This window comes from Myxocyprinus asiaticus, chromosome 22 (genome assembly GCF_019703515.2).
Source record: "Myxocyprinus asiaticus isolate MX2 ecotype Aquarium Trade chromosome 22, UBuf_Myxa_2, whole genome shotgun sequence".
Classification (NCBI taxonomy): Eukaryota; Metazoa; Chordata; class Actinopteri; order Cypriniformes; family Catostomidae; genus Myxocyprinus; species Myxocyprinus asiaticus.
Window position 1 is genome coordinate 17,328,357 of NC_059365.1, and position 72,089 is coordinate 17,400,445.

At 38.2% G+C, this 72,089-nt stretch overlaps 1 protein-coding gene across 1 annotated transcript; it reads right to left on the reverse strand.

Annotated features, from left to right (window-relative positions):
* Positions 1-1,839: 1,839 nt before the first annotated feature.
* LOC127413180 (protocadherin Fat 1-like) lies at positions 1,840-56,580 on the reverse strand. The gene is made up of 26 exons (XM_051650058.1): positions 53,322-56,580; positions 50,692-51,006; positions 49,327-49,388; positions 48,865-49,179; positions 45,933-46,143; positions 44,930-45,069; positions 42,702-42,977; positions 42,118-42,328; positions 35,926-39,981; positions 34,253-34,449; positions 33,428-33,581; positions 32,784-33,017; positions 22,904-23,287; positions 22,598-22,812; positions 21,839-21,976; positions 21,551-21,694; positions 21,234-21,425; positions 18,542-19,343; positions 18,333-18,464; positions 16,967-17,118; positions 15,029-15,488; positions 14,217-14,370; positions 13,990-14,100; positions 10,508-11,103; positions 8,546-8,659; positions 1,840-3,484 (listed from the first exon to the last, which is right to left on the reverse strand). The coding sequence occupies exons 1-26, from the start codon at positions 56,578-56,580 to the stop codon at positions 3,228-3,230; spliced, it is 13,281 nt and encodes a 4,426-aa protein (XP_051506018.1). The 3' UTR covers positions 1,840-3,227.
* Positions 56,581-72,089: the final 15,509 nt, after the last annotated feature.

Below are 72,089 nucleotides of genomic sequence, written 5' to 3' on the forward strand. Positions count from 1 at the left end.
AGATTTGCGCATTCAGACATAGCCAACCTATCTGCATAGGTTGCTTTGGTAACGACGTAGGCATACCCACGTGACAGATGCGGGAAAAATGGAGGTGCATCATCTTGCTCTCCAAATAAGCGCCCTGTCCAGTCGCGGAGGAGGAGACTGGTAAATATTGTGATGTTCTGTGCTGCAGTCACCGATTTTTGACATCATCGTTGTGTGTCGCGTTAAGAGTGACGCAAAAGACCATTTGAAATCCGATTTGAGCAGCCAGAGTGTCCGGACTGAGACGCATCTGAAAAAATAAGATTTCAATCGCATTTGAAACCACCTCCCGATGTGGTTTGAATCAGATTCGGAAAAATCAGATTTCATGTGGTTTTTGTTGTCCAGACTATCAAAAACTCATCTGGATATGCAAAAAATCTGATTTTTAGAGGCAGTCTGAACAAGGCCTGAGTTGCCTTCCTTCATGAACTTCATAGAGATCTTCATACAGAAATCAGCCCAAAATTCAAGACTGGCCATTCATTTACCAGAGCATAGTATGCTAAAGACATAGGAAGTGTAATCGAGCTTGAAATCATGATAACCAAGGAGACTGCTCTCAAGATGTACAGTGAAAAACGAGTGAGATTTAGGTCTGTTCTCACCCAAAACCACTTGCTTCAGAAGACATTGATTAAACCACAGGAGTCTTATGGATTACTTTTATGCTATCTTTATCTCCTTTTTGGAGCTTTTGGAGTTCTGGTCACCATTCACTTGCATTGTGGACCAAAAGAGCTGAGATATTCTTCTTAAAATCTTTGTTTGTGTTCTGCAGAAGAAAGAAAGTCATACACATCTGGGATGTCAAACACAAATCACTGACAATTGTCTCACCAAAGCAACCCTGCATTCACAAATGTTGCCGTTATGATTATATTTATGACGACTTATCAAATGCGGGGGGTTTCACCAGTTAATGACAAAATTTGCCCAATTGACTTAAACTCACCCAACATGTACCTCACCCAACATGTACCTCTCTTTAAAACTGATATGGAATTAGTCACTGTTCTAGGCAATAAATATGAAGACTGATTTTTTTAATCAGCAGTTCAGAAGGTAGAACATCTGTGCATCATTCAGCTATTTATTTTAAAGAGAATTTTAAATTGTAAAATATTAACTTTTAAAAATATGTAAAACTTTCTTGTTCTTTGAACTAATATGCAACCCTGGCACTAGTCTAGTCATTATTGCCTAAACAACCCTGTGGAGGACATTTTGCTATTAGCCACAGATCATCAACCTTTGCGAATCCAAAATTGCACAGCTTCACAAAAGTTTCAACTCCCTTAATGAGATTGTTTGATGAGCTCATGCTGGAGAATAGTTAGGTTTTCTGTAGGAAAAAGGTCCTCAGATGGTGTGATAGAGTTGTATCCATCATATTGACATAGAGATGGCTCTCTGCTCCTCTACAACCTACTGTTGCCTGATGTGTATGTTAATTGTTCAAATGAAGATTTAAGGTCCCTTACATTCTTAAAACTTACATTTACATTTATGCATCATACAGTGTACTTATTACAGGGACAATCCCCCTGGAGCAACCTGGAGTTAAGTACCTTGCTCAAGGTCATAATGGTGGTGGCTGTGGAGATTGAACCGGCAGCCTTCTGATTACCAGCTATGTGCTTTAGTCCACTATGCACCATAAAACCATAAAACTTCATGGTCATGTCCAAAAAGACAGGACACGGAAAGTTAAAATGTTTTTAAAATATTTAATTTTTGTAAATATGTATATAACATCAACATTTCAAAAAGTCACTTCTGCAAAGAGAGCAGAATAAACACAGCACTTAACATTAACAGCACTTAAAAAAGTATATGAGAAGAAGCAAATGTATGGACACCAGTCATTTACAAACAATGATCACTTAAGAATTTTCCTGTCTTTAATTCATACCAGAACCTGTACAATTATCATACGATTGTATCAATGACAAAATTGTACTTACTCTTGTTAGCCTGAACAAAGGGAAAAAACAATATTTAACACAAATTTTCAAAGGTGCACTCAGTGATTTTTCCTCATGACGTTCTGGTTATGAGACACGCAATAACCAATGATGTTTGATGTAAGTAAATCCCAACTTAAAGGGATAGTTCACCAGAAAATATGTTCAGAAACTATATGGTAGGTGTGCGTGAGAAAAATATCAATATTTAAGTCCTTTTTTCCTAAAAACCTTCACTTTCACATTCAGATGTGAAAGTGAAAGTGGAGATTTATAATAAAGATTTTTAGTTCTCATCCACACCTATCATATCGCTTCTGAAGATATGGATTTCACCACTGGAATCTTATGTATTACCTTTATGCTGCTTTTATCTGCTTTTTTGGACTGCTTTCTGATTTCTGGTCACCATTCCCTTGCATTGAAAGGACCTACAGAGTTGAGATATTCTTCTAAAAATCTTAGTTTGTGTTGAGCAGAAGAAAATCATACACATCTGGGATGGCATGAGGGTGAGTAAATGATGAGCGAGTTTTTAATTTTTGGGTGAACTGTTCTTTTAAAACTGACATATTAAGATGATTTGACCAGCTAAATATTGTTCACTTTATCTTGGTTACCCTCCTGACACCTTTGCTCATGAAATAAATTCATCATGGCTGACTGCAAATAACATGTTTCTAAAATGTAACCAAAACATTTACATTTGTGTGATACCGTGTCTACGCCAATAGGTGTCAGTATAGTCCAAGACCCCTGTCATGTCAGCTAGTGCAGTATAAACCAAAAATTTACTTTGTGCAGATTTAAAGTCAATCTGGAATGGCATGTTAGAGTGAAATATTTTACCATACGAGTGTTGACTTGATTAAGACAGATGGTTCTGCATGAGGGACTAATTGTGGTTGTAAATAGGAGCACATAAACCCCCCACAGTCACACCTCAGTCTGTGGTGATGGTACCAGCCAAGGCTTCATCAAGTCTTTAACAGTCACTAAGTCACACATAGAATTGAATTTCTAACCACTAGCTGGCACATATGTGGGATAAAGATTTAAAGAGTGTGGCATACTGGGCAGGGTGCCTGGGGTCTCACACAGAACTTTTTGAGGAATCAGGTGTGCCTGCCTGAATTTCAATAGGTCCTCATAGTGAGCCTTGAGGCATTCCAGTGGTTGTTTCATGTGGGTAGTCACGGCTAGGGCGTTGACTGAAGGACATGGGATTTGCTACCTTGCTGTTGGGTGGATGACTTGGTCAACCTCTGGCCTGATATGCTGCTCAACGTACCCTAGAACTGCAGACCTTTCATTGTGAAAAGGGAGATCTGGAATTGGCAGGAAGTTCTCAATGTCATCGCCTCCGGAAAGATAGTCCTGAAGAATGTCAGGCGTGGTGTGCATTTGCACAAATTCACACTGGAGAAAACCTTGGGTTCCAAGAGAGTAAACATTGTGCATCCAATCTGAGGTGTCCCAGTGATGGCCTGTTTGGCAAACATACAGTATCCAATTTCAGTATGTGATTCTTTAAGTTACACAAAGCCAAATTCCTACAGAACTTTACACATATACAGGTGCTGGTCATATAATTAGAATATCATCAAAAAGTTGATTTATTTCACTAACACAAACTCGCCTGACCTTAACCCCATAGAAAATCTATGGGGTATTGTGAAGAGGAAGATGCGATATGCCAGACCCATCAATGCAGAAGAGCTGAAGGCCACTATCAGAGCAACCTGGGCTCTCATAACACCTGAGCAGTGCCACAGACTGATCGACTCCATGCCACGCCGCATTGCTGCAGTAATTCAGGCAAAAGGAGCCCCAACTATGTATTGAGTGCTGTACATGCTCATACTTTTCATGTTCATACTTTTCAGTTGGCCAAGATTTCTAAAAATCCTTTCTTTGTATTGGTCTTAAGTAATATTCTAATTTTCTGAGATACTGAATTTGGGATTTTCCTTAGTTGTCAGTTATAATCATCAAAATGAAAAGAAATAAACATTTGAAATATATCAGTCTGTGTGTAATGAATGAATATAATATACAAGTTTCACTTTTTGAATGGAATTTGTGAAATAAATCAACTTTTTGATGATATTCTAATTATATGATCAGCACCTGTATGTAATAAAAATAACAAGGGCTGTCAATTTAATGCGATTTAAATTTAGATGTGATTATTTATAATAAATACAGTATATATATATATATATATATATATATATATATATATATATATATATATATATATATATATATATATATATATACTGTATATATATACTGTATATACAGTTGTGCTCAAAATGTTTGCATACCCTGGCAGAGATTGTGAAATTGTGGCATTGATTTTGAAAATATGACTAAATATGTCTTTTATTTAAGGGTAGTGATCATATGAAGCCATTTATTAACACATAGTTGTTTGGCTCCTTTTTAAATCATAATGATAACAGAAATCACCTAAATGGCCCTGATCACAAGTTTACATACCCTTGAATGTTTGGCCTTGTTACAGACACACAAGGTGACACACACAGGTTTAAGTGGCAATTAAAGGTTAATTTCCCACACCTGTGGCTTTTTAAATTGCAATTAGTGTCTGTGTATAAATAGTGAATGAGTTTGTTAGCTCTCACGTGGATGCACTGAGCAGGCTAGATACTGAGCCATTGGGAGCAGAAAAGAACTGTCAAAAGACCTGCGTAACAAGGTAATGAAACTTTTTAAAGATGGAAAAGGATATAAAAAGATTTCCAAAGCCTTGAAAATGCCAGTCAGTACTGTTCAATCACTTATTAAGAAGTGGAAAATTCGGGGATCTCTTGATACTAAGCCAAGGTCAGGTAGACCAAGAAAGATTTCAGCCACAACTGCCAGAAAAATTGTTTGGGATACAAAGAAAAACCCACAGGTAACCTCAGGAGAAATACAGGCTGCTCTGAAAAAAGACGGTGTGGTTGTTTCAAGGAGCACAATACGACGATACTTGAAAAAAAATGAGCTGCATGGTCGAGTTGCCAGAAAGAAGCCTTTACTGTGCCAATGCCACAAAAAAGCCCGGTTACAATATGCCCGACAGCACCTTGACACGCCTCGCAGCTTCTGGCACATTGTAATTTGGAGTGACAAGACCAAAATAGAGCTTTATTGTCACAACCATAAGCGCTATGTTTGGAGAGGGGTCAACAAGGCCTATAGCGAAAAGAATACCATCCTCACTGTGAAGCATGGTGGTGGCTCACTGATGTTTTGGGGGTGTGTGAGCTCTAAAGGCACGGGGAATCTTGTGAAAATTGATGACAAGATGAATGCAGCATGTTATCAGAAAATACTGGCAGACAATTTGCATTCTTCTGCACGAAAGCTGCGCATGGGACGCTCTTGGACTTTCCAGCATGACAATGACCCTAAGCACAAGGCCAAGTTGACCCTCCAGTGGTTACAGCAGAAAAAGGTGAAGGTTCTGGAGTGGCCATCACAGTCTCCTGACCTTAATATCATCAAGCCACTCTGGGGAGATCTCAAACATGCTGTTCATGCAAGACGACCAAAGACTTTGCATGACCTGGAGGCATTTTTCCAAGACGAATGGGCAGCTATACCACCTGCAAGAATTTGGGGGCCTCATAGACAACTATTACAAAAGACTGCACACTGTCATTGATGCTAAAGGGAGCAATACACAGTATAAGAACTAAGGGTATGCAGACTTTTGAACAGGGGTCATTTAATTTTTTTCATTGTTGCCATGTTTTGTTTTATGATTGTACCATTCTGTTATAACCTACAGCTGAATATGAATCCCATATGAAATAAAAGAAATGTGTTTTGCCTGCTCACTCATGTTTTCTTTAAAAATGGTACATATATTACCAATTCTCCAAGGGTATGCAAACTTTTGAGCACAACTATATATATATATATATATATATATATATATATATATACTGTATTTATTATACTGTATATATTATAATTAGGCATCTCATAAAATATTGATAAATCGATTACTGATCGGCACGTTACTTTTGAGGCATAAATAAATTAATATTAGCCAACATTTAAATTAGAAGCCTAATCTGCGTGATTTCCAATTCACTCACAGTTGGGCTTCTGTTGAATATCTGGCAAAATAGCGTTGGGAGACCACTAGGGGATGATATAACATTTACTGAAGCAGGTCACAAGGCACAGGTCAAGGTACAGGTTTCCCAACACAGGACGGGTATTTAAGCTCCTTGCATAGGACGCATACAAAAGTTACGAAGGTTTTTCTACTTCTTTAAGAATGAAAGTGATGTTCATGAGTTTGCAGGTTAGTGTATGAAACTAGTTTAGCTGCGCAAACTGAACAATTCAAAATTATTATGGAATTTCTCTTTATGTATCTTTGAAGAGATTTCATTTAAGCTGTCGAACTACAAAAATACGTACTTGTAACTGAGAACACATTGTGTAGGCTATTTGAAAGATGCATATACACCATATTTCATCCACTTATGGCTAGAGTAAATAATCTTTGTTCTTTGATAATAATTTGGATCGAATTTAATGGAAAACTTTGCGAGTTACGCTCCATGGCGCTGAAGATTTTTTTGCAGCCTCGAGAGATGGCCAGACTTGTATGTAACTTCACAGAAAATAATTATTTCTAATTTTAGAATGCGCCATGTCGTCTGCCAGACACGTCCGGTGTGCAACCCCCTTTAATTTACCCTGCCACTTTACCAAAGTTGTGTTGTGAAATATGTTTGAAAACACAAAGACTATTGTGCAATGAGTAGCCCTATTTATATCTGAAAAAATCCCGATATATATTGATAATCATCGGGAACATTTTTTAGATCAATGCGTAAAAAGGGCATTAATCCCAAGCCTAATTATAATTATTTGAAATATTATGTATTAGTTATATTGAATTATCTTTATTGGGGGGCCTTTCTCAGCAAATAAAATTGATATAAGCGATTAATTGCAGTTTATTTGATTAATTAATTGCCATGTTGTGTAATTCCTTAAAAAATTTAAATAGATTGACAGCCCTAAAAATAACGTATACTGTATGCATGATGAACAATTTGTTTATCTCAATCACAACATATAGCCTACATTTCAGTACAGGTCACACATAGTGTAAGACTATGGCATGCTTTGAAATTGAAGCTCATTAATCTTTGATTGTGAGAAAGATCTGAGTGCATTGGCTTTAAAGAACTTGTTATAACTCCAAGCTATAGAAGATTAAACATCTAAGTGCCCCTGGGATTGATTGCAATGCATTAGAAGTGAACTTGTTATAGCCTTTCACAGGGACCCATCTAATTCACACAGAAGTTGTTAAGTGTAACTAAGATTAATGAAGATAATAAAGCATGCATTGTCTACAAAAATTGTAGGAATGACAACTGTGATTCTCATGAGAATCTTTTTGTTGACAAGTCAATGAAAAAGCAAAGGATATTCTCAAATTGTAAAAAAAAAAAAAAACATTTCAAACTGAAGAACAAATCTCTTAAAATGTCCATGGGATTAAGTTTACTAGAGCCAAACAGTGAGTAATAAAACATATTGACTGCATTAGGGTAATTGTTAGGTGCAGAGAGAGAGTTTGAGTAACAATCAGATTGCTGATAATTGTGTGAAAAAGAAACCACCAACATAACATGAAATGTAACATATACCTTTTTCTCACCATGTCAAATCTATGTTTTGACAGGGTTTGTCACTTTGAAGGCTTGTAAAAATAAAGAATAAAGAAGTCAGATATTAAATCACAAAAGTCCTCATGGATCAAACATACTAACTAATGATGTACTGTATGTAATTCGTTCATGTTAAAGTTGAAGTATATAAATTCTGAGCCACTAGAGTCACCAAATTGAATTGCAAAAATAAACATAATTTTCAAAACAGCTTTCCTTCTGCCGTTGATCGAACAAACAGATAATCCCACCCCCAATTTACGCCATTTGTCGAGTCAATCTCTCTTGAGACTGGTGTTTACCGTTTTCTAGAAAATTAACCTATGAATGTCTTACTTATGGCTGTCTCTGCATATAAAGCTGGGATATGAGAAAGTATTTTAACACAGAAAAGTTACATCAGCTTTAACTAGGTATTTTGTTAAGTAAAGTCACTGTGGGTATCTGACAAAAGGCTAAACACATTCAAACCTAAAGGAAATCACACACAATACAACAAAGATGAACCACTGAAGTTATCTAATACTCTGCTTTTCTAATTCATCTATGTGAATTCTAGTACAAATTTATCTGACCTACTCATTATGTAATATATGAAAAGGAGTTCTAGAAGCTGGAATCTGTGACCATTTAAGACTATTTTTAGTTAGCATAAATAAGTGTTACAGTACACCATAGGATCTATTTGAGTCTGTTCAGAGTCTGTGCTCAGATTTAATCCATATGGGTTCTGAAGTCATTACAGGCTGTTAATACACCAGTGCATGTTGCACAACAGAAAACATTGCTCAAATGAAAAATGACTACTTTTGCGAACATTTAGCAACTTACTGTTGTCATCCATGAAGTCTGATTGGAGAGAGCACACCGACCGAAATCCTCTATTACCATGGGGAACACTGTCGTCCTCCATTGCTAAACAGGAATTCAAGTCAAGAGCTTTTTCTAAAAGAATAAATATATAAGCCACAACAATTAAGATTAATGGTTAAGACTTAAAGGAATGTTCCAAGTTTAAAACAAGTTAAGCTTAATTGACAGCATTTGTGGCATAATGTTGATTACCACGAAAAATTATTTTGACTCGTAACACATGTATTTAAAAAAAAATAAAGGCAAACATTTTGGTTTCAGAAAGGCACTTACAATGGAAGTGAATGGGGCCAGTATAGAAACATTAAAATACACATTGCTTCAAAGTATAGCCATGAGAAGTAAACATTTTACATGATTTTAGTGGGATAAATGCAGGGATTTACCTGTGTTACGGTGTTTACCAGATTAAAGGGTTTACCGGTGTTACATTGTCATGACAATAAAGTTGTAATATTGGATATAACTTTATACAGATAAGGTAAGTAAGCAATTTTTCACACTTAAATCATGTTATATCATGTTTAATGTTTACAGCTTGTGGCTACTTTTGAAACAGCGTTAAAAAACCCAACTATTATTTGGTTTCTCAGCATTTTCTGCACATTTGATTTCTTCCCAACAGTGGCTATATATGAGGTCCAGCTTTTGACAATTGAGGGACTAATACACAACTATTACATAAGGTGCAAACAATTACTGATGCTCAAGAAGGCAACATAAGAAGAACCGAGGGGTGCAAACTTTTGAACAGGATGATTTGTGTAAATAAGAGTAATTTAAGAGTGTTATATAGCTTTTGAAGGGCAGTACTACATAAAAAAATATAACCTTTGATCTCTTATAGGCTATTTGTATACATTCTGAAAGGGGGGTGGAAACTTATAAAAACAAAAGGGTTATGCAAACTTCTGCACTTAACTGTATAGGCTATACAGTTTGTGAAAATGTATATTTTATTTTAGATTTAGTTTTTTCACGATTTAACCACATTTTAGCTTTTTTTAAAGTACAAATTCCATGTAGCCTATCCTATCCATATGATGTTATATTGCATGTGTAAATATGAAATGACTTGTCAGGTACACATTTTAACACAAAATTCACAACATTGTAACCAAAAATTCAAATGCAACCCCAACATCTGAACATATAAGTGCTTGTACTATGTAAAAAAGTGCAGTGTAGCTGTCTAAATGTGACATTTTCTGATTTACCTCCGTGCTCTTGGGGAATTGAACATTAACAGTGACAGAAAAATACTCGCTTACATATTCAAGTATTGCACGAAGAAATGGATCGGCCTCTTTCAGCTCATTGTTGAAAAAAATGTTTTATTGGTGCATTTCTACTTGCGCTGACTGACAGTACGACAAAGAGAGTGCGCCAAGCGTATGACGTCATTGTCATGGTATCCAGATACATTTCAACAGATTTGCAGAAAGACTAGAATGAAAGTATCGTCAAATCAATGTGCAAACGCTTCGAAATTGCTTCTCTTCTCTGCAAACGATACCAAAGACAATAGCAAGAAGGAAAATGAGTACATTGAATGTAATTAGAAAAAAATCAGTGAGCCTACCAGCTGAAACCAGGACATAATTACAATGTTTAGAGAACTATCGGGACACCGGGACACACCTCTTTAAAACAGGACGTCTCGTCACCCTACTTAAACGCAATGAGAAAACAATCCCACAACGAGAAAACAATCCCTCATACAACATTTAATGCCATGACCTTATGAATTAAAGACTTGTTGCTCTGATTTAAGACCTTTTTAAGGCCTTATTTTGCCACTAGCGTCACAAAATGAAATTGCAAATCTAATGGTTATTTTTACCTATTACGAATTCATTTTAAGACAAACAGAACTCTACTGTTGCCTAATGGCTCCCAAAAGGTTTATATGGCACTTACCATCATACTCCTCCCAATCTGTTTGCTGTATGGAATCATTTTCCACAAGAGAATGGGAAGCTTTGTAGTGGGGTAGGTTAGGTGTAACACTACACACAGCTACAGTCTTCCAAAGACCAAAGAGTGGATCTGGTGTAAAGGAGAACTCAGGCATTGAGCATCGGTTGTTTCGAGTCTCTCCAGGAATGCTAGGTGTGTAGGAGATGGGTCGTACGGGTACCTGTGGTGGATTGTCTGGAAAGGAACATTTTGGGGCCTGGTTGTATACACTTGACCTCTGATTATAAGAATCAACGGCATTGTACTTGTCAGGATCTTTATCTTTCTTGCCAGACTTGCAGGCGCCATTCCACACTATAAAGAAGAGAAGTGCCAGTACAAAAATGGCTGTCAGGAAGGACACCATTCCAACCAGCTCTCCGAGCCAAGAGTTCCAAGATGACGTCACGAATTGGTTCCTCACTTCTGTGTCCATCTCACACAGTCTCCCGGTGAAGCCCGCTGAGCAGGAGCAGTTAAAGGATCCATGTGTGTTGACACAATGGCCATCACTGAAGCAAGGCCTGTCCACACACTCGTCTATATCAATCATGCACCTGAAAATCATACACATTTTTTGAAAAACAAACATTCTCTGTCAAGCACATACGAGCAAAATCAATGTTATCAGTTCAGGTAAAATACAGTCAATATACTTTTGTTTTTTAATCATTTAGCTAAACTACAAGCTGCTAATAATAAGTAGTAGCTAACTACATTAAAGCTGCTTAAGGAGGCAATATATTTTTAATATACAACTATCCAGTAGTGTAGTCTAGGGCATACGCAGGCATACGCAGGCATACGCCGTATGCCCACCTATATTTCAAAGGATTTTGCGTATGCCCACCTACAATTAGATATGATACATATGGCCGCCAGAACAGCGAGGAGGCTTTTGACTTTTAATTACACTGAATTGTGATTATTATTATTTTATTTTTATTTTTATAAGTGTACAGAGATTCTCTTCACGAAGAAGCGGGAGGCAGGACCGCAACTGAAGGCACAGGCTGTTCGTTTTAGACTAATTTATTACAGCCTAATAAATAGGAAAGCTATTTCACTATCCACGGGGGGATCCACAGTATGCCCACCTCTTCAGTCACTACTACACCACTGCAAGTATCCAATGGTATAATTCATAATTTAGTTGTATTTTTATGGCACAAAAATATTGAAGATTTTTGATTGAATCTCAATAGAGGCAACAGTGCCCGCTCACTTTTTCAGCCGTCTTCGTTCTGGAAGTAATTTTTTCCAATCATTTTTGTTCTACTGGGATTTCATAAAATGCTTTAGAGTTCTGAACCAAACCAACCAGCTCCGAGGTGAATCCCAACATTACAAACTTTGATTTGAAAAAAAAAAATAAAATACAACCCCACTTCCGAAAAAGTTGTGACAGTAAGAAAAATGCTAATAAAAACAAAAAGGAGTGATTTTTAAATGATATTCACCCTTTGCTATATTGAAAGCACTACAACTACACATTATATGATGTTTTCCCATGTGAATTTCATTGTTTTTTGAAAATGTACAGTAATTTCAAATCAGATGATTGCAACACGCTGCTGTATGGTGTGCTTCATAATGTGCCACACATTCTCAATTGGAGACAGGTCAGGACTGCAGGCAGGCTAATCTAGCACCCACATTCTATACTTACACAGCCATGCACTTGAAATCCGGGCAGTATGTGGTTTGAAGTTGTCCTGCTGGAAAATGCAGGGGCATCCCTGGAAAAGATGGTGCTGGATGCCAGTATATGTTGCTCCAATATTTTTACATATCTGTCTGCATTCATGGTGTTCTCACAGATGTGCGAGTTACCCATGCCATGGGCACACTGACACACCCCTGGCCCAAACAGACACTGACTTTTGGACCTGACTCTAGGTCAACAGCTTGGATGGCCCTGTTCCACTTTGGCCTGGATAACACGATGGCTATGTTTTTCAAAAATGTTTTGAAATGAAACTCATCGAACCAAAAAACAGGGTTCCACTGTTCTACTTTCCATCTAAGATGAGACCGAGTCCAGAGAAGTCCGCAGCGCTTCTGGACAGTGTTGATGTATGGCTTCTGCTTTGCATAGTAAAGTCTTAACTTGCATCTGTGGATGCAGCGGCGAGTGATGTTGACTAACAAAGGTTTACTAAACTTATCCCAAGCCCATGTTCATGATATCCATTACAGATGAATACCGTTTTTAAGACAGTGACATCTGAGGGATCAAAGATCACGTGCATTCAGAAATGGTTTTCATCTTGCCCTTTATGTACCGAGATTTGACCAGATTTCTTGAATCTTTTAAATATATTGTGCACTGTAGAGGGTGAAATGTCCAAAATCCTTCCAATTTGTCTTTGGGGAACATTGTTCTCAAAGTGCTGGATTATTTGTTGAACCATCTGTTAACATATTGACAAGTCTCAAATGATGCTTGCTCTTGAAGGACTAGGCTGTTTTTGGAGGGTCCCTATATACTATGACATGATTGCCTCACCTGTTTAACATCTCCTGTTTCATATTGCTTTGTTATTTCAAATTGTCAAATTGTTATTAGTCTTAAATTACCCCTGTCTCAAATTTTTTGGAGCATGTTGCAATCATCTAATTTGAAATTACTGTACATTTTCAAAAAACAATGAAATTCACAATGAAAAACATCCTATAATGTGTAGTTGTAGTGCTTTCAGTATAGCAAAGGGTGAAAATAATTTACAAATCACTCCTTTTTGTTTTTATTAGCATTTCTCATACTGTCCCAACTTTTTCGGAATTGGGGTTGTATTAGAAAATCGAACAAAAAAAGGTAAAAGACTTTGTACTTAACATCTTTAACGAGGGAATGCATCATGAAAGTGGGCGGTCACTGCACAGCTATTTTGCTGCAGTTTGTTTGCCACGATTCTCTAATCGGTGAATCTTTTTTGCTGATTCATGGATAGTGTAGTTCTTGTAGTTCAGGAATTCCACTATTTAACATGATTTTTTAAATATTAAGTTGAAATAACACAGACTTATGTCTTCAGCGAAAGCATATACCACCGATTAGCAATCTCGGAGCTCACGGTAGGTCTATCTTTAAAGGTTTATAATTCATTAGAGTTAATCATCAATTCTCCAATGAAAAAATTAACTTCAGAAACCAGACCACTGGGCTCCATTAGAGTGACATCATCAAACTTGAACAGATAAGTTTTTCACTAAATACAACTAGAAAACTCAAATAAACCCTAATTTGAGTCAAAATTGTGACAGCAATGTAGTGGTTATATTTTTACTCACTGGGAAAAGTAGCTCATTGCTTTAAAATATACACAGTATTTTAAAACCTGCTGAACTACTGTTATGCTACTGTAAAATGTTGTTAAGTTAGTAAATTATTGTATATTATAATACAATATGTCCAAGATTCTGAGTATTTTATATCAGACCTTTCTCCTTTGAATCCTGGCTCACACTCACAGATGGGTCCATCAAGACTGTCTATACACTGCCCTCCATTTTGGCATGGGTTCTCTTTGCAGTATGGTCCTATTTGACACCTACAGTCACACAGAGAGTATTGGGTATGAAATACTTCTGTCCCATTTACAGGTTAATTGTATGTAAAAAAAACAAAAATAAATAAAAAACCACTTGTACTATGAAAGCACAGTACCTTTGACCTGAGTACTGGCCTCTACATTTACAGTAGTAGTCCAGGTTACTCTGAATGCAGGTTCCTCCATACAAGCAGGGATTGGAGTCACATGGATTGATATTGACCTCACAGTGAGTTCCAGAATATCCAGTGCTGCATTTACAGAAATAACCTGCAAGGGAGTATCAAAACAAACAATATTTTTACATACTGTATAATATTGAGTAATATATGGATTTATCAAATACATACTGGTGGATATTTGTCTGAAAATTACTTAAGATACATCCTCATGTTGTTCCATACCCTTATCAAATCTTAATCCTATATGTGTATATTAAAAATTGCTTCATGATGACGTGTTACACCAAGTTTGAAGTCATTCACAAATTATGCCATTGGTTCTCGTAACTAATTGCGTCACAGTTCTAGCAAAATTTGAATGTGCGTATGCTCAAATGACATTTTAGATCTACAGCTGATGGCAAGATCTTCACTGAGTAACACATTAAATTAGGGTCTGTTCCTCACACAAAGCTAAAGTATTACTTCAGAAGACTTGGAATATAGTGCACAAGTCATGTGCACTATTTATTTATTTTTTGGTGCTTTTTTGTCCGTTTTGGAGTTTGACAGCCCCTAATCACTACATGCTTTCATTGTGTTCCACTGAAGAACAAAGTCATATAGGTTTGAAATAACATGAGAATTATTAAATGTAAATGAGTAAAGGAAATTTTTATTTTTGGCAGAATTATTCCTTTAATACAAATACAAATACCATCTGTATGATATTTTTATTAATCTACAGTACATGGGGCTCAGTCTACCTCCACTCTGTGTCATTAAGCAGCTCCCTCCGTTGAGGCAGGGATTGCTGAAGCAGTTTGGAGATGATGGGAAGAAGACACAGCCAGGAGAAACTCCCACCATGTCCTCAATTGCAACCCCCAACAGACCATCTGAGTCCAAGGAGAGTCCCTGTCCATTAAACACCACTGAATCCATGCAGCCCAGTAGGCTCTTTGATGCAGGCAGATTGCGTCTGGGTCTAGAACGGTTAGTGTGTCCACCCAGGACCACCTGGTCGCCCAGGTTGAGGCAGTGAAGAGGGCCGGGTGCAATGCCCGATGCAGAATGGAGCTGATCCAGGACCAGCCTGGCATAATTACCCTTCACCTCCAGTTCTGCCGTGTGCCACTGTCCGTCATTCACCAGGACACTGTGTACAGAAACTGTAGCAAGACCCCAGCCACAGTCAAACTGGAACTGCAGTCTGCCTCCCACTATCTATATTGTCAACCAGATAAGAAAAATTTCAGATTCGAAAAATGAAATAATAATAATAATAATGTCATCTCCAAAACATTTCATTGATATGAAAAATTTACCCTGCAGCAATAAACAGTTAAAACCATCTTAAGGTGGTGTGCTGGTTTAAAATGGGTTTAGTTGGTCTCCCAGCCTGGCCAAGCTGGTGTTTAGCTGGTGGGCCTCTAAAACCACCATAACAGACCAGCCTGAACAGCTGCTGGTTTAAGCAGATTTTTCATCAGGGTGTTGACTTTTCTAGGGACCAGTGATTCGGTTAGGCTTTATCCATAAATTTATGTAACCCTATTTTTATTAAATGAAAAAACTGCACACACACACACACACAATTTTTTTTTTTTATAATGGGTTAAGTACCAAACGTGTATTGGGTCATTAGAGACCCTAGATATGTTGTTGCTGTTTTTTTGTTTGGTTTTTTTGTTTGTTTTTTGCACTTCCATAAATTATATTTTTATGATGATTTCATATCTATGTGTTTACTATCACAGGATATCTATTTATTTTTTCTTACTCATGTTGGCACTGTTTATTTAGTGATTGACTTGATTAAGATTTTACATTGCTATTTGATGAAGAAACAACATGGAAGTAAACTATAGCAAGTACAACACATAAACAGCATTGTCATTTGGGTGTACTACTGAAATTATGTAAGTTGTTCATCTATTTAGACTCAATAAGTGTATCATAGGTATTATCTTATGTGTTATGTGTAGCTCAGTATCTTTTTGACAACCAGTTGCGTCTCAGGAAATTTCAGTGTGAAAGTAATTAATCGCATTTTCTCTTTGATATATGAAAAATAAAACATCCAAATATATCAAAACATATTTTATTCTATTATTTTATAATTGTCTTGAAAATATTTAGAAAATTCAACACTATCTGGGCATTTTGTACATCCATTTGTGATAGATATAAGTTTCTAAAGAACCAACTATGTATAAGTGTTTAGGGAGATTCCCATGCATTAAAGGTGCTATAAGCAATTTTAGCCGTTATAGAATTTCCACAAACTGAGCCATTGGATAAGCCACGCTCCCTCTTTCCAAAGCCCTGCACTCCAAAGTTACCATATGAGCTTTATTGAGCAGAAACGGTTGTCAAAAACAACAGCAGCAAAATAGTGCCCTTAACTGACAACTGTTATGAACAACATGGCATAAAAATGGCAATAATTCACTGCAATTACAATACTATGAGAACGTGAAAAATCATTGACAGGCAGAAAGCATTGACAAATTTTTGTTTGCTGTTTAGAGTCTAGAGCTGTCACAGTGACAGGTGAGATAACTCATGACACTTATTTCATTAATATCTTTCAGGGAGAAGGAGATCTTTTTTGCAAGCCTTTCCATGAAAAAAAAATCGCTTACAGCACCTTTAAGGGGTTAAACACATAAAACAAGCAGTCATTTAATATTCTCATTTACCTCTAGAATGCTCTTGCCTTTTCCTCTGGCAAACATGACTGTTCCTTCTCTTGAGAGAGTTTTGAACCAGAGCGTCAGCTTCACTTCTCCAGTGCTTTCTCTTAGGCCATATTTAATGTAGCTGCTTTCACTAAATGTCATAGAAGATCCTCCTTTGAAACATAATGTACAATAGTAATAAAAATAATTAATTGATTAGTATGGATCCTGGTTTGCACACCTTTAGAACATTAAAACAGGCTGGCAAAATAAAGGCTTTACACCATGGTTATTACATTTTCTGCCACAACATTATAGTTACTACAGTTATTGTACTACAATACAACTATTGTAACTTGGAATTAGTCTCCATGTTTGTTTCAGGAAGAAAGTTAGAACAAAGTTTCTGAAAGCTTCTTATACTGTTTGAAGGAGATTAAATAGTAATATATTATTGTAAACAGTAGCAACAATTGCTACAATTATGGCTACAATTGTAATTTCTTGAAAAAATACAAAAGAAGTTTCAATTAAATACTGTATGTGCTTGTGGGAACTTGAGATAGTCTAAACTGATGTTGTTGTTAAGGATACCATAGAGGATAGTAATTTCTTTACTGAGGAAACTCACTTCTATGTTTTAGCTGATTTACTGTTAAAACACCTCATCCATTTCACTTAAGAGAAGCTGTCATTCTCCACATTAATTATGGAAATACCCATGTATCTTTAATAACCTGTGTGAACAGTGCTCCACCTATTAAATCATCAAATAGCTGATAATCAAATTAAAGCTTTATTATTGTACTTAATGAATGTGTTCACACTACACCAACTTTACCACTAAATGCTTGCAAATTATTATTAAGTGAACCATTCAGTTTGCACCAGATGTGTCCTGTATATCAGTGTCTCCCAACCTTTTTTGTCTTACAGTATGTGCACTCTCAGCTCCATCATTAAGACTGAAGTGCTCTTTACCAAACCTTCTTCACTACACCAAACCAGAAATGTTTTCCTTTTAAGTCATATTACTGGAGTGTTATAATTAATATTACTAAATAGTGGTCATTATTTAAATGATTCAATTAACAAAAACATTGATACTGTGGCAAAAAAAAAGACTCTTCAAGTAGCTTCCTCTCAAGTGTCTGTGTGTGTGTGTGTGTGCGTGTATATCTATATACATGCATACACAAACATTTAGCTATGTGCGTTATCCACAGAAATGATTGTGTTTTATACGTTTAAATAAGAAAAATCGAAAAACTTTACCAAGTACCCCTTGGGGCACATGTACCCTTGATTGGCAATCACTGCTCTGCATGTCACTGTTTTCTTACTCTGATATGGAAATCAATTAATTAAATGTGATGCTTACTGTTACCTGAGCATTTGCCTTTGGTACCACCTGTGCATATGCATCTGTGCTTGTCTTCCCCGATGCCTGGCAAACACTCATAGCCATCTGGACATGGATTTTTCACACAGCTTTTTATCTGCTTTGGGCATTTTCCATCTGAAAAACCATACAATTTCAGAACTTTGCAGATGTAATGGAAACATAACAGAGTGTATAAAGTTAACATTGTGTACCTGTGCACAGACATTTGGCTGAGATGAGGTGTCTGGGTGTGACATAGCTCACTAAGGCAGTGCTGTGCATGGACATGCTGGTCTGGTCAAGTAGAACCACTCGCCTGCACATGGTACCAGGACACTCAAAGCTCAAGCACTGGCTGTTTACAACCCTCTCTACCTGTAGTCCTGTCATCTCTCTGATGGCTTCTCTGGAGGAGTTGATCTTCTGAAAGAGGGCTTCCAGTGAGATGGCACCTTTTCCTGATCTCTCGAAGAACAAAAGAACATCCAGGCTGCCACTGACTTCTTCTGTCTGCAGACTGATCAGCTGCATGTCACCCCTGCGGACTCCCGCCACACTGCGGGCTGCTCTTTGATAGCTCCTCCAGTGATTCTGGATAAAATCCTCTGCGGTGATGCCACTGAAGCGAAGAGACAAAGAATTGTCCAACATCTGCTGGGAGACCTGCTGCACGTGTACTGTGACGTTGACAGAGGCTGAGAAACGTCCATCACTGACTGAGACATTGAGCTGGTAATGACCCACATCCAGGCCTCTGCGGGCCAGCAATCTACCATCCGTGGCAACCACATTGAACAGGCTGTTGGACTGAGGATCCAGACTGAATGCCAGTGTGTCATATTCATCTTGATCTGTGGCATGGACTCTTCCCAGCTTGCCTCCTAAATACTCATCTTCCAAGAGTGTGATGAAAACATCCAGGGAATACACAGATGGAGGATACAAACTCGCCTGTACTACAAGCACACAGACAGATGTAGTTGATTTCAGTGGGGGCCTTCCATTGTCAGACACCTGAAATTAACATGCAGAAAAGTAAATTTGAAACTAATTTGATATTTGATTATAATTTTCATTAAAGGGATAGTTCAAAAAATTTAAATTCTCAAATAATTTACTCACCATCATGCCATCCCAGATGTGTATGACTTTCTTTTTTCTGCTGAACACAAATTAAGATTATTAGAAGAATATCTCAGCTCTGTTGGTCCTTTCAATGCAAGTGAATGGTGGCCAGAAATCTGAATGTCCAAAAAGCCAATAAAAGCAGCATTAAAGTAATTCATAAGACTCCAGTGGTTAAATCCATATCTTCAAAAGCGATATGATAAGTCTGGGTGTGACACAGTTCAATATTTAAGTCCTTTATTACTATAAATCTACACTTTCACTTTTACATCTTAAAGTGAAAGTGGAGATTTATAGTACAAAAGACTTAAATATTTATCTTTCTTACCCAGACCTATCATATTGCTTTTGAAGATATGGTTTAACCACTAGAGTCATGGATTACTTTTATAATGTTTTTATCTTCTTTTTGGACATTCAGATTTCTGGCCACCATTCACTTGCACTGAAAGGACAAACAGAGCTGAAATATTCTTTTATAAATCTTCGTTTGTGTTCAGCAGAAGAAAGAAAGTCATACACATCTGGGATGGCATGAAGATGAGTAAATGATGAGAGAATTTTCATTTTTGGGTGAACTATCACTTTAACAGCAAACATTATTGCATTACTAAATGCATAGCGGATCATTTTAATGTATAATTGAATACAGTAGTTAGAAATCTCATGAAAACCTTAAAATACTGTATTTTCATATTGTATTTAAATGTACACCACTACTAATCTCTTAAGCATTATATAACATTTTAATGACTTATCAATGAAAATTATTAAGATAACACTTTAAAATAAGGTTCTACACATAAACATGCAACAGCTAACATGAAATAACAATGATACTATAACAGCATTTTTTTTATTTTTTTTGGTTAATTTTAATTTCTATATATACTACTACATTTTAACATTTCAAGTTGTATAAATTAACATTAGTTAATGTATTATGAACGAACATGAATTAACAATGCACAAAATGTACAATGTAATAAATTAACATTATCCTTGATTAATAAATGCTGTAAAAATGGTTTATTATTAGTTTATGATACCTAATGCATTAACTAAAGGTAACTAATATTGTATTATTGTAAAGTGTTACAATTATTATAAAGTGATGAAAATAAATTGGGTATTTTCTAAATTCTGTCAATTTAATAGAGCAGCTAAAAAGTCAGATATGATAGTTAGACAGCAGCCCATGACACTTGTTCAACACTAGAGGGAGCTTTCAACACATGAATCTGAGATCCCTTCCACAATTAAATCATCCACTATGTGGCTCCAAAACTTATTTGGACAAAGCCACAATTAAAAAAATGTCTGAATGTCAGTGCATTAGAAACAAGCCAAGTGCCAGGCATTTTAAAGAAAGACAGCACGAGCACACTTTTCCAGCAAAACATTTCACAAAAAGAAGTTTATTAGGTGTTTTGCATTCACTAAAAATCACCTTGACACCTGTTGGTTACAAGTTGTTGCAAAATGGCTCTAGCATCATTAATTTGCAGATGCCAATGATATTTTGTTATCTAACGCAATTACTTTTTTAAGTGTGACTTAAGTGTCCAAATATTTTTGGGGGCTACAGTATATTTTGCTTTTAAAAGAGTGTTTTTATTTGAACACCAAATGCATTTCCTGAGTTTCCATAGCTATTAATACAGTTGAAAATCAGGCCACAATCCTCACATTCTTTGTCCATGCAAGCCAAAAACACCTTAAAAAAAAATGCTAAGAGGCCCCTAAAAAAAAATCGGAACCAAATTAAGTTCGAACCTGCACTTTCAGAATGTGCTGGCCCTTTCTCAGTGGTCCTGCTGTCCTGATCACACCCTGCTGGTCTATAGTGAAGGGGCTCATCGTCTCATCACCCTTTAGAATACTGAAGGAGAAAGGAGGCCCATTTTGGACAGAATCATTGTCTGTTACATTTAGCTGTAGCACACTCACCCCTGAAGGCAGATTCTCCTACAGAACAGAGAAAGAGAGTAACTCAAACAGACCTAAATGATCATAACAACCTAGGCTGAGAACTTGGAAAAAGAGTGTGTACAATTGAATTTGCTCTACTCTATAGGAGAGGTTGCTCTTGCCTGGATGATGAGACTGTAGTTAGCCTGAGAGAGGACAGGTGGATTATCATTCACATCAGAGACAACCATGTTGATTGCAGCACTGCTGGATTTGGGGGGATTTCCATTGTCAGAGGCCAGCACGGTCAGCGTGTATCCCACTACCTAATTAAAACGAAAAGACAAGTGAAAACAATGAAACTTCTGGTGCCATTCTTGCTTTTGCATGGAATTAGGAGCACTGTTGAAAAGACACACCATTTCAAGATCATTTCAAAGGATGCTGATCAAATAATCATGAAGTTTTACCTTTTCCCTGTCCAACTGATGGGCCACTTTCAGTTCACCACTGCCTGCATCCATGATGAATGGGCAGGTCTGGTTGTCGTCCATAATGGAGTAGCGGATTCGGTTGTTTAAAGGTCCATCAAAATCATTCGCTAGTACCTATGGACATGGATCATTACATTTAATTATAAGACTGTTTACCTCGCATATGTCTCAGTTATTTATGTTGTTTTAGGGACACATTCAAAATATAAATGTATCATTATAACTAGATTTTTACATTTTCTGAACAAAATTTGAGCTTGTTCATGCAAAACTCACCACCACAATGCTAGGGTGCCTGGACATTACTATGCGGTTGCTACAATATTTTGAAACGCTCTTAGTGCATTCACCCATTTTACTGTTTGCTGGCATAAAATGTAAGTCTGATAACTTAGAAAGATAATAGCACTGCTCTCTACAACAACGTTATAGCACCCCTCTCCTTGCATGATTTGAGGTACCATTCATGTCTGTACCACAAATGGTGTGAAACGAGTTACATGACAAAATTGAATACTGGTTTAGTTCAAATTCTAACCCTATTAATGAAATGGTATGAGATTGTGTCTGTGGAAAAAAAAAAACATTGGTTGTAAATTTTCACATATAAAAATAGACTATATTGGTTTGTTCAAATAGAGAGAACCTAAAAATGGCTAAAACTGAACTGCCCGCACTATGGATTACATTAAAGTTACAGTGTTACTTCACTGGAAACATATGCAAAGCACTTACTGTTAGCACTATGCTCCCTGGCCTGCTGTCCTCACTGACTACAGCAGAATAGACATTCTGGCTGAACTCAGGGCTGTTGTCATTAATGTCGAGGAGGTGGACAGTAACAATAGCTGTATCACTGAGGGACTGTTTCCCTCTGGCGGTGGCCTTCACTGTCAGGTAGTGCTGTGGAGCAACCTCATAGTCCAGTGGCTTGGTTACATAGATGTTACCTGCAAGCACAAACATACACTAAAATCCCCACAGCCACAGTGGAGTCACACAAAACAATCAGGAAGAGGGAAAAGTGTATATGCGTTTCACCTGTCTGTGAGTCAATGCTGAAAGCTCCTTGCTCATTGGTGATGGCATAGGTTGTCTGGGAAGTCATTTCCCTATCCCTGCTTGCAGCAAAAACAGTCAGAAGCTTAGTACCTATCGCAACATCCTCAGGGACTGTGGAAACATAGTCTCTGTGCTCAAATGCCGGTGGATGGTCATTTGTGTCCAGCAGAGTCACAACCACAGAGCACAGTGATGAGAGTCTATGGGGAGAGCCTTGATCTGTGGCACGCACCTTCAGTACATGTGTGGCTTTTGTCTGTCTGTCCAGGGACCTTTCTAAACTGATTATCCCTGAGCTCTCCTCAATAGAAAACAGACCTCCGGCAGAGTTTTCAAATGAGTAACGTATTTTACCATTCATCCCTGGAGATAAAGAGACAAGAAAGAGAAGTTGGAAAAGTGTGTTTTAGAGGTCTGCATCAGTGGAGTATCACACATCTTGGGGGCCATCTCAAACCATGAGATGGTGCTTTAGTTTGTGCTCTTTGTAGTTTAAAGTCATACACATCTGGGATGGCATGGGGATGAGTAAATGATGAGAAAATTAAAATTTTTGGGTGAACTATCCCTTTAATTACAAAAATGCAGCATACAATAAAGAGGCATATAGGGGAGTCTGGAGCTAGTTGTCACACTGAAAAGATTTAGAGTAAAAAGTCCACACAAATTTTCTTTGGTTTTTTTCCAAACACCTAGGTCAAAATCCTCTTAAATTAGATACATATTTGTGAATTCTACCATGTAAAGTATCATGTGTATTGTGTTGATTCATGTCTTTTATTTTGAAATTCTAGTTCCTGGTTCATGTCATGTGTTCCTGTTTCCCTTGTCATGTGATTTCTGTTTTCCCTCCATGTTCTTGTGTCATGTTTTCATTGGGTTATTGTTTAATTAGCTTGTTATGAGTTCTGTTTGTTCATTGGTTTATGTTCTCCCATGTCTTGTATTTAAGCCCTCATGTTTGCATTGTCTGGTTGTCAAGTATTGAATGTGAAAGGGTATGTGCAAAGTCTAGTCCATGTCCATGTCCATGTCCATGTCCATGTCCATGTCCATGTCCATGTCCATGTCCATGTCCATGTCCATGTCCATGTCCATGTTTTGTAGTTAGGGTTTTGGATTTCACGTTTATTTAATAAACTGCACTTGGGTTCTTCATCTCATCATCGTCTTCGTCATTGCCATCATTACCAGTTCCAGCATTGTTACATAAAGTAAATTTTCACTATCATCATATTTTTGTTATAGCTTATGGGTAATAAAGCGAATATCATCATGCATTACGGTAATGGTGAAATATAAAATGAAAGCATTTTTACAGAAAGGTTTAAATGTGCTCTTAGGACAAAGGTATTTTTCATGAAATTCAGGTCAGCACATGGTGTCATGTTTTTATCGGGCATGTTGTCAAATGTGTTTTAAATGTCATAAATCTATGTAAATTATGAATTCTTTATTAGTTTATTAATATTTGCAGCAAAAACGTTTTGATATTTTTGTACGTTACATTTTCCATTTTTGTTTTTAATGAATCATTTTGTGCTTCTTAAATGTTTTACTTTTTACATTCTGCTGAAAAGTCTGAAATAGGTTCATACTATATTAAACCAATGCTGCTGATTTAGTGGCATGTTCTATTGTGGCAGCTTGCCCCATATAATGTAACAATCTACTCCGCTATTTGGGAATGTTGTCACAACTTGTGTTCAATAAACTGAATCTTTTTTCCTGGGTAAAACTGAAAATTCAATAGCTCAGTTCAATAGCTTTTTGTAGTGAAGACTATGTAGGTATGTGGCTATGCAGAAACTGACTTTCAAAAATTAACCTAGAAATATTATCTGCAGTAAAAATAGTGATAACTAGCCCTGGTCTCCTCTATGCTATCTTTTTCATGTACTTTCTTTTACGATAATACTGAGAAGAATAAACAGGCTTAAAATTTATAGGAACCTGAATTGAGCAGGAGCGTAATAAGAATATCCTTATAAGTCGTGAGTTGGTTGAAACGGAGCACTTGTGGGAACTGGATGGAAAATTATGTCCCGCCCAGACCTCTAGTCTGTTAACCTGTCACAGTAAGAGGCAGAATGCTGGAAATGTGATCTGATTGCTGCTTGTTTTCTTAATTTGCAGTTTATGCACAAAAGCATACTTTATATGCTCATTAGCGCAATGAGAGTGGACCTAGTTGTTAGTGTTAACCAGTCATCCAACCTAATTGTCTCTGACTGGAATTTAATCCTCTGAAATTCCTATGATGACAGCTGAGTGAATTGGAATTAATCATTTCACAATCTCCTCTCCAATCAGCAAATACTTGTGAACACATCCTGTAGCTGTTAATTCCTGGCTGGGCTCTAAACTGAGCACTATCACGAGCAGGAAGAATGAACCAGTAATTATAAGACATTCATCCTGGCAGTTGTTTATTTTAGTCATTAGTGGCACAATAGTGTTTGCAAGACAGACGGGCCTGCGCATGACCATAAGCTTTAAAGAGTAATGCTGCAGCAGAGAATGGAATGTGTGTGCATAACTTCAACATATCAAAGGAGACGGGCATCTTGCCATCTTCCTGTGGTGAGACAGTTGTGACTGACAGACACCACAAAGGTCGGATAACAGAGATGGGCAAAAATGATTGGAATGTAAAAAATATGGAGTTAAACAAGCATCAGGCACTGGGCATGAGCCCAGATCCCATTTACCGCAAGTTTACTGTCATTTACATAATTTTTTTAACAGATCATTCAAATTGCTTTCAGTTATTTTAACATATGAAAAATAAGGTCTCTGGTCTATTGCGCTTCCCTACTTTAGAACATTTTTTAGTCCAAATGGAATAATTCATATGATAATGTTCATTAATTTGGGTGACCAGATCGTAAGACTGTAGATCGTTTATTTCACATTGTGAGGGCAGAATAAAAAGTAAAAGTCAGAAAATAACAACACAACATTTGGAAAGTCTAAAAAAAGCTCTTGCCATAGGTCTCGATATCACATTAGAAATATTGTACCAAGTGTTAACATTGTTTTACTGATGGATAAATATAGAGCATGATGGAAAATGTACAATCCAGTCTGTCAAAGTGACAGATAATGATTATTTGAAGTGCAGACAGGAAAGTTCAAATTATCTGCACAAAATGTAAGTGTGGGAACCACTCTGAGAAAGTAATTGTTACCTTCACAGGAAGCCAAGACAATTGTGCACAAGGGGTTAAAATAATATTTAATTGTTTCATTGTCAAGGAACACTACATGCTCAGTACCGACGAGAGTAAAGACAGTCCAACACAGAGAAAAAAATTGCTTAGACTAATAACCACCAATGCAACAACTGCTTCAATCATGATTATCACTGCTTAAAGCAACTAATGTGCATCTGCCTACAATCTCCTATGGACTCAAGATGGCGCCGAGTATGGCTGCTGCATTGCGAGCTCCGACACAACATGGTAGTGTTTTGTTTGTTTTGTTTACAATTCTTTTGTTTTTTGTCTTGGATGTTGTCTGCCTTATTGTCTACGACAGACAAACACTCTTGGACATTGGTTCAGCAATTACATACCGTAAACCGGACTTCAAATTCCTCAATGCCAACCCGCTGTTTACAAACACGCAAGCGGAGCTCTTTGTCTGTGCTGCACGGCTGCGGAAACGCAGGAGGAAAAGGGGAAACAGAGCCGGCGTTCTCATCAGAGTAAGACGCCACACAAATCGACCCCCGCTACCCAGTATTCTACTGGCAAATGTTCAGTCTATGGATAACAAGCTCTGCGAGCTGAGAGCGCGGATCTCTTTCCAACGAGAGACAAGGGACTGCTGCATTATCTGCCTTACGGAAACTTGGATGTCTGCGGAGATTCCAGACTCAGCCATTGAACCCGCAGGGTTCTCCGTGCACTGCACGGACAGAGCGAAAGACCTCTCAGGTAAAAGCAGAGGTGGTGGTGTATGTTTTATGATCAACAAATCCTGGTGTGATCAGAGGAACGTACATTCTATCAATTCTTTTTGCTCTCCTGATCTGGAATTTCTCATGCTTCTGTATCGACCATTCTGGTTACCGAGGGAATTCACAGCGGTCATTATCACTGCTGTGTACATCCCCCCACAAGCCGACACAGACCGGGCACTCAAGGAACTGTATGGGATTATAAGCAAGCAGGAAACCGTGCACCCTGAGGCTGCGTTGATTGTGACCGGGGACTTTAATAAAGCCAGTTTCAAATCAGTCGCACCAAAATACCACCAGCACATTAGTTTCAACACATGAGGGGACCGGGTTTTGGACCATTGCTACTCTCCCTTCTGGGATGGCTACAAATCCCTCCCCCACCCACCATTTGGCAAATCGGACCACTCTTCCGTTCTGTTTCTGCCCGCTTACAGGCAGAAACTGAAACAGGAAGCACCCACCCTCAGAACGATCCAGTGCTGGTCAGACCAATCAGACTCTACGCTACAGGACTGTTTTGATCACACGGACTGGGAGATGTTCCGGTCCGCCTCTGATGACGATTGAGCTTTACGCTGATAGCGTAATGTGTTTCATCAGAAAGTGCGTAGAGGACGTTGTTCTGACCAGAACAACACGGATCTATCTGAACCAGAAGCCATGGATAAATAGCGATGTTCGCGCGGCACTTAATGTGCGGACCTCCGCTTTTAATTTCGGGAACGCGGAGGAGCATAAACAAGCCAGTTATCAGAACAACAAAACGCCAGTACAGGAACAAGATTGAAGGACAGTTTAACACCACCAACTCTAGAAGCATGTGGCAGGGAATTAACATCATCACGGACTTTAAAGGGAATAAAAAGCTGCCTCTCTCCCGGATGAGCTAAATACTTTTTATGCTCGTTTTGAGGGAAGAGAGCAGAGAGAGCTCTCACGGCCGAAGCTACAGAGGTTAGTTCACTCTCCGTCTCTGTAGCGAATGTAACCCGATCCTTCCGACGGGTGAATATCCGCAAAGCCGCAGGCCCAGACGGCATTCCGGGCCGCGTCATCAGAGCGTGCGCGAACCAGCTGGCTGGTGTTTTTATGGATATTTTCAACCTTTCCTTCTCTTTGTCTGTAGTCCCCACATGCTTTAAAACATCCACCATTGTGCCTGTTCCAAAGCAATCAAAAATCACTTGCTTAAATGACTGGCGTCCTGTTGCTCTGACCCCCATCATCAGCAAATGCTTTGAGAGACTAATCAGAGATTACATCTGCTCTGTGCTGCCTCTCTCTCTAGACCCATTGCAGTTTGCTTACCGCAACAACCACTCCACTGATGATGCCATTGCATCTACAATACACACTGCTCTCTCCCACCTGGAAAAAAAGAACAGTTATGTGAGCTTGTGGTGGACTTCAGGAGAAAAGAGAACACAGTCCCGTCACCATCAATGGAGCACCAGTGGAAAGAGTCAGCAGCTTCAAGTTCCTGGGTGTCCACATCACTGAGGAACTCACATGGTCCATCCACACTGAAGTCGTTGTGAAGAAGGCTCATCAGCGCCTCTTCTTCCTGAGATGGCTGAGGAAGTTTGGAATGAACCGCCACATCCTCACACGGTTCTACACCTGCACTGTAGAGAGCATCCTGACTGGCTGCATCTCCGCCTGGTACGGCAATAGCACAGCCCACAACCGCAAAGCACTGCAAAGGGTGGTGCGAACTGCCAGACACATCATCGGAGGTAAGCTTCCCTCCCTTCAGGACATACAGTGCATCTGGAAAGTATTCACAGCGCTTCACATTTTCCACATTTTGTTATGTTTCAGCCTTATTCCAAAATGGATTAAATTCATTATTTTCCTCAAAATTCTACAAACAATACCCCATAATGACAACGTGAAAGAAGTTTGTTTGAAATCTTTGCAAATTTATTAAAAATAAAAAACAAACAAAAATCACATATACATAAGTATTCACAGCCTTTGCTCAATACTTTGTTGAAGCACCTTTGTCACCAATTACAGAATCAAGTCTTATTGAGTATGATGCAACAAGCTTGGCACACCTATTTTTGGGCAGTTTCTCCCATTCTTCTTTGCAGGACCTCTCCAGCTCCATCAGGTTGGATGGAGAGCGTCGGTGCACAGCCATTTTCAGATCTCTCCAGAGATGTTCAATCGAGTTCAAATCTGGGCTCTGGCTGGGCCACTCAAGGACATTCACAGAGTTGTCCCGGAGCCACTCCTTTGTTATCTTGGCTGTGTGCTTAGGGTCATTGTCCTGTTGGAAGATGAACCTTCGCCCCAGTCTGAGGTCCAGAGCACTCTGGAGCAGGTTTTCATCAAGGATGTCTCTGTACATTGCTGCATTCATCTTTCCCTCGATCCTGACTAGTCTCTCAGTTCCTGCCGCTGAAAAACATCCCCACAGCATGATGCTGCCACCACCATGCTTCACTGTAGGGATGGTATTGGCCAGGTGATGAGTGGTGCCTGGTTTCCTCCAGACATGACGCTTGCCATTCAGGCCAAAGAGTTCAATCTTTGTTTCTCATGGTCTGAGAGTCCTTCAGGTGCCTTTTGGCAAACTCCAGGTGGGCTGTCATGTGCTTTTGGCTTCCGTCTGGCCACTCTACCATACAGGCCTGTTTGGTGGAGTGCTGCAGAGATGGTTGTTCTTCTGGAAGTTTCTCCTCTCTCCACAGAGAAATGCTGGAGCTCTGTCAGAGTGACCATCGGGTTCTTGGTCACCTCCCTGACTAAGGCCCTTCTCCCCCGATCGCTTAGTTTGGCCGGGCGGCCAGCTCTAGGAAGAGTCCTAGTGGTTCCAAACTTCTTCCATTTACGGATGATGGAGGCCACTGTGCTCATTGGGACCTTCAATGCTGCAGAAATGTTTCTGTACCCTTCCACAGATCTGAGCCTCGATACAATCCTGTCTCAGAGGTCTACAGACAATTCCTTGGACTTCATGGCTTGGTTTGTGCTCTGACATGCACTGTTAACTGTGGGACCTTATATAGACAGGTGTGTGCCTTTCCAAATCATGTCCAATCAACTGAATTTACCACAGGTGGACACCAATCAAGTTGTAGAAACATCTCAAGGATGATCAGTGGAAACAGGATGCACCTGAGCTCAATTTTGAGTGTCATGGCAAAGGCTGTGAATACTTATATACATGTGATTTTTTTCGGTTTTTATTTTTAATAAATTTGCAAAGATTTCAAACAAACTTCTTTCATGTTGTCATTATGGGGTATTGTTTGTAGAATTTTGAGGAAAATAATTAATTGAATCCATTTTGGAATAAGGCTGTAACATAACAAAATGTGGAAAAAGTGAAGCGCTACGAATACTTTCCGGATGCACTGTATATACCAGGCGGTGTGTGAAAAAAGCTCGGAGGATCATCAGAGGCTCCAGCCACCCGAGCCATGGGCTGTTCTCACTGCTACCATCAGGTAGGCGGTATCGCAGCATCAGGACCCGCACCAGCCGACTCAATGATAGCTTCTTCCCCCAAGCAATCAGACTTTTGAACTCTTGATCTCCCACGATCAAAATACATCAGCACTGCACTTTATACTCTTACTCTTATATCTCACACCGAACTGTCATGAATTATATTATTATTATACTATATTCTCTCTTAACAACTTACTATCAACTGACAGCCTGAATGTCAATACAGTACAATACAACCTACTGTACATTCTATATATACTATATATACTTTTTTTATTGAATAATGTGTATCTATATTGTGTGTATTGTATACTGTACAGTGTATGTTATTATTTGTATATTGTGTTGTGTGTAATTATGTGTATATTAGATTTTAAATTGTGTTGTGTTAATTTGATGTTATTGTAAATTGGTATATGTCTCATCACTGTCACGACTGCTATGTTGATCGGAACTGCACCCAAGAATTTCACACACCATTGCACTTGTGTATATGGCTGTGTGACAATAAAAATGATCTGATTTTGATTTGATTTGAATCTAACTAATGAATTCAGCATTCTTCTTGATTGAATGAGAGAATTCGCACAAATGAAAAGCTTAAAGTTGGTTTGGTCTGCCAGTCAGGTCAGGCTGGTAAATTTGCTGGTTTTAGAGGAATTTTGGGCACTTACAGGTGCATCTCAATAAATTAGAATGTCGTGGAAAAGTTCATTTATTTCAGTAATTCAACTCAAATTGTGAAACTCGTGTATTAAATAAATTCAATGCACACAGACTGAAGTAGTTTAAGTCTTTGGTTCTTTTAATTGTGATGATTTTGGCTCACATTTAACTAAAACCCACCAATTCACTGTCTCAAAAAATTAGAATATGGTGACATGCCAATCAGCTAATCAACTCAAAACACCTGCAAAGGTATCCTGAGCCTTCAAAATGGTCTCTCAGTTTGGTTCACTAGGCTACACAATCATGGGGAAGACTGCTGATCTGACAGTTGTCCAGAAGACAATCATTGACACCCTTCACAAGGAGGGTAAGCCACAAACATTCATTGCCAAAGAAGCTGGCTGTTCACAGAGTGCTGTATCCAAGCATGTTAACAGAAAGTTGAGTGGAAGGAAAAAGTGTGGAAGAAAAAGATGCACAACCAACCGAGAGAACCGCAGCCTTATGATTGTCAAGCAAAATCGATTCAAGAATTTGGGTGAACTTCACAAGGAATGGACTGAGGCTGGGGTCAAGGCATCAAGAGCCACCACACACAGACACTACAGTTGTCGTATTCCTTTTGTTAAGCCACTCCTGAACCACAGACAACGTCAGAGGCGTCTTACCTGGGCTAAGGAGAAGAAGAACTGGACTGTTGCCCAGTGATCCAAAGTCCTCTTTTCAGATGAGAGCAAGTTTTGTATTTCATTTGGAAACCAAGGTCCTAGAGTCTGGAGGAAGGGTGGAGAAGCTCATAGCCCAAGTTGCTTGAAGTCCAGTGTTAAGTTTCCACAGTCTGTGATGATTTGAGGTGCAATGTCATCTGCTGGTGTTGGTCCATTGTGTTTTTTGAAAACCAAAGTCACTGCACCCGTTTACCAAGAAATTTTGGAGCACTTCATGCTTCCTTCTGCTGACCAGCTTTTTAAAGATGCTGATTTCATTTTCCAGCAGGATTTGGCACCTGCCCACACTGCCAAAAGCACCAAAAGTTGGTTAAATGACCATGGTGTTGGTGTGCTTGACTGGCCAGCAAACTCACCAGACCTGAACCCCATAGAGAATCTATGGGGTATTGTCAAGAGGAAAATGAGAAACAAGAGACCAAAAAATGCAGATGAGCTGAAGGCCACTGTCAAAGAAACCTGGGCTTCCATACCACCTCAGCAGTGCCACAAACTGATCACCTCCATGCCACGCCGAATTGAGGCAGTAATTAAAGCAAAAGGAGCCCCTACCAAGTATTGAGTACATATACAGTAAATGAACATACTTTCCAGAAGGCCAACAATTCACTAAAAATGTTTTTTTTATTGGTCTTATGATGTATTCTAATTTTTTGAGATAGTGAATTGGTGGGTTTTTGTTAAATGTGAGCCAAAATCATCACAATTAAAAGAACCAAAGACTTAAACTACTTCAGTCTGTGTGCATTGAATTTATTTAATACACGAGTTTCACAATTTGAGTTGAATTACTGAAATAAATGAACTTTTCCACGACATTCTAATTTATTGAGATGCACCTGTATTAGGCAGGGAGACCAGCTAGATCAGCTTAAACCAGCTAAGACAAACAAACCAGTTTAGGTTGGTTTAAGAAGTGTTTTTCTCTCTCTCTCTCTCTCTCTCTCTCTCTTAGCAAGGAAGGTTTAAAAAAAATATCACACAAAACAATAATACTTGCTGGTTTTGACAAAGGAAGAAATGTTATTCATACCGGTATCTGCATCGAAGGCCTCTAGTTGTGCCACGTATGTCCCGGGTTGTGTATTCTCAAAAATGCTCACATGATGTGGGTCAGATGTGAATTTGGGGGCATTGTCATTAATGTCATCGATCACAATGACCACAGCAGCTTCACAGAAGTTGTTGCCTCCATCTACTGCACGAACAGTTAGGTTGTACATATTTGTCATCTCTCTGTCCAGGGTTACCAGGGTCCTCACAAAACCTTTAAGAACAATATGCATATTTATTAAAATGTAGTATATTTATATGTATTATTTGGACAGGAGTCTTGGTTCCTGCAAGGGTTTCTTCCTGATCCTACCTAAACATCAAAGGAATTTTTTTTTTTTTTTTTTGCCATTCTTGCCTTTGTCACACAATGTTTTTTTCAGTTTGGAGCTCGACAACCCAAATCCTCGTTCACTCTCATTATATGGAAAAGAGAGGTCAGTAATGTAATACATTCTACAACACTTCTCCATTTCTTCTCGTGTTCCACAAAAGAAAGAAAGTCATTTTGGTTTGGAACAACATTATGGTGAGTGAATGATGACAGAATTTTAATTTCTTTTAAGCTCAGCAAGTTCAAAGCATGGGTTAAATGGCAATATACCTCTCTGTTTGTTATTGTACCTGTTTTGGAATCAATTTTGAATGATTCAGCACCACTGCCACTTAGCTGGTATGTGATTTCCGCATTTGACTGGATATCTGCATCAGTGGCTGACACTTGAAAAATGTGTTTTCCAACAGGTACATCTTCAGGAACAGTTTGAGCATACACGTCCTGAAGAAAAAAAGTGAATCAAACCTTTTAGATCTGTATGTGAAAAATTTTAGCTGCATCCGAAATCATGTACTCTCAGAGTATGTACTGCATTTGATGGAGGACGCAATTCTCTGCCAGTAAAACAATACATTCTTTAGGTGAGTAGTATGAGTAGATTTCGGACATACTTCCTTCAGGAACATGGGCATTGTCTAATGGCCCAAACATATGACGTAATAACAACAATCATGAAAATAATTAACTCTGGTTTTATTAAATAAGCACCATTAAGCGCAAGGAACAACTTTCTTGGTATATATATCACTTACAGCTAAAAAGAGCCGTCCGATACGTCGTTTTTTTAAAATCCAGTGTTTTAAACGTGATGTCTCCACAGCTCCCGAGGCATTATGGCATTACAGAACAATGTCCAGTAGATGTGCACTTCAGAATCTCACCAGAAATAGTAGAGCAGTTAATGAATACTGAGGATTCGAACATACTTTTCCATTGGCATACTGTTTTTGGCATACTATAAGTAGGGAAGTATGGATATGCAGATGCAGCAAGTGTCTTCTAACAAGTAAAAGTGCAAAGTTCTCCTTTAACTCTGTTCAGAGTACAGAGTTCATACACAATTAATACAGTTCAGACTATAGAGCAAGGGCTAATGTATATATGCATCTTACCATCTTACAAACAGGACTGTTGTCATTTGCATCAAGGACAGTGATCTCTACAGCAGCCTTTGTCACAAAAGTTCCATCGGTGGCTGTGATGTTTAAAAGATAGAAATCTCTCTCCTCCCTGTCCAGAGGTTTCCTGACAGCAACTGCCCAAACACCATCTGTATACTTCACATCAAACAGGCCCTGTGGATCTCCACCTGAATTCATTAAAAAAAAAAAAAAAAAAAAAAAAAAAAAGGAGAATTAACTTCAGCCTAATCAGAAATATGGACATATTTAATAAGTAGATTAGCAGTCTAATCATCATGCATTTAATGTCATTCAAAACAGCTTGGGGATTCATTGATTTTCTAGTTGCATACAAGATACTAATCAGGCAATGTAATGAAACGGAGGCCAATCACAAGATGTTCTGAATATCTCTAATCAGTGTCAGTCTAATACAAAATACTCATAATCACATCATAGATTATTCATAAAATCCAGCAATAGAGTTTGTGGCATTGGATCTGTATTATCTTTGCTTTTTGCCGAATTTTCCAAAGCTTAATACACACCTCAAAAATACTTTTTTTAGTAATTAATTAATTTTTTTTTAATTATAATTAATTTTCTTTATTCATCACACATTTGCACATATACAGTGAAATTCTTCTTTTTCACATATCCCAGCTAGGCTGGGGTCAGAGTGCAGGGTCAGCCATGATACAGTGCCCCTGGAGCAGATAGAGTCAAGGGCCTTGCTCAAGGGCCCAACAGTGGCATCTTGGTGGTGCTGGGGCTTGAACCCCTGACCTTCTGATCAGTAACCCAGAGCCTTAACCACTGAGCTACCACTGCCCCTTTTCATTGTCATGATTAAAGGTAAAAACATTTATTTGAATGGATAGTTTACTCATAAATGAAATTTCAGTCCATTTCTCATTCAAAGCTTTTGTATGGCTTTAGAAGACTTGGAATATAGTAAACAAATGTATGGGTGGGGCCTGGGTAGCTCAGTGAGTATTGATGCTGACTACCACCCCTGGAGTCGCGAGTTCGAATCCAGGGTGTGCTGAGTGACTCCAGCCAGGTCTCCTAAGCAACCAAATTGGCCCGGTTGCTAGGGAGGGTAGAGTCACATGGGGTAACCTCCTCGAGGTCGCTATAATGTGTGGTTCTCGCTCTCGGTGGGGCGCGTGGTGAGTTGTGCGTGGATGCCGTGGAGAATATTGTGAAGCCTCCACATGCGCTACGTCTCCACGGTAACACACTCAACAAGCCACTTGATAAGATGCGCGGATTGACGGTCTCAGAAGTGGAGGCAACTGAGATTCATCCTCTGCCACCTGAATAAAGGCGAGTCACTATGCCACCATAAGGACTTAGAGTGCATTAGGAAATGGGCATTCCAAATTGGGGAGAATTTTTTTTTATTTATTTATTTTTTATTAAAAAAAATGGTATGGTTACTTTTATGGAGCTTGATAGCCACTGGTCACCATCTGTGTTCATTAACAATCTTTAAAACATGTCTTTATGTGTTCCACAGAAAGAACGAAAAATAATAAATCATACAGATTTTGAACAAAATGAGGTTGAGTATAATGATACATTTTCATTTTTGGGAAACTATTTGTTTAATACTATGACTCAGGTTTCATTAACAATGTTGCATTGACAGTGTACTGTACCTGTAATAAAGCACCTGAACCTCCTGTTGACCTCCTCACTGTCAAAGTCAGTGGAGCTTAGAATGGTGACAACTGTGCCTGGTGTGGATTCATCTTCTCTCACAGTGCCTTTAAATACTGCTTCAGTAAATAATGTAGGGTTGTCATTTGTGTCCACAACTGTCATTTCCACGACAGTAGTGCCTGTCATCTGTAGCCTCTGGGCTCTGTCTGTGGCCACTGCTGTGATTCTGTATCTGTCTCTCTTTTCTCTGTCTATCTCTTTAAGAGTGGTTATCCAGCCTGTTTCACTATCCACTGCAAACATCTCCAGTACTTCAGGGTTCTCCTGGTTTTCAAGCAGACGATAAGAGACCTGACCGTTCAGCCAAGAATCCAAATCAGTGGCCCTGAGCTGTACTACAGAAGTTCCTTTTAGTAGGTTCTCAACAATACAAGACTGGTAAGGGAATGACTCAAATTGAGGGCTGTTGTCATTGACATCCTTGAGACTAATACTCACATCCATTGTTGAGACTATTTCCATGCCCTCTTCAGTGTGTTGGACCTGTACGGTGAGCTGATAACTTTTGGTAGCTTCATAATCAAGTCGTTTTGTGAGTCTAAGCTTTCCAGTGTTGCTGTCAATGGCAAAGACATCATCTTTATTACTCTCTGGGGTGTTCCCCGCGACAAGACTATAGATTACAGACTGCTCATCCTTGACTTGGAAGATATCAATCTCTCTTCCGACAGGCAGGTCTTCTGAAATTTCCAGTCCAAGTAATGGTTCAGCAAACTTTGGGATTGACATTCCGGGAGGAAGTATTCTAATTGAAACAGGAATAATAGATTGCTTTGGTGGGCTTCCAGAATCTTTAGCCTTCACAAAGAAGGAATACAGGCCATTTTCCAGACCAATTAGACTTTCCTTTGTGACAATCACACCACTTAGGGGGTGAATTTCAAAGTGCCCTATATCGGAGTCAATAGTATAAATTATATCAGCATTACTGCCCTCGTCTTCATCTATTGCAGATATTTTGATCACTGTTGTGCTTCTGGGAGCATCTCCTAGAACAGTAGCTTTATATTCTGAAAGCCTGAACTTGGGTGAATTATCATTCACGTCAGAGAGAATTACAACAATAGTGCAAAAGCCCAATTTACCACCACCATCTTTAGCCATTAAATTGATGTACATTGTTTTCTCTCCTGGGTTTTCTCTGTCAAAGCTCTCAACAGTGTGAATCTGCCCATCAGCATTGATGGTAAATTTATCTCTAGCAATATCATTTACAATAAAGAATGTCAACTGACCATACATCCCCAGGTCCTCATCAATGGCTCCTACTTGTATAACCAATGTACCAACTGGAGAGTTCTCTGCAAGTTTTACAAGATACTCATCTAGAGTAAATGATGGGTTATGGTTATTCTCACCCATTACATAGATGTTTGCCTCCGCAGTACCTCTGAAAACACCATCAGTAACTGACAAAATTAAGCTATAGAAGGGCTCAAGAGACTGTCGGCTAATGTTTGCAATAACAATTTCCCCACTTGCTGCATCAATGGCAAAGAAGTTGTTGTCATTTCCATACAAAATTGAATACACAAGCTGACTGGAACCAGAGTTGTCAGCATCATAAGCTTTAACACAAGTCACAAACTGTCCTTGAAGAGAAATCTTATGTATGGTAGCATTATAAAGCTGTTGTGTAAATACAGGTGGATTGTCGTTAAGATCAGTGACATATATGATCACTTGGGCCTCAGCAGACATTTGAAATGGTCCTCCGTCAACTGCTTTTACAATCAGTTCATGCCGTGATTGGGATTCATGGTCTAACAGCCCTTCAGTCCTAATGACTCCACTTTCCCCATCTATTCTGAAGTGATCCGAGACAGTTCCACCCTTTTCATACAACTGATAAAACACTATCGCATTGCTTCCTGTGTCAGAATCCATGGCTACCACTTGTAAAACAGAAGTTCCAATTACAACAGATTCAGAGATGCTGATGTTGTATGATCTTGCTTCAAATTTGGGTGCGTTGTCATTGACATCTTCCAATATGATATCTACAAATATATCAGAGTTAGCCCCGGTTAGAGAGTCTGTGGCCTGGATGCTCAATCGATATGCAGGATGAGCCTCATAATCCAATGGCTGGATGACTTTGATGAGTCCTGAATTGAAGCCAATAGAGAACTGACTGAAAGGGTTTCCCCCACAAATGCTGTACACTGTACGAGGTCCTGCAGACTTGGCCACAACCTGCAGTATGGAAGTATGTATTTGCACATTCTCTGGGATTTCAATCTTATACAAAGTTCTTTCAAACACTGGCGTGGCTCTGTTCACCACTGAAATAAAAACATCTGCATTTGAGAACAGAGGTGGGTCACCGCCATCTTGCGCAGTAATGTTGAGGACAAACTTGCCAATGCTTTCTGGTTCAAGAGGTCTTTTAAGGGATATTTCTCCAGAGGGGCTTACCAGAAAATATTTATCATGCCCTTTTAAATAATATGTAACCTCTGCATTTTTACCAACATCTTTGTCCATGGCAGTCACCTTCCTGAAAACCGAACCTTCTGTTTTATCGATCTGCAGAACAGCACTGTAGGGCTGGTCTACAAACAAAGGAGCATTATCATTTACGTCTTCAACATGCACTCTCACAAGCACATGGGCAGTTCCATTCAACTTTGACTCCTTTGTAACCTCCACAAAGATATCAAAAAAATCCTGCTCTTCACGATCAAATGGGATACCTGTGGAGAAAAGCACTCCAGATGTGCGTCCTATTTCAAATCTGCTATTAGGGTTGAGAATAGAGAAAAACAAAGGTTCATTGATTATATTGCCAACCACAGAGAGGATTGCCAGGGTTTTCCTCTCTGATGAGCTTTCCTGCACATAGGCAGTGAACATTTCCTGGGTGAACCTCAGATTGTCCTCTTTTTTATCTTTAACAGTGACTTTGACAATTGCAGAGCCAGTAAAACTTCCATCATAAACTTTGGCTATCAGCCTGTACCTACTGCGAAGCTGTGTAGCATTTTGCACAAAAATATCACCTGAAATTGGATCAATCAGGAATTTGTTTCCTATGTTTCCATCTGCAAGTGCAAAGTGTAGATTTGTGTCTGGCAACGAGTCATCATCTGTAGCCTTTACTGTTATCACTCTCACCCCTTTGTAGGTTGGAAGGAAGACTGTTGTCTCATATGAAACCTGACTGAATTTTGGAGCACAGTCATTGACATTACTGACATGGATTGTCACATTGGTAGTGTTTTTTGAGAATAAGCGTGGCGTGCCATTGTCATGGACTTGTACTCTGAAGTTAAACACCTTTCTCAGCTCATAATCTAGGCTGCTGATGCTTTGAATAGCTCCTGTCCCAGAATCCATGGAAAAATAGTTATGAGCGAATGGCTCTATAATCTCATAGACAAGTCTGGCATTTGTGTGCCTATCAGCATCTGTTGCACGAACCAAAAGTGGAGCATTCTGAGAGGTCAGAACCACACTCCCTACAGCGGCTGACTCGCTGATAAAGCCAGTGAATTCCGGTTGAGTGAAAACAGGTGCATTGTCATTTTCATCCTTTAATTGAATGTTTACTGTCACACTGCTTGACATTTCAGCCATGTCTGTACCTTGTACAATCAGTTCATAAGACGAAAGGCTTTCAAAGTCCAGCTTTTTCCTTGTGACAACAGCACCAGAGTTTGGATTGATATCAAATGCACCGTTCACATTTCCTTCTTTGATTTGATAGAAGACGGTTGACTGGCTGAAAGCTGAGACTAGAGTTACAAAACTCCCAATAGGGACAGATTCACTGACCTCAGCTGATATTGAATTGAAGGGGAATTTTGGCTTTCTATTATCTGAGATGGTAACTGTGATCTGGACAGCAGTTACCACACTGAGTGGAGGCTCTCCTTTATCTGACGCTTTTACTACCAGCTCATATTTGTTTCTGTTTTCACGATCAAGTTCTCTTGCAACTGTTACGATGCCAGAAGACTGATCAATGCTGAAAGAATTTCCATGATTTCCTATAACATTAGAGAGAAGGAAAAGATACAATAATAATTATCTTAATGGCAATTGCTGTATTATGATTCTGACTTCAGATGCTAAGAGGTTCAAAATCACACAAAAAAATCTGAAAAAGAGACCTATGCAGTCATTACACAGTTGTGAAAACAATCTATATGAGAGTAATATTTACCATGTGGCCTGGTACCATTCTATGTTATTTTGCATTTCCATTTGTTTTGGTTTTTACAAATGAGCTTTATTTACTAATTAACAAAAATGTAAAAACCAAAAAAAACTTTTATGGTTTGGTTTGCTTTTTTAAACAAATCACATTTGAGGTTATCTACGTAAATATACAGGTGCATCTCAATAAATTAGAATGTCGTGGAAAAGTTCATTTATTTCAGTAATTCAACTCAAATTGTGAAACTCGTGTATTAAATAAATTCAATGCACACAGACTGAAGTAGTTTAAGTCTTTGGTTCTTTTAAAAGTGATGATTTTGGCTCACATTTAACAAAAACCCACCAATTCACTATCTCAAAAAATTAGAATATGGTGACATGCCAATCAGCTAATCAACTCAAAACACCTGCAAAGGTTTCCTGAGCCTTCAAAATGGTCTCTCAGTTTGGTTCACTAGGCTACACAATCATAGGGAAGACTGCTGATCTGACAGTTGTCCAGAAGACAATCATTGACACCCTTCACAAGGAGGGTAAGCCACAAACATTCATTGCCAAAGAAGCTGGCTGTTCACAGAGTGCTGTTTCCAAGCATGTTAACAGAAAGTTGAGTGGAAGGAAAAAGTGTGGAAGAAAAAGATGCACAACCAACCAAGAGAACTGCAGCCTTATGATTGTCAAGCAAAATCGATCCAAGAATTTGGGTGAACTTCACAAGGAATGGACTGAGGCTGGGGTCAAGGCATCAAGAGCCACCACACACAGACATGTCAAGGAATTTGCCTACAGTTGTCATATTCCTCTTGTTAAGCCACTCCTGAACCACAGACAATGTCAAAGGTGTCTTACCTGGGCTAAGGAGAAGAAGAACTGGACTGTTGCCCAGTGTTCCAAAGTCCTCTTTTCAGATGAGAGCAAGTTTTGTATTTCATTTAGAAACCAAGGTCCTAGAGTCTGGAGGAAGGGTGGAGAAGCTCATAGCCCAAGTTGCTTGAAGTCCAGTGTTAAGTTTCCACAGTCTGTGATGATTTGGTGTGTAATGTCATCTGCTGGTGTTGGTCCATTGTGTTTTTTGAAAACCAAAGTCACTGCACCCGTTTACCAAGAAATTTTGGAGCACTTCATGTTTCCTTCTGCTGACCAGCTTTTTAAAGATGCTGATTTCATTTTCCAGCAGGATTTGGCACCTGCCCACACTGCCAAAAGCACCAAAAGTTGGTTAAATGACCATGGTGTTGGTGTGCTTGACTGGCCAGCAAACTCACCAGAACTGAACCCCATAGAGAATCTATGGGGTATTGTCAAGAGGAAAATGAGAAACAAGAGACCAAAAAATGCAGATGAGCTGAGGGCCACCGTCAAAGAAACCTGGGCTTCCATACCACCTCAGCAGTGCCACAAACTGATCACCTCCATGCCACGCCGAATTGAGGCAGTAATTAAAGCAAAAGGAGCCCCTACCAAGTATTGAGTACATATACAGTAAATGAACATACTTTCCAGAAGGCCAACAATTCACTAAAAATGTTTTTTTTATTGGTCTTATGATGTATTCTAATTTTTTGAGATAGTGAATTGGTGGGTTTTTGTTAAATGTGAGCCAAAATCATCACAATTAAAAGAACCAAAGACTTAAACTACCTCAGTCTGTGTGTATTGAATTTATTTAATACACGAGTTTCACAATTTGAGTTGAATTACTGAAATAAATTAACTTTTCTACGACATTCTAATTTATTGAGATGCACCTGTACATTAGTTGTCTGCAACCCACTATCTGGGAACTCTGATCATTTGTAATTAAATTAAGTGTCTGAGACATAATTATTCAAAATAATATTCAAGAACATCAACGAATGCCTGCTATTTTGTGTAATATTTTTCTCTTTGGATCTCTTCTAAAGTTTTCTATTAACAATGATACTTCTCCACTGATGTTACAGTGTAAGTAGACTGTGCAGTACCTGAATCTATGCTGTAGTGGATTTCAGCATTTAGGCCTTTGTCTTTGTCCAGAGCAGTGACCTGTAACACAGATGAACCAACAGCAGCTGTCTCCAACACACGAGCGATGTACTCAGTGCTGGTGAACCACGGTGCGTTGTCATTATTGTCTTCCACATTGATGATCACTCTCACAACATTACTCTTTACAGGGAAACCTTGGTCCCTAACCTGGAATGATATGACATTAAAACCAGCAGTTAATTCATTATGTGATGTTGCTTGCACTGAAGTACTGTTGTATTGCAACTCTTAATATTATATTGTTATGTAAACCATAAAAGATCAGGAGAAGCTGCATTATGTCCCAAACATCAGGAACTTTCTACCAATTACATATAGACAGGTTCTAAGCATTTATATTTTACTTTTAAAAAGCAAGCCAAGACATGTTTTTAATTAGCTTTTGATTAAAATAGGTGACCAAAATAAAACATTTCTTTAGAGCGCAACAGAAATAAGTATTTAAGACTGATCCTGAAGTCAGTTATATTGTTTTGGTTTCCCATTACTTGTATCGAAGAATGATTATCTATGGCCTTACCATTACAGTGAGGACATGTCTGTGCATAGTTTCATGGTCTAGTTCTTCTGTGGTGTACAAAAAGCCTGTCCCAGGGTCAAGACGAAACTTCTTCAGATTAAAAAGGTCTGTGCTGCTCAACAGTGTGTAGGACAATTTATACTTTTCATCTCGGTCTGTTGCATTTATTTCCAGTATCTTCATCCCAGGAATGGTCTCCTCTGGAATGCTTATCTCATATTGGTTTTGGCCAAACTGAGGTCGATGTTCATTTGTGTCAATAACTTGAATTGTGACCTGTTTAACAAAGAAGAATGCACACATATGAAATTAACTATAGTAACCATAGATAAATCCAGGTGCTTCTAAATGAATATTATGAAACACCATTACTTCACCAAGTAAAATTCCTTATAGCCTACTTTTTGTACTTGGCGAATAACATTTTTGAAGTCTAAAGTCATGTTTTCTGTAGATCTACTCTCAAGGAGGTACTTCAGAATTGTAGTGTTTGTCCAGGTTCCTTTAAAATCCACAACTTTAGTGGATATAAATTACATTCGACTCATGCTCTTGGGAGATCCATTTTTACTCAAGTAATAGGAATGAAACAAGCATTAAAACCTTTTGACATTTGGTTGAGTTTTAGTCCTAATCAATCAGCATTGACCACAACAAGTGATGATCATCAGGACATTTTTGGTCAGATTATTGAACCAAATTACAAATTAAGCTTTGGTTTTAGGGTTGCGCTGGGTAACCCCACCAACAGTGAAATTGGTCCAATATCCAGCTTGACCAGTGTTCAGGAGCAAGTAATGACAACTAACTTACAAAAATGTTCAGAAGCAAGACAGTAGCTCAGCTATTTTCACAACAGTGTAGGTTTTCCAGTAACATTAAATGAATATCTGATTACAAGAATTTAAAATGTAATGCATTACATTACTTTTGGACAAAGTAATTAGATTAAAGTAACAAATTACTTTGTAATTGGATTACACCTAACACTGGAGGTCATTCCCACCTAAAAAAAGACAGATGCAGTGCCACGAATAAAGCAGAACACAGGTGAGATGTCCCTAATTGAGATGTAAAGTTGTTGTGCTATAATACTGTTCTAAATCTGCCCTACAAAGCCAACATACAGGTACTATGCTAGCAATAACATGTTTTGAGTTGTTGGCCAAATGTGGATTATAAAATATTCTCTCTCTCTCTCTCTTTTTTTCTCTCTGAATCTGAGCACAGTTGAGCCAAACTCGTCTGTCACAGAACAGATCTTAATATAAGAGACCCCATTTTGGTCGATTTGTAGTTGCTACACTTTGCTTTTGCAGGCTAGATTAAGTCTCCTTGAATATGAACGAGCAACCTCTGAGCAACATAACTGTCTTTTGGATTGTGTTATGCCTGGTTAGGGCATTGTGAAAGAATACCCAGTAAATATTTTTTTACCAAAGACACAAATTTTATATTCACAGTTATCTTCATGATACACACAGACCCAGAAACAGCCCATAAGTAAGGAGCCCATTATGATATGTCAAACTATACTAGCTGCAATCTCCCAGAGGGCATGCTCTCTGTCACGGGAGAAACACAACTTTCTTTTAAAACATTATTCCCTTTCACATCACTTTTTTCCTTTGGGTCTGCCCACACTGATGGATGAGTCTCGCACTGTGACCTGATAAGGCTGACTGGTTTGGCTGATACATGCAGGTATCGCCCAAGGAGAGGTATGTTCACACCATGACAAAAGGACAAAGGCATTAGAAAGACAGTAGAGAGCCTGACTCCAGCCCAGTGTGTGCAATAATATCACAGTATGCAGGTGCCAGGGCACATTCCTAAAAGTTATTATGTTTTTTTACAAGGAATAGTAGACATTCTATTGAGATTGAACCTGATCTTTTCATATGGAATAATAGTGTTAAAAGACGAAAGAGTGAAAGGGATGATACATTCACGTTATGGCGAATCTGAACCTGGCAATCATTGGATGGCATGTAATCATGTTCATTTAAACTGGTCTTTGTAATTTAAGAGATGACGGAATGGATATGCAATACCAAACATCTAAGGAACAAAACAATTATCCTGTCACAATACAGATCCACGTGTATACAGTCTTTGGCAAGGCAAAGATGTGTTTCATTTTTCTCATCTCTCCATCCATTATTCAACCAGTCCAATTTATAAATGCATGGGCAATTTCTTGGTAAATGCCATTAAGAAAAAAACACCTGAGTGCTGATGGATCTTGTTCCATCTGTTGCTTCAATGGTGAGATTGTAATTTGACTGCCATTCAGCATCTAGAGCTCCGGCAATGATGATTGTGCCACTCGCCCTCTCCACATCAAACTGGCTGTCAGGGTTCCCACCTGTTAGTACCAAAATACAAAAAGAGTTATAAGAATTCACTGCTTGAAAATATGAGGTGATTTTTCTATTTAGCGTCAGATACCTGCTGTACAGTTCAGATCACAAGCCATCTGTAGGATGTAAAAGATCTCTTTAGCATGTGTGTCTCCTTGTAGATAAAGCAAGCACGAGGAAAGAAAGCAGTCGAGACAGAAACGAGACAGGAAGAATAGATGGGGAAAAAGATATTTCAGTTAAGTGAAAAATGATTAGGGCAAAATCAAGATCGGGTTATTGAAGATCAACTGGAGTATTGATTGAAGAGCTGAAGCATCTAGAATGATTAGATGACTAAATATGGTGTATATTAGCCATTCCTTCTTTAATACTGATAATGGTGTTAACTGATGGCTTTAGATCAGTGGTTCTAAATTGGTTTGGACATAGTGTCAAACAAAATATTTGTACAAATTAAACAGAAATGTCCTTAAAATCTAAAATGGATTTTTTTTCAAATCACCATGAACTGCATAAGCCCAACAATGTGCAAAAATAACAAATAAATAAATAATAAATAAAACAATTATAATAATTATATATATATATATATATATATATATACCTATTAAATAGGCTGAATTTGTTTTATTTATTTTTTATTTACCAGTCTAATACATGTAACAAACACTGGGGTTAAATATTGTAATAGTATTAGTCAAATCACTAAGTGGCAGGTAAATATTCAAACTAGAGTAAAATTTGATTGGACACACAGCCTCGGGTGTCATGAACAAAAGATATGGGAAGCGTTTTCTCTGCAACCCTATCAGAACAGGCCTGTGACCCATTTCTGGGTCGTGACCCACTAGCTTTAGATCTTTACCTCTGATTGTAAACCATACAGGAGAGTCAAGAGGCTGTGTGCTGATGACTCCCACCATATGGGCCACAGGATCACTCTCCATCACAGAGAATGAGAGCGAAATCTCCTCAAACAGCAGCGGCTGTTTAGGCAGATTAGGCTTTGGAATCCACTCAATGTGCAACCGACAGACTGACGACTTCGAAGGCTGCCCGTTGTCTGACGCTTTAATCTGCAAGAGAACAGTGTGAACTTTTCTTTGACATGGTGTACTAGCCTTTTTAAGTCATTCAGTGTTTCAGAGGGAAAAAAGTCATACATCTGAGCGACATGAGAACGGAAACAGAATTTTAAGTTTAAGTTTTAAAGCTAATGACCAGCAGAAGGTGCAATGACTAAATGTGAATGGGTGACTTCTGCGATACCAAGTCTTTTTAGAAAAATACTTTCATTACTTAGCCTAATTTGTTTTACTTGGGATTGTTCATCCCAACATGAAAATTCTCTCATCATTTACTTACCCTCATGCCATCCCATCTTTCTTCTGCAGAACACAAATAAGATTTTTAGAAGAATATCTTAGATCTGTTGGTCCTTTCAATGCAAGTGAATAGTAGCCAGAAATCTGAAGATCCTGAAAAGCAGATAAAAGCAGCATAAAAGTACTCCATAAGATTCCAGTGGTTAAATCCTTATCTTCAAAAGCGATTTAATAGGTGTAGGTAAGAAACAGATCAACATTTAATTCCTTTTTTACTATAAATCTCTACTTTCACTTTCAAAAGTGGAAAGTAAGGATTTATAGTAAAAAAGCACTTAAATAGGGGGCCTGGGTAGCTCAGCAAGTAAAGACGTTGACTACCACCCCTGGAGTCATGAGTTCAAATCCAGGGCGTGCTGAGTGACTCCAGACAGGTCTCCTAAGCAACCAAACTGGTCCGGTTGCTAGGGAGGGTAGAGTCACAAGGGGTAACCTCCTCGTGGTCGCTGTAATGTGGTTCTCGCTCTCGGTGGGGTGCGTGGTGAGTTGTGCGTGGATGCCATGGAGAATAGCATGAAGCCTCCACACGCGCTATGTCTCCGTGGTAACGCACTCAACAAGCCACATGATAAGATGCATGGATTGACAGTCTCAGACACGGAGGCAACTGAGATTCGTCCTCTGCCACCCGGATTGAGGCGAGTCACTACGCCACCACAAGGACTTAGAGCGCATTGTGAATTCCAAATTGGGGAGAAAAGGGGAGAAAAAAGGACTTAAATATTGATCTGTTTCTCACCCACACTTATAATATCGATTTTGAAGATATTAATTTAACCACTGGAGATGTGTGGATTTCTTTAATGCTGTTTTTACCTGCTTTTTGGACCTTTAGATTTCTGGCCATCATTCATTTGCATTGAAAGGAACAACAGAGCTGAGATATTCTTCTAAAAATCTTTGTTTTTGTTCAGCAGAAGAAAGACAGTAATACACATCTGGGATGGCATGTGGGTGAGTAAAGTATGAGAGATTTTTAATTTTTGGGTGAACTATCCATTTAATCTTAATTATCAAAAATACAAAAATATATACTCTGGCGGCTAAAAGTTTGGAATAATGCACAGATTTTGCTCTTATGGAAAGAAATTGGTACTTTTATTCACCAAAGTTGCATTCAACTGATCACAATGTATAGTCAGGACATTAATAACATGAAAAATCACTATTCAAATTTGAAATTATTTTCAGAACTTCTTAAACGACTTCAAAGAGTTCTCATCAAAAAATCCTCCATGTGCAGCAATGACAGCTTTGCAGATCCTTGGCATTCTAGCTGTCAGATTGTCCAGATACTCAGGTGACATTTCACCTCATGCTCTCTGTAGCACTTGCCATAGATGTGGCTGTTTTGTCGGGCACTTCTCACGCACCTTACAGTCTAGCTGATCCCACAAAAGCTCAATGGGTTAAGATCCATAACACTCTTTTCCAACTATCTGTTGTCCAATGTCTGTGTTTCTTTGCCCAATCTAACCTTTTCTTTTTGTTTTTCTGTTTCAAAAGTGCCTTTTTTTTTTTTTTTTTTGGTGCAATTCTTCCGATAAGGCTTGCACCCTTGAGTCTTCTCTTTACTGTTGTACATGAAACTGGTGTTGAGCAGGTAGAATTCAATGAAGCTGTCAGCTGAGGACATGTGAAGTGTCTATTTCTGAAACTAGAGACTCTGATGTACTTATCCTCTTGTTTAGTTGTACATCTGGCCTGCCACATCTCTTTTGGTCCTTGTTAGAGCCAGCTGCCCTTTGTCTTTGAAGACTGTAGTGTACAAATCTTACGTTTTTTGGCAATTTCAAGCATTGTATAGCCTCCATTCCTCAAATAATGATTGACTGGCGAGTTTCTAGAGAAAGTTATTTCTTTTTTACCATTTTTTACCAAATACTGACCTTAAAACATGCCAGTTTATTGCATACTGTGGCAACAGTATGCAATACACAAAGACAATATTAAGCTTCATTTAATGAACCAAATAGCTTTCAGTTGTGTTTGATATAATGGCAAGTGATTTTCTAGTACCAAATTAGCAATTTAGCATGATTACTCAAGGATAAGGTGTTGGAGTGATGGCTGCTGGAAATGGGGCCTGTCTAGATTTGATCAAAAAGGACTTTTTTCCAAATAGTGATGGTTCTGTTTTTTACATCAGTAATGTCCTGACTATCCTTTATGATCAGTTGAATGTCACTTTGGTGAATTAAAGTACCAATTTCCTTCCGAAACAGCAAAAAGTTTTGGCCACCAGTGTATTTAGTTGAAGTTGCATTCAAAATACATCTGTCTCAAAAGACACATAATAAGAATGACACTCTTCTGTACTAGCAATTGCAGACACGCAGAGTCTAACTTTAGAATGCACCTCCAGTGGTTTCACCAACACCATTTAAAGAATGGGAATTAAAATAAACGTACTGTAAGAATATGATACTGGCCCGCTGAAATAGCTTCTTTGGAGAACACAAACCCTGTTTTGGGCTCAATGAAGAATTTCCTGTGCTCTTCACCCTCTTCTATACTATATGAGATATCAGAGGAGGGGCTCTCATCTCTGTCAAAAGCAATCACTCGATAAATTGGCTCCCATTGGAATGCCTCTGGTCGTTCCACCAGCTTGATTTTAAATATCTTCTCCAGGAACTGAGGACTGTTATCATTCACATCCAACACTTTGACTATCACACAAACCACGGTAGACTTGGGCGGAATGCCATCATCCGAGACAGTAATCTGTTTGTGAAAAACAGACCTCATCCATGAGTGGTTGAGAAATATACCAAGTAAACGAAGTATGATGGAACATGCTTGAAGTCCAGCATCAAATGTTAAATTTAAACATCAATATCTCTTGTTAATAAGGGATGCATTGCAGCTTACTTCAAGAATATGCTCTGCTTGCTTTTCTCTGTCCAGTTTTCGTGATGTTGTTGTCACCAAACCTGTACATGGCATGACAAATTGTGCTGTTCAGTTTATTTCTACATCTGACTGAACTAAAAAAAAAAAAAAAAAAACACTACTATAAAGATTCAAGCTGTTCACCTGAGGCAGGGTCAATCACTAACAAAAAAAGAAATATTTTAATTATCTTGTTGTTAGATGAATGTTACCTAGATTCTCAGAGAGGCATTCCTTTATGTAGCATTCCTTCGTGTATTCAAAAGAAATGAGTCGCACTTTGGAGTGCACACTCTACTCGCTATTCCTGTACATGCTGTGTGAATGGTCACAATTCCGCTCCAAATTTTTAAAAAACATTAAAAACAATCAGTACTAAATGTACAAACTAAGTTACCTCAGTCACCATCACTATGGAAAATGATTGTATCGAGGCAGGCGAGGGTAAAGGATCTAAATGCAGCTTTAATGAAACAAAGATAAACTAAGTAACTCAGAATATAAAGAAACAAAACACAGGGAACCGAGCATAACATAACACATGCGAAGACTGACAAAGAAATCAGGGGAAACAAGGCCTTAAATACACAAGGGAAAACAAGGGAACGAGGAACACCTGGGGAAACAATCAGGGTAAACCAATCATAAAATGAAACTACAAAGGACTGCAAAGCAACACAGGAAACAGGAACGGGGAACTAAACAAAAATTTCAACATAAAAGTCTAGTCACAAACAGGGAATACGTGACAAAGATGCTATGAAAGTGAATGGTGACTGATGCTATCATTCTGCCTAACATCTCCTTTTGTGTCCCACAGAAGAAATAAAGTCATTGACCTTTGGAACAACATAAGGGTGAGTAAATGCTGACAGAATTTGTATTTGTGAACTATCCCTTTAAAAAAGTTTAGTTTTTATTGTTGTGTATACAGTATATTAAAGTGCAGGAGTCTCAAATGTTTTAAATATTATTTGAAACTTTATTATATGTACTTTAAGTATACTTACAGTGTACTTACCCAAGAAAGTACTGAGTAATATTAGGTAACTACATGTACTTAATCTGGGTTAAGGTTAGTGTTAGGGTTAGTACCTAGTAATTACTGTGGTTGTTGTAATTATATAGTACATAAATGTAGAACAGTACTGTAAGTGCTACCTATTCTTTATTAAAGATTATATAAATTCTTATAATCCTTTTTGTTTTTTGAATGATCCTCATTTTGCTCAACAAACTCAAAATCACTCTAAAATAGTTTTTCCAAAGACAAATGAAAAAAAATAAAATAAAAAAAATACCATAGGCTGGCATAGGGAAGTTTGATGAGAAGCATGAACATACCTGTCTGAGAGTTTATGGCAAAAAATCCCTGTGGATTCCCGCTGGTAATTTTATAAGAGAGATTAACGCTTGATTTAGAGTCAAGGTCAAATGCTTGGATCTGGGTGACAGAGACATCTTTGGGAGAGTTCTCAAACACAGAAGGATAGTAAACAGGCTCTGTTGTCAGTGGCACATTATCATTGACATCCTGAACCTCGATATAGACTTCCACAATTGAGGAAAACGGCACAATTGCCTGGTCTGTGGCATAGATGGTCAGCCAGTAATGACTTGTGGTTTCACGGTCCAGGATCTCTTGTGTTCTTATAATACCTATGACAAATACAAGAAGGAACATGTCGCACTAAATACACAAATACACAATTTAGACTTAAGACAGCATCAGCGGTGCTTCCATAAAACCTTGTCACATGGTACTGAGAGCTTTGAATTGTACATTTTTAAATCAAGATTAGGATAAAGCAAAAATTAACCATACAAAGTTGGAACAGGGACAGACTGGCACAATGCTAATAATATTCTTCTGAAATTAAAATTGTAATCAACTGTCACAAAACATATTATTCAGCTGAGAACTGAGAATTAAAAACATTCTAATTTGCATAAAAGATTAAATGTGTAAAAAGGCAGGCATAATATATAAATATTGAGTGAATAAGTATGTGTGTGTGTATATGTAGGGAAGATGAGGCAGCTCTTTTGTTCCTCTGCCTCTCTGCAGTGTCTGTTTTCATGCCGTGGGCTTTCATCTAAGGCAGTAGTGTGGCTTCTACAACTTTAGTAAAACTTGATAAGCTTTCTCCTCGGGGTGAAAGTATCCTGCATATCACTCTTTGTTTCTCTCTCTCTTTCTCTCTCCCTTTTATATTCTCACTCTCCTTTAAGATAGCACTATGGTGTGAATAATAAAATGCAATCATTGTCATATATAATGTATAATGTACTGACTTGTAGCTAATGCATAATGTGTCCATGGACTTTTTTGGTTAAAATGTATAAGGGAAAGCACATGTCTTAGGTCATGTAACTGGTCACCATTTCAATATATATATATTTAATGTAGTCTCTCAATTACTATAATAATATTCTTTACACAAAATGAAGAATGTTAGCCTTATCAGCCCTGGAACTATTCAGCCAAACCTGCCCATGTGTTACCCCACAATCAATAATATTATACATATATTATTATTGAATTGCAAATGCATTTATCAGTATTAATACTGTACATTTTCTGTCGCATAGAAATGAACATTTGACTTTGAAGCATTCAGTTGGGAGGCAGATGAGAATTTACTGATATTAACAACAATAAAATCTGTAAACAGTAAACTACTGTATGTAAAGCTATGCCAGTAGGACTTTTTAACTGATATTTCTCTTTCACCAGGATCTTAATTATTGAATTAACTTTTTCCATTAAAGTTGATTAAAACCGAACATATTTACAGAAGAGGAAAAACTCATAGCTTCATCCTTAATTCACGGGGGTCCAGGCTTGAAAGCTCTTGTTAAATTCTCCTTTGTACTTGCCCTTATGAAAATTTACCACAGTTCTTAGTATCCAGATTATAACTGATATATTAGTAAGAACATGGTGATCACAGGTAAAACCATGCTCCTTATTACCAGATGTAATTATGGTTTAAAAATGAAAAACAAACAATGGAATTGAAAATTGTGAAAAACAATATCTTTGTAGAGACTATAAAAAACAACTGCCATAAAAGTGACTTATTTTCATCTAATATACAATATTTCATATAATTATAGTGACATATATTTTAAATATATAGGCTACAATATTTCTGCCAAAACACCATTTCTACAGTTAGTGTTACCAACCATTCCATTAGAATGGTGATGTGTGAATTACACAGAATGTAATTACCATTGAATGACACTATGTTTTCCTGTTTACCTCGTCACTGCTGTTTAGAATGTCGGGGGTGTTTTATCTGGTTTCAAAGAGCTGTGCACAGAGCCTTTAAGGTTTTCATACCTAATGCTGTGTTTACCATGGGACTGCGTGGTGCGAGCACACAGCAGGTTCGTCAGCGCTCGGCTCTGGCACTGTGGCCAGTGCATGCGCTGCGTGGGAGGGCCGGTCTGGTTCGGTTCGGCTCTCGCGCTGCGGCAATTGGATACACTGCTTGGGAGGGCCGGTCCTGCTTGGCTCTTACACCACCCGGTTTAATTTGGTAGCAGCATTTCGCCATACTTTTGGAGTATTTGGTGTTTTCCATGAACAGCAGTAAATGGCAGTGCTTAATAAATCAGAGTAGAGTGATTGACCGGCCCAATACTCGACCGGCCCACTGGGAAATTTCCCAGTGCAACAAATGGCCAGTCCATCACTGGTCACCATTCACTTTAATTGTATGGAAAAGGGATCCAATGAAAGTGAATGGTGAGTAAGTCATTTTTCCTAACATCTCAGTTTGTGTTCCATGGAATAAAGAAAGTCACATGGGTTTGGAACAACATGAGGGTGAGTAAATGATGATATAATTTACATTTTGAGGTGAACTATCCCTTTAACACTGTCTTATGATTGAGATCAAATAATAACTAAGGAAGTATAGGAAAATGGCAATAAAAACAAAAAGGATAATCAGTAAACTTACCGCTCTCTTCATCAATCGTGAACACTCCAAGGCCTGAACCGTCTCGTATGGAATAGCGGATCTCTCCATCCCTGCCGATATCTTCATCATGAGCAGTAACTTTCATAACAGAGGAGCCAACAGGGGCATCTTCACTAACAGCTCCCCAGTCCACAAAGAATGGAAAGGAAGGGCGGTACAAGTTCTCATTAACATCCACAATCTCCACTTGAATAATGCAGGATGAGGATAAAGACTTTGGCTTGCCCCTGTCTTTAACCTTTGCTGTCAAATTGTATACTTGTCTTGTCTCAAAATCAAGAGTTTGAGAGAGGTACACAGCTCCAGTCACTTTGTCCACCTGAAAGCTTCCATCTTCGCCATCTATTAGACTGTATCTTACCTGTCCAGACAGGCCAAGGTCAGGATCATGAGCTTCTAGCCAGAGCACTAAGGTGCCCACTGGAGTGTCCTCCCTCAGTCGAACATGGTATTGTTGGGGTATAAATGTAGGGATATTGTCATTCACATCCTCCAAATTAATGTGCAATAACACAGTTGATACCATTTTAGACTCATCAGTTGCTTTATCATAAGCAGCAACTTTCAAAACAAATGATGGGTTGGCTTCCCGGTCTAGTGGACTCTTAACAGTTACAATCCCTGTTTTTTCATTTAGGGAAAATTTGTCTGTTTTGGTTAGAAGTAAGTACTTAACTATTCCATTGACCCCCAAATCTCTATCTTTAGCTTCAAGCTGGATGATGTCTGTTCCCACAGCAGTGTCTTCAGTTATGTCTACTGAATACTCCTGCTGTAAGAACTCTGGGCTGTTGTCATTGACATCCAAAATGTTAATGTCTAACATGTGAGAAGAGGACTTCTGTGGCAATCCAAGGTCATAAACTGTAATGTTTAGAGTGTAGTGGTCTGTTATTTCTCTATCAAGTGGTTCGTAAAGTTTAAGCCACCCAGTGTCAGATTCAATTGTAAAGCAACTATCAAAATCTCCCCCTGAGATCACAAAAAGTAATTTCCCATTGAAGCCAGAGTCTGAATCAGCAGCCCCGAGGAGAGCTATGCTTGTCCCAATGGGAAGGTTCTCTTTAACTTCTATTACAGTTGGAGTGGACTCAATAAACCTTGGAGTATTGCGGTTAACAGAATGGAAGTCTTCAAATTCATCGTCTGGTTCTTTTTGACTGTATAGTTTGGAGCCAAAAAGCAGCAACCCTGCTAAGGATCTCAAAACCCCAGTCTCTACACATTTTGAGCGGACATGTTTAAAAGCACTGACAACTGTTAGATTTAAGAACATAGGAGTACTTGACATTTCTCCATCACTGGCAGTTACTTGTAGGCTGTAAAAAGACTGTTTTGCTGCATCGCCTTGCTTCAATGACTTTTTAAGTGTCAGCACCCCAGAGCTGGAATCCAAGTCAAAGAGATTCATGTTATTACCACTGTCAATTCTGTACTGCACTACACCTATATCAGCGTCAATGGCAGACACCACTATTATTTGCTCACCAACTCCAAGAGATATTGGCACGGTAACATCACAGTCGATATTCTCAAACACTGGCTTATTATCATTTAGGTTGGTGAGCGTGATTGAAACAATACCATCTGCCTCACGGCGGAAGGGTGACCCCCAGTCTGAGGCTCGAACCCTTAGAGAAAATTTACTGGGCATTGTCTCATAATCTAAATCTTCAGCAGTGCTTACAACACCGGTGAAGTAATCAACCACAAATGGTTGTTTGTTTGCATTGACAATACTGTAAGTCACATAGCCATTTTCTCCGTCATCTTCATCGGTAGCACTTACAGTTATGATGCTAGTCCCTATTGGCACATGTTCATTGACACTGGCTTTATAATTAGACTGTTGAAACTTTGGTGCATTGTTGTTCATGTCACTTACATTGACGATCACTTTTGTTGCAGCTCTTTTGTCACTCGTAACAACCTCAAATTCATACTGGCTGACATCTTTGGCTTTTATAGGTGCATAAGTGGTAATAAGCCCTGTGTTTGGGTTAATAACGAATGGATTCTTGTGTTGTTTCATCTTATACTGTAACACATAATTGATCTTTGGATGTTTTGGTACAGTTCTGACCATGACAACAGGGGAGTGAGGTGGAGCAAACTCACTAAGTGTGACTTTGTAGGTGTGCTTCTCAAATTTAGGTGTCTCCGTGTATTCACTTGACAATCTCACTCTGACAACTATCGCTGAGGAATACTTGGGAGGATTTCCCTTATCCTTAGCCTGCAAGGTAAGGTTGTATCCAAAACTGTATCCCTCCCATTCCACTTCCTTGATGGCCTTGATCTTGTATTCTTTGCTCCCAGGGTCCGTTCTGATGGCCTTAAACTGCTGGAGCGGATCTCCAGCTACGATGCTCAAAGAGGCGATCTCGCCGTTTAGCCCTTCATCGTAGTCTTCCACAGTCACAAAAGCAAATGTGCGATCCTTAGTTGTGTTCCATGGAGTTAAAGTGACAGCTGTGATGACAGGTACATTTTCATTGGCCTGCAGTACGTGCACCTTTAGCTTTGCCGTGCTACTGCTGCTGCTACTTCCATAGAGCTTCAGGCCTCTGTCCATAGTCAACACATCAATCTCATAAAGAGCCATCTCTGAGTAATCCAGCTTGCCTGTTAGAGTTATGACCCCGCTGGTTGGATGAATGGAGAACATGTCAGTCCACTCTTTGAAACTAAAATAATACTCTCCATTGGTGCCTGTATCAGCATCTGTGGCATAGACTCTGCCAATGCTTGTTTTAATGGCTGAGTTTTCAGATACAAAAAAAGAATATGCAATTGGTGAGAAAAGAGGTCTGAGATCATTTTTGTCCAGCACATGTACTTTCACTTGCGTTTGCGCCTCAGCACCTGTGTGTCTTTCAATAGCATTTACAGTTAGTAGATAGTGGTCTTTTACTTCCCTGTTAAGTGTGGCAGAATTCCCTCCTTTGGTCCTTATTCGCAGGAAACAGAAATTACCCAAAATGTACTTCTCAGCTTTGAATAAATTCTCACGCTCCCCAGATTCTATTGCATACCAAATATCCCAAGAATTATTCATCATAGAAATACCCATTTTAGTGGGGCTTTCAACAAAGGTTTTTGGTGCTGAATTTTCATATATAATCACATTGTAAAGTGAATGCGTAAACTGAAAGGGCACCGCATCTTCCACTTGCTGGGCACCTACTGAACTCCACAGAAACAGCACTAGGAGATGGTTAGTCCAGGATTTGCCCATTGTGACACAGGTAATTACAGAACAAACTGAAAAAAAAAAAAACAAAAAAAAAAAAGAGCAACAGGTTGGAGGGTATAAATCTACTAAAATAAATATGAAAGTGAATTTAATAACATAAAATGCTAATTATTAGCTAATTAAACATAAAATGAAGAAAATGTTCCTGCATTATTGTTACTGCAAGCACTCTGACAATTATGATTTCACAGCTTTTACAGTGGTTTAACAAGTTTTTAAAAGGAAAAACTTGTTAAACCACTGTAAAAATTACCATCTACTTCAACTTAAAAGCTTAAGTTTAATAGCTGCCTTAACATTTTAAGTAAAATCAACGTGGCTTTACACATAATTTCAACTCATTATTTTACATCTAGTCCTAAAAATTGTGAGGTCACAGGGTAGGCTAATGTTTACATGTCAAACTAATTAGAGAAATGATTATCTTACACTGTTCATTCCCGCAACAGCCTATAATACAGTTGTATAAAAAAGATGAAGAAGAAAGAAAATCGGAAAACAGCTCTGCCTTTATTATTATTTGAGGAGGGAAAAGTGGCTTTAGTCGTACTTACCATCGCCGCAAAACAATATCCGTCTCCCACTCAATTTTGTAAACTTACACGCAGCCCACACACTCGTCTCGCGTATCACATCTCAGACTATTTCCCATAAACAATGCCGTCTCAAAACTCCATATCAACCGGAGAGAATACACGCAATCTCGGTCTGTCAGTGCTTTCGCGCTCTCTGACGCCTCACTGATGCTGGATCATTACTGCTTCTCTGAGGGCAAGTCCATCCGTGATGACATTCAGAATCACACCTGAAACCTCGAATCGACCATGTGTATGAGGTGTGGCTGCTTGGTAAATTTTTGACTCTGGTCATGAAATGTATATGAGTTATGAGGCACATCCCAGCAAACAGAACGTTCTCCAAACATTGTTGTAGGGTTCCCATTTGGTTATTATTAGGGTGGAACAAACTCCTAACGTTCTAGGAACGTTCTTTGAACGGTCTGCGAATCACACATTGATCGATGGGATGTCCAAGACTGCGGGAAATAGTTACAGAAAAAGAGTGATTGATTGTGGCCATAATTCATAGTTTGCAGAACAATCAACGGCATGGAGATGACTCTAAAACACTTATTTATTTAAGAGATTATGCATTTGGAGTCATGTTGGTCTGCTGAGATTTAAGATCTAATTTTCACCCTCAGATATCTCAAGCCATAGTCATTATAGCCCTATAACTTATGCATTTATAAATGAATGAATTATTTAATTAATTAACTAGGTGTATTTGTCTGTTTGTTTTCAAGAAAATCCTTTGAACTTTGGTCAGTGTGGTTGTGATTATCAAAATTTTGCATTTAAGTCGTGTGAGTCTATGAATAGGATCTTAGTCTAGAAGCTTCTTACGCTTGCAGACAGTCCGTCATCTGCTGCTTGTTGGTTTAGGTAGCTGGTAGCATTAGATAACTGTCAATTTCATATTGTCACAGAATATAAATGTTCTTCCCATTTCCCTCCATCATGATATTTTAACCCTTGCTCAGGTGTTACAGACATTATAGATCCAAATCCCAAAAATATCCCATATATTCCCAGTACAAGTCATCTTTACTCCATAACTTCAATAATGTGAACATGTTTATTGAACAGTTCTTGACTGTTTTGAGAAATAGGTGGTAGTTCTAATGGCATTAGGGAGCAAATTTGTGCAGAGTGGTTCTCAAAGGAAATAAAAAAGGGGAAGGCTATTTGCACTTTCCTAATAATGTACACTTCATCTCTTCCATCCGTTTCAGTCATTATGCTCAAGAGAGGTTGTGGGAATTAGCCTGTGTTCAAAGTTATTTAGCAAGAAATACCAAGACTTATGAACCCTATCTGAACATACTTTGGGCCATTGCTCGGTTTTATCCGGTTATGATGCATTTGAGAAACTTACAAACTTAAAAGGGATAGATCAGAAAAAAATGAAAAATCTTTCATCATTTTCTTTGTCTTTCTTCATGCAGCACAAGAAGAGAAAATTTGAAGAACGTTGAAACTGCTCATTCCCAAGCAATGCAAGTGAATGGTGACTGGGGTTGTCAGTCACTAATGTTCTGCCTAACATCTCTTTTTGTGTTTCAAGGAGAAAATCTTGTAATATGGGTTTGGAACAAAATGACGTACCGTAGACGATATAATGACATAATTTTAAACTATCCCTTTAATTAAATAAACTTGAAAATAGTTACAAAAGAAGCCAAAGCAGGATCAGTTGTTGCATGTCACAAGCAACTGATAGCCTGCAAACTGATGCAAATAGTGAAAAGTTTTCTTGCTGTTTTAAGAAATATCAGCACTGTTGGAACACCCCCTTGTCAAATCAAATAGAGGACCAAGACTAATTGTTGTAATTATTTGTAAGTATATGTTAATATATTTGTATGTACAGCACAGCTCTTTTGGATATTACTTTAATTTGTACAGAATTGTTTATCCTGTAAGACTGGTGTAATTTGTAAACTATTTTCCAATTTCCATTCGATAAACCACTGCCAGATTATATCCTTAATGAAAAATAACAGAAGACAAACCCCATAGCTGGCATGGACACATCTTTAACTGTATTGGCACTTGCTTTGCAACAGTAAGAGGATGCACACAGCATGGAAGCTGTAAGTGTTGCATTGATCGTTCAAGAGTGGGAGTATATTGGATCAGCCTCTGTTGCTTTTCCATCTCGATCTAACATGTTTGCATTCATCTCCACCGAGAGACTTTAGAGCAGCACTCTGTTGCTTTTGAGAGAATATGTGCTATTGAGTGGCTCTGTGTAATTTATTTCTTCTCATCATGATCTGCCCCTGCACAGTGGTTGTTAAGTAAGACACATGGGAAGTAGATAAACAGCCTTGTTTTCAGTTCAATGGCAGGATTACACAGGAACTCTGTAACAAAGCAATGACAGGAAATTAGTGTGGAAAATGCTCACAAATATCAGTAATTAAACACAAAATAAGCTGCACAACAAACTGTATTTTACATGTGAAAACCTCACATGTAGAAGATTAATTTAATCCAAGTTGAAGAGTTCATTTGTTAAGAAATTTGGCAGTACATACAGTACAGAAGTGCAGATCTATAATATGGTCAAATCTTAAAGGAAAAGTTCATCCAAAAATACAATTTCTGTCATCATTTACTCACCCTCATTTTGCCCCAAACCTTTAAAAAATCTTTTTTTTCCGTGGAACACAAAAGGAGTTATTTATAGCAGAATGTTCAAGCGGTTCTTTTTATACAGTAAAAGTGCATGGTTCCCATGGCTGTCAGGCAAGATTTTCAGTGAATAACGGCTTAAATTAAGACTTAAAAGAATGTTCCAGGTTCAGTACAAGTTAAGCTCAATCGAAAGTATTTGTGGCATTATGTTAATTTAATTAATTTCGACTAAAATAAGCAAAAATCAAGGTTCCAGTGAGGCAATTACAATGGAAGTAAATGGGTGCCAATTGTTTTACGTTAAAATACTCACTTTTTCAAAAGTATAACCACAAGACATAAAGGATGTGTGTAAACATGATTTTAGTGTGGTAAAATCACTTACAAACCTTTTCTGTCTAAAGTTATATGCAATTTTACAACTTCGCTACCATGACGATGTAATGTCAACAAACCCCAAAACCCTAAAATGACTGTAAAAATCACAATTTAAACAACTTTACAGCTCAAATAATAGTCAAGTTTTAACATAAGAATTAATAAAAGTGCTTTTATAAAATTATATTCTTCACATTTCTGTGTTTAAACCCTCAAAAAATTGACCACGTTCACTTTTATTGTCCCCATTCACTTCCATTGTAAGGATCTCACTGTAGCCTCGATTTCTGCTTTTTTTAAGAAAAGGAGGAACAAGTCTAAATTAATTTTTGTTGTAATCAACATTGTGCCATAAATGCTGTCGATTGAGCTTAACTTGTATTGAACCAGAACATTCCTTTAAATCTGGTATTCACATAAAGCTATCATATGGCTTCATAATAATTGGAAAATAATGCACAAGTCATATGAGCTACTTTTATGATGCTTGTATGGTTCTTTTTTCTTTTTCTTTCTTTTGTTTTGTCCGAGAGCAGCTTGGACATTCTGATCAAACTTCTCCTTTGGTGTTCCACAGAAGAAAGAAAGTCATACAGATGTGGAACAATATGAGTGAGTAAATTATGCCAGAACTTTCATTTTTGGGTGAATTATTTTTTATTTATTTGGGCATTGAAAGAGGAATTCTTCTGTCTGTAAATCTGCAGGGAGAGATTTCGCAAAAAAGGCTGTCAACTTTGGTGTTAGTGGTAATTTACATAGGAAGAGAAAATAGTGCTTGTTTATATTTTGTACACCCGTCCATACACATTGTCCATTATATTTATGCATAAATACAGATTTGAAAACAGGCGCAGCAAAAGTTGTAGATACATTGTTCAAAGTTAATTTAAAATAGCTCACTGTACTTAAGCATTTATTAAATTCAAGAAAAATACAGCATGAAAGGATTCTTAAAGTGCATTACAACATTTAAGCCCATATATTTAGAACTTAACAGCAAGAATACAATGCAGAATGCAATGCTGTTAAACCAGTGAAAGTGTGAATCATGGACAGTGAAAACAGCACCGTTGCCATCTTATGTGTGAGAGTCCAAGACAGACGGATCAGATCAACTGCTATGACTCCTCTCCTGTAGCCTGGAAGGCCACAAGAAACTGTATTTATCTACTGTTATGAAGTAATTTATTAATAGGGTGTAATATTATTTCTATCATTTTTACAAAATGCACCATGCTTAATAATAAATGTTATATAATTGTCTTAATGCAGAAGATAATGATTCAGGGTTTTGACTCTTGTATGAAGACTCCTAAAACATGTCTGCTGAACTTCTGTTTACCCTGGATTTCAAGCTGTGCATCTCTGTATAATTTATTTTGTCATAAACAGACTAAATAGTTTTTCACCAGAGGCTGAAAAGATGTGTTAGATGGGTGCTAATAGAGGGTGTTTTTAACAGTTATTTGTGCTTGTGAATTTTATCATTTGTTACGATACATATTTTCAAGGGTTATATAGTTCCTTAGAGAGCATAATTATAGTGCTTGCTTTGTTCTAAACCTCTAAAACTAAGTATTAAATTCTGCAATGACAGGCTGCCAGTCTGTGTTGCTTTTGGCTTAGTTTGGAACAGTTTTTGTTTGCGGAGCAAAAATAGACTAAAGAACTGGCAATATTGTGTCTAAAATGTTACTTGATATTAATGTCTTTTTTATAGAATTGTTGTATAAAAGCAATATTACAGTTGCGGTTTGTATTCATAGATGCTATTTGCTATTAAACTAAGTGTAAATAGCAACAAAAAGCATCTTTTTTTGCACTAGTGCAAATAGTATTAGTTGCTATTTGCACCCCAACAAGGGAAATAAATAGTGGAAGATATTAAGTGCAGCTCTAATACTAACATACAGTATAGGGGGATCACTGCAGCATGTTTATTGTGTTTATTAAGAGTCCCACATACCTACACAGCCCCTTCCCCTAAACCTAACCGTAACCTTTAATTACAAAAATTGACCATGGTTTTACTACAGTAACCATAACCATCAAACAGTAACCATCATGGTATTTTGTAGTAAATTCATAGTAACCACAAAATTAAACAAAGTTACTAACACCATGTTACTATAGTAACACAATGGTGAATTGCATTAAAATTATGGCTTCTGCCAAAAAACATGGTTACTACAATATTACTATAGTAAAACCATAGTTAAGTTTCTCTCAACTCCTGACCTTCACCGTGGCCAAATCATTGTTAGGAAATCAACCTTCATTTTCATTTTTATTCTTCATTATAACTAGTATTAAAGGAAATATTAATACTGGAGACAGGAAACAGGATAGGAAAAAGTGAGATATAAGGCGGTATTGAACCCGGGTCATCCGCACAAAAAAAGCACATCTACACCGTAGTTACACCACACGCCACTGCAGCGATTCTAGCGGTGCAGTTTGTCTTCAATTTCTGTGTTCCAAACAGGCTATTGTAGTGCAAATAGCCACTCCGAAAATATAAACATTCAAACATTTTAAATACTGATAGGTTAAAATATCTCAAGAGTCTTCATTTAAACTTAAGTATAATCAAATGACATCTCCATGTGAAATGTGAAATGTTTTTTCTAAATATAGAACATCAAGAAATTATTTATGGTTACAAAAGGATTATGGATGTGTTCAACATGGATTGAATTATGACTCAACCATTCAAAAGGCAAAGAAAGCCTGTAAAATGCATTCAACAGATTACACTTATGTTTAATAGGGGGAAAAAGGGATCATGCATCAGTGAATATATGAAAGACACTTTCACGTCAGTCAGAAACCGTTTATGTTTTTGATAGGTTTAAATCTAGAGGAAATTGATTTAGACAGCATGAGTCAAGCTCAGATTAGTCATACCAAGGGATTAGCCTAATTAGTGGGACTGTCATATCACTAGTGAAAGGAATTAGCTGTTTTGTGCACAGCCACTTATTTATTTCAGGATACTTTCAAACTAGAGCCACCGTCCAGTGTATTAAAATATAGGTAATGGGTTTTAATTCTAAACTTTTATACAAGACTGTATTGGTATAGCTGTTAGGCTTTCTGGTGTTTAATTTATTGTGAGCTCCTGGGAGGTTGGTTTGACTCAGTGCCTGGTATGTGTGGCACACCTGCAGAGCACAGATTAGAGAAGATTTATCTTGGGTATAAAATAGAACCAGTTTGCCATTGATATGTGGTCAATCTATCATTTAATCTTACTGACTGCAGCAGCCATTGCTGTTGCCTCTTAGGTAAAGAAGGAACAGGATATGTTGAATAGCTTTGGGCACCTTTCTAAACATAATGATTCTAAAAAGTCTGTCTGTTTACAGAATATCAGTCAGTGTAGCGTGAGATTTCTGGTACTTTCTTGCATATGCTAGAGAAGTGTTAACAGGCACATGTATCATCCATTACAGTAAGAGGCAGGTATGATTATCTCTTCAAGGGATAGTTCACCCAAAAAGGAAAATTCTGTCATCATTTACTTACCACCATGTCATTCCAAACCTGTATGTCATACAGTTTATGATTTTCTTTCTTCTGTGGAACACCAAAAGAAAAGTTTAGCAGAATGGCCAAGTGGCTCTCTTGCATACAATGAAAGTGTATGGTGACCAGGGGCTGTCAAGGTCCATAAAGGACAAACCAGAACCATAAACACATCATAAAAGAGGTCTAAATGACTTGTTCACTATATTCCAAGTCTTCTGAAGACATATGATAGCATTGCGCAAGAAACAGCCTGTTGTGAGTCACTTGAAAATCTTGCTTGACAGCCATGGTCACCATTCACTTTCTGTCACTCTGTCAGTCTGGGTTTTTGACTGACAGGACCGTGGCATTATCATCCCATGTTTGTCTTGTGTTTCGTTATCTGTTTTTGTGTGAGGGCACGATTTCGGTTGTATTCCCTGCCTTGTGCTCTTCGGTCTGTCTTGTTTCATGTTGGGAGCATGGTGTCAGACACATGTGCTCCATGTCTGTCTGTTATTGATGTGGGTGCATCATTGCATCTTCATGTTGTGCTGAGGTTCGGTCACTTCGGTCTAAAGTGTCAGGTGTGTGTGTGTGGCCGAACCCTCGTGATGTATGCTCAGGTTTTGTTTAGAGTGAGAATGCGTGGCATCGCTTTGTTTGGCATTGCTATGCATTCTCTCATCTTGTTTGTCGGTTGGCATGGGCGGATTTTGCCTCATTGTCTTGGCTCATGTCATTCGGGTGTTTTGTTGTCTTGTGAGAGCATGTGGCTTTGTTTTGTTTCTGTATCACCGCGTGTCTCTGTCTTACTTCATACCCCACCACCTTGTTTGCCCATTATTAGTTTATTAGTCACACCTGCCCTGTCTTGTTAACCTGTTGATTTCTCTCCCTATTTTAGTCTCCTCGTGTTTGCTGTCCAGTGCCAGTTCGTCTTGTTTCCAGTCTGTTTGTTCCTCTCATGTCAGTCCTGTCAGTCGGTCTGTTTCCTCCTACCCTGGTTCCCGTAGCCCAGTCCGGTAGGTCCTGTTCTCTGTTTCCCCTACCTGGATTATTTACTTCGTGTTTTTCCCCTTCGGGGTAGTTTATGGTTAGTTTTGTTTTTGTTTCTTTTGTTGTATTTAATAAATCCCTGTTTTTTAACCCTGCGATTGGGTCCTGTCCCTCTACATTCCATGACACTTTAAGTGTTTGAGATAGAGCAGCTTGGACATTCTGTTCAAGAGACTCTGGGCTATCAGTAAAGAGTTAAACTTTCGACGGATGGAGTCATGCGACAAAACAACATGGCACCGATCAAAGTGGAGTTTGTCTTTTGGAGAAACGCTTACAAAACTACATCTGGTAAGAAACCTAATTAAGTTTTTACACTGAAACCTGTCTGAATCAATAGATTAGAGTCTCTAGTTTCCTCTATGCGATTTTTAAAATTAGAGCGATTTATCGGGAAACGCCATGATGTTAAACACAATGTACACTAATGTGTACTATAGCACAAGGTTTTCATTAGAAATCATGTATTTTCTGAACAAACAAAAAAAAAAGTTGCTATTAGAGGCTTTATATAGAGTTAGGTTGAAAATACGGTGCATTTTGAACTGTTCTGAGACCAGTGCAGACAGATAGCACACTGGAGGTTAAGTCATTCTCTGAATATGGAGCAAGGGTGCATTAAATATCTTTCCTATGAAGCTAAGTGCATTCAATCCAAACTTCCAATCAAAAGTTCAGTTTCAGGCTGCAGATGATGTTTGAACCACTCAACATGGTTGGCAGACATGGGGAAATGGTAAACAGAACTTAGATTCAGAATGTATTATGTATAATTTTATTTTAACATGATTGGCATTGATTGGACGATGCTGGCCATTACTTGTATCAGAATTAATTATGCTACTTTCTGATTGGTAAAATGATCCAGCACTGGCTATCACTGACAGTGCAAAGAGAGAACATTGAGGTTTTGTTGCCAAAGTAGAATTATTATTTTTTGTATAGTCAAATCATTTTTATTTGTTTCGTTTTTTTTTATTCATGCTTTTCCCATTTTAGGTTGAACTACTTCTTTAATTTACTTAACCAAACCATAATTTATACACTTTGAACTTTATGGTTTATTTCATACTTTATTCATAGCATGCACTAATGTTCTCTTATCTTATCAGTGCAATTGATACAGTCCAACACAATCTTCTTCTTAAAGTGCCGTATCCAATGATGTTGGCGACCATGTATTGCCACTTCTTCCTATCCTTTGCCAGTCGCAGAAGCTTTATCCACGCCTGTCCAGTTTGCAATATTCTGAAGAAATGCTGTTCTCTGCTGTCCTCTGTCTCTCTTTATCTCAATCTTTCCAGTTAAAAATAATACTCCAGACATTCTTTCCTCACACAATGGCCCAAAATCTCAAGTTGTTGTTTCCGGATCTTCCTGAGAAGCACCCTTTGGCTGCCTGCTCTGTTTAAAACTGTCCAACACAATAAAGCAATTAATTGCAATAAGACAGTGAATCATTGGATTTTCTGGTGCAGTGGCCAGAGAAATTGGATAATAACCGAGGGCCTCTCTATTCAAATGATAGTAGTGTCAGCAATCATTCCCTTTTAATGGTCTTTCAACTGGTAAGGAGAATACCTTGCATCATTTTGACGTGCTGCATCTCTACATTGATTTATGTGCATGTTATTGTGATGAGAAGTTAAACTCACATAGAGTTGTCAGACACATAATTAAGACTATTATGAAGTTCCTAATTAATGGGCACAATTGCATTACATAAAAAAAGCTGTTCATGCTTAATTACAAAATTGCCGCTTTTGTACAGGTAATTTATCAAAAATGATTTAAAGTGAAGTTAGCTTTTAAATTAATAAGCTCCTAAACAGACTGAGGTGATGAGAGAAAAGCTGACATTATGAATTATGTTAATTACATAAAGGATAAAAAATACAATGCGTTTGTATAACCTTATCTCAACCTTTAATCGTTCCTTCAAAGAATTTTGAACATTGCTTACACCTCTTCCTGATCGGGAGAGTGCCATTCTGAAAAATGCTCTACATGATAAGCTCAGATATGCAAGGTAACCATCAGCCTAAACTACCAAGCTTAAAGCATCATTCAAACATGTCAACACAGATATGTCCTTGAACAGGTCCATTAGTCATGTCCAATTTAACTAGCAACGATGTGCATCTGTTTAGTAATCACATCACAGGACATGTTCCCCTCGACTGTCAGCTCTTCACTCACAGATGTCACACCAGCTGAGAGACATTCTAGTGCACATAGTCCTTACTAATCACCCACTCATAGTCTTTTTGAATTGTAGATTAGTCAGTGCACTTGTATATCATGTAGAAAGGAAACAGAAGGAAATAGAAAGGTTTACAATGCTTCTGAAAATACATTTGATTTGTTGGTTGGAGGGTCAATGTTGCATGTTTGTGCTATAAAATATAAAACTTTTGGACAATGTTTTGGTCATCTTGCCCTATGATATTCTCTTCCTTGTATCAGCCTCATTAATTGACTGTCTGATGCAAATGTGCAAGTCACTGCAAGTGCTGACTGAAACTGGCATTTCCATTTTTTTTTTTTTTTTTTCTCAATCAGACCGCCTGGAATCAAGGCATGTTAACAAGGTACCATGTTGATGCAATGAGCACTTTTGTGAAAAAGCTTATTACTGGACTTCACAAAGTTATTCAGATTTGTGCCATCAAATTTTTGAAATATACTCAGAAAGTTTGTTTGAAGCACTTCCAGTGGTAGCAAGTTAACTAACGAACTGTAAAATAATCAGTAGCTATTTGTTTTTGATGGACAAAAATGTACAAATAGTACTAATACAGTATAATATTAATATACAATATAAACTTTATACACACACACATACATCTACACTGATGAGCCAAAAAACTAATATGCTGTTAGTCCTCCACATGCCGCCAAAACAGCACCGACCCACCAAGGCATGTGGTATCTGGCACCAAGACGTTAGCAGCAGATCCTTCAAGTCCTGTAAGTTGTGAGGTGAAGCCACCGTGGATCGGACTTCTTGATCCAGCACATCCAACAGATGCTCAATCGGACTGAGATTTGCTTGCATATGCTTGTAATTTTATGCCCACAGACACTGACTCACCACCAGTGATTCATTCAATTTGTTGTTGATGTTTAATCAAAAGGACAACACATGTATCTTTATATTTTATTTCTTCTAAAAATTAGTGGAGGAAGCAACAAATGCCTCCTTATTCCACAGACAAAGCATAGTTCACCCAAAAATGACAATTCTGTCACCATTTACTCACCCTCATGTCTTTGAAATTCATATGGCTTTGTTTTTGATTATGATCAAAACATTTGTCTCCATTACACATTATGTTAGTGTTTAATGTTTTGTTATATTGAGATTAAGAAGAGTTTCTGTTATGTTGGAATATTGGGGTTTACCCTTATGGGAACAATGAGGACAGGTTGATGTCACACATGAAATTTTCACACATGAAATGCTGTGCTAACAATAGCATAGTTACTAAACTACACTCTTTAGTGCTTCCAACCAGATTATATTTAGCATGCTAACATTTACATTCACTAGTTAGTACATAAAGAAATAAGAGATTTAATTGGGTTAGATGTACCTAATTCAACTAGGTTCTTTCTACACAAAATGATTGTGTTGAGATGACATAGTAGTTTTAAGTTAAGAAAACTCATTTCAAACATGTGGAACCAGTGTCCATGACTGAATCAAGTTCAGCCAAATAGCTATTTTTATGAGTGTAGCCTAATTTGAAGTCACAGAGGAATGTAACTTCTTAAAACAAAATTCAGGCAACAGTGAGTCAAGTAGGTATAGCTGCAGGCAGGAGATGTTACTCCGAAACTGGGCTGCACCATCTCCAAAAGGGGGTGTCACTTCCACATGTTGGAAGGGTTAGGGAAAGGGTTAGGTTAGGGGCTCCATATACTCTGCCTGGCAAAAAAAAAAAATAATAATAATAATATTTTTTTTTACAAATCGCTGTTTGAATTTAAATAAGCAGATACTTAAGAGCCTATGATTGGATCATTATTGCAGTGATTAATATGTTTCAGCTGGCAACAATTCTTTCAACCCTAACTGATGCAGTGTGTAGCTTCTCATTTCTAAAACAACCATGTCGGAAGACATATCCGTCGTGGGAAAGATGTTACTGTGTTTCAGAAGGGGCAAATTAATGGCCTGCATCAAGCAAAGAAAACTACTATGGAGATTGCTGAAATCATTGGAACTGGGTTAAGAACTGTCCAAAGCATTATTATTACCTGGAAGGATAGTGGTGAACTGTCAGCTTTGCAGAAGAAATGTGGTTGTACATTTTTTTTTGAATGATCACTAAAACGCTTGGTGAAATCACATCGTAAAAAATTGACAGTAGAACTCACGGCTATGTTTAATAGTGAAATTAAGAGCATTTCCACATGCACAATGCAATGAGAACTTACATGATTGGGACTAAACAGCTGTGTGGCCACAAGAAAGCCTCTTGTTAGTGAGGCTAATTGAAAAAAAAAAAAAAACTTCAATTTGCTAGGGAGCATAAAGATTGGACTGTGGAGCAATGGAAAAAGGTAATGTGGTCTGATGAGTCCAGATTTACCCTATCCCAAAGAGATGGGCGTGTCAGGGTAAGAAGAGAAGTGCATGAAGTGATGCAACCGTCATGCATACTGCCCACTGTACAAGCTTTTGGAGGCAGTGTTATGATCTGGGGTTGCTTCAGTTGGTCAGGTCTAGGCTCAGCAACATTATGCGGCAATAAAATGAAGTCAGCTGAATACCTGTATGTACTGAATGACCAGGTTATCCCATCAATGTATTTTTTCTTCCCTGACGGCACGGGCATATTCCAGGACAACAACGCCAAGATTCATCATGCTCAAATTGTGAAAGAGTGGTTCAGGGAGCATGAGAAATCATTTTCACACATGAATTGGCCACCACAGAGTCCTGACCTTAACCCCATTGAAAGTCTTTGGGATGTGCTGGAGAAGACTTTATGGAGTGGTTCGTCTCTCCCGTCATCAATATAAGAGCTCGGTCAAAAATGTATGCAACTCTGGATGGAGATAAATGTTGTGACATTGCATAAGGTTGTCGAAACAATGCCATGACGAATGCACGCCATAATCAATGCTAAAGGCGGTCCAACAAAATATTAGAGTTTGCAAGTTTTTTTTTTTTTGACTAGGCTGTCTGCCTGCAGCTATATTCTTCTCAAAAAGAAGCAAATTCTGCACCCTATTCCTTTACCTGGGGACTCTTCACCTCTGTATTCATGTTCCTGATTTGAAGCTTCAGGGTTACATTGGCATACTGACATAATCTGTAGTCACATAGTGTAGAATAATATTCAAAAACAATTACATGCATGAATGACGTGATAATGTGATAATAATATGAAATAATTACATATTATGATTCCCTGATTCCACCCCCCCCCCCCCACACCCCAAACACTGGATTATTAAATGATGAACTGCAGCATTAAATGATAACAATGGTACATATTAAATATCTTACTTTTCTCAATGTAATTATTATCTTTAATATTAATACTATAAAGCCATTATTTTCTAATTCATAACAGCAAAGCTATTATACCACATCATCGCCAGCTGTTCTATTATTTCACTGTAATCTACAACTGTCTTAGTAATTAGTTTTCTTTATTATGTCTTTTGTCATCTAGAACTCTACTAATTAGGAACGCCATTACTCATTACCATTCAAATACCTCGCACATTCATTAAAGCCATTCCAATGTTTTTCTATCTTAAATACATATGGCTTTTATTTTCTTACTCCACTATTACACTAAAATTGGTTCTCAAGAATCTCTAGTACAACCTTACTAGATTTATTGCCCTTTGAAATACAATACACCTAAATACTCCTGCTAACTTTAGTGTGTCTGAGGAACCTCCAGACAATGACAGATTAAAGCCTCCCTATTAGAACAACTGAAGGAGCTTCTTGAGGTGAAGTTTCTACCCTGCACTGATAGACACTTTCATTAAGTCTCTGTCCATACATCTTTTGTCAGTGGAGGACAATGACAAAGAACCAAACTGATACAATATTCTCCCTTCTATTTCTGTGCCAGCTGTTGGGCCTCATGTATTCAGATAGAAGACAAAGGATTGTGTTATGGTTAATGCTGTGCCTTCCAATAACTTGAAATGTTTATGTGTAATGAATGTAGTTTTAGATTTAGCTGGAAGTTCTATGCCCAGATGTGCTTCAATCTCTGTCCAGACAATAAAGCCTCTGTGAACTCTAATGAACTGTATGGACTGTGCAACCATTTTTATTTCCTATCAGGAATACATGGATGGCGTAACCCACAGGTTACTGTGAACCGACAAGAACTGTTCGGCCCTTCAGTTGCTCTAAAGATGCTGGACAACAACCAACTCTTCAGAGCAAAGGGGGGAATGTTGGGCCTCATGTATTCAGATAGAAGACAAAGGCAGGCCTAATACAGTCGTAAAAAACTTACTCAAGCCCCCACCTTCCAAGTCGTAAATCTTACTGATAAAAATCACGCCAAAATCAAACAAAGGGAGTCCAAAACAGACTACAAATCCATGAAGCCTTGCTCACTAAAGGATCGAACTCTCAACTCCTATTGGATGAGGCACACAACAGAACGTCCCTCAAACATGACATCATCAGGAGATGAAATACCTCTGAAATGCTTCCGGGATTTGCTTCCAGCGACTTTGTTTGCAGCGTGTGGACGCAGCTCTTCGCTGCTCTCCGGTGCAACCTCGTGGCACAAGGAAGTAACGTCCGACTTGAAACTGTGGCCATACAATCTCCATCTCGCTGGACGAGTTGAGATTTCTCTGTGTTCAACCGAACACTCTAACGGATCCGAAGGAGACTGCCGAGCAATTCGCATCTTCATCCGTTTGCCTACAGAAGTGAAGAGATTAAAGATTTCTCTTCTATCTTCAATCAAGTCGACGTTTCTGATTTCTCCACCAGCCCGCCGAGAATCAACAGCCGTACCGCCCACCGACAGAGCGAGGAAACGGCCTCCCGTCATCACCCGAGCCTCAAGGAACCAGGTTAGAGTTAAAGGATGGAGGAAAACACATTCTACCTGTGTCCTCATGCGATTCAAGTAAGAGGTTTACGTCTGGGCAGAGATAGAATATTATAGTGTGTTATTCTTGTGTTTCAAGGGTTTTGCTTGTACAGTTTACAGACCACCATGTCTGCTCATTATTAATACTCAGGGTATTAATTATCACAAATTTGTTTTGTTGTATTGTGGTCCAACCAAATTGGATTGTTGTGCAATTTCGCCATCGCGGGTGAGACAGCAACTG

Coding starts and splice junctions, on each gene's coding strand:
- LOC127413180 (XM_051650058.1), bottom strand. CDS start 56,580: ATGGGCAAATCCTGGACTAACCATCTCCTAGTGCTGTTTCTGTGGAGT. Junction 45,070..45,932: donor TGTATGGTTTACAATCAGAG/GTAAAGATCTAA, acceptor TGGTACTAACAG/GTGGGAACCCTGACAGCCAG. Junction 33,582..34,252: donor ACAGTCCTGTTTGTAAGATG/GTAAGATGCATA, acceptor TTTTTTCTTCAG/GACGTGTATGCTCAAACTGT.